General features: G+C 40.6%; 1 protein-coding gene and 1 long non-coding RNA gene across 2 annotated transcripts; one reads left to right on the top strand and one right to left on the bottom strand.

Moving 5' to 3' along the window:
* Positions 1–485: 485 nt before the first annotated feature.
* IL12B (interleukin 12B) lies at positions 486–7793 on the bottom strand. Its single transcript, XM_010124343.2, has 6 exons — positions 7712–7793; positions 5493–5774; positions 4206–4323; positions 2983–3176; positions 1961–2106; positions 486–611 (listed from the first exon to the last, which is right to left on the bottom strand). Exons 1-6 carry the CDS (start codon positions 7791–7793, stop codon positions 486–488), a joined length of 948 nt encoding a protein of 315 aa, XP_010122645.2.
* Positions 6765–12313, top strand: LOC147598966 (uncharacterized). The gene is made up of 3 exons (XR_015260133.1): positions 6765–6934; positions 7133–7235; positions 12202–12313. It is a non-coding gene; the product is annotated as an uncharacterized LOC147598966 (long non-coding RNA).
* Positions 12314–60948: the final 48635 nt, after the last annotated feature.

The raw sequence follows: 60948 nt of genomic DNA, 5'->3' as shown, positions 1-60948 counted from the left end.
TTTCTTTCTGATAGCAAATATCTCCTCTCTCTGTCATTCCCTTTCTAATTTTACTGGTAAAACTTGTCTGTATATGGATTGTCTGCTGTATTTGGACACTTAACATTGATTAAGTGTCCAAAGCTACCAGTGAACAGAAAGGATAAAAATCAGCATGGGCTACACTAGTAATGGCCAAATGCTCATATATTTCTTAAAGAATATTTTACAATTGCCTTGTTAAGTAGAACCCTACCCATGTCCATGAACCTACATCCATTTTTCTCCTCTCTGATTTAAATGGATTTTAATTGTTTCAATTTTTTTTTTAAGACAATAACTGTTTAGTCAGCCCAAAACATTCACATGTTTATTCTCTTATAGATGCTTCATGAAAAAAATGTTCAGGAGACACAAATGCTTATGAGGAAATGTGAAATAAATGAGTATTTACTCTCCTAGGTAATAAATCATCCCTGCTTCTCCAGTAGAAGGTTCTTTAAGTCTTACCTGCAAAGTGAAGACCACTCACTCCAGTATGAGTTGTAATAGCGATCCCTGGCCTGCACAGAGATCTTGTCTTTTGGCCCAATCGTTGGAATCTGAATGTACTGCTCATCAGCATCATAGACCTATGATCAGGCCACAGCTCAATTAGATGGTTGTAAAGGTCAAGCAGAACATACAATAAAGTGCCAGACATTGCAACAAGCACATGTATCTCAAAAAATCCACTGGTATTCTGTTGTTTCAAAGGCACCAGTCTTCCCTGACAGATACCAAAGTCATGAGGACTTGTGAGGACTTGAGCCTCAGCAGAAACAAACTAAAAAGCTCACTTTCCACATAGCGTTATAAAGTGATCTAAACCCCAAACTGAAACAGTCACTAAAACAAAGAGTTTATTTGTTTATCTAGGTTTTTATCTTTTTCCTTCTTCTCCCTGAGTGGGAACCCTAAAAGACAGAAGTTGCTGACTTTCAGTATCATTGAAATTTCTGCTGAGGACTCGTGGTTGATACAAGAAGCACTCCGTAGACTCACCAGTTTCTCTACCTAAGGGATTGTCCCAGACAACCCTGCTAAAATCAAGGAGTCAGCACTAGGGGAATGGCCCCATCTGCTGGTACAGGCCTGCTTAATTTTTTTTCATGTAGAAAAAATCATCCTCTAGTGTCTTTGGTTTAGTCTGTTGACAAACTGGAATGATCATTAAATTTGTACACTTTCCTCATTGCTAGACCAAGAAAGAGCAAACTGCAGTTAAGAACCTGCACTGTGGTCAACTGGTTTGTGTATTTCTTTCAGTTCTGCTGTTGATTTCTTTGCCAACCTAGGCAAATTGCCATACTGCTGTTGTGTACCCTTTAGTGATCAATGAGCAAAAGAAATAAAATAGCAAAAGAAACAAAACCATTCTGTAATTTAAAGCTAATACAGAGTAACAATGTTGAGTTAACAATTAACTAGTAACTGGAAAGTGAGTTGCAAAGGCTAGTCTTTGCCAGTCTCCACAGAAATGCTACCCAATGAGTCATTGATTACCTTATTTGCCAGTCACCTGTAAAGAAAGTCTGAGGTACCCAGGTACAAACAACACACAAGGAAATCAGTGTAACAGATCCTAGACTTCTTGATTTGGGAATTGGGATTTTCCCACATTAGGACCCACACAGCCTACTAATGAATTGATAAATACTTTTGTCACTCTAGCAGAGCTACGCAATGCTTGGCATGATTTTATCTCCCCAGTTACATCAGGGCTGCATGCACCCCAGAGTGTGTTGTTTGGATCTTACTGGTCATAGAACTGGGAAGGAGATCTTTTTCTGCCAAGAACGAACTTTGTCACATTTGGGTCTCAGACTCTTTTTTTTTTTTTCTTCCCCAATTCTAGTCCATGATTCTTGCATGCTAAGCTTATATTATTTATATTGTCTGTTCAAGCAAGAAAATCATGTTTCAAATATTATACCTCTACCTGGCTTTTGTGTTTCTTTGTATTTTCAACTTTGACCCTGAAAGTCAAAGGGAAGTAGGACTTTGGTGTGCTCCATGTTCTGGGATATGTCCAGGTCACTGTTCCATTTGTGGCCACATACTGACATTGGGGTGGGTCGGGTTTTACTGCAAGAGAAAATATAGAAGGAATTAATTCACATTAGCAGCATAATATCAGATATTGATGTACTATTGTTGATAGTTTCATAGGAATCAGATTTGGGAGCCTCCATGAGATTAAGACAGGAGTAGGCGTGATGTGTAAGTACTGCCTCGTATGCTTCTTAAGCACACTCTCAGGGTCTCTCTGTGTCAGATCCTTCTTTTTTTTTGCTTGAAGGATTGCAGAGGTCTCTGTTGGACACAGATGAATATGGGGGTTGGACTAGATGATCTTTAAAGGTCCCTTCCAACCCAAACCATTCTATGATTCTATACATATCTTCAACTCCTGATGACTGTTAGGGCATTTAGCAAATCATCTGTTTCTTTTGGATGCTGCTTCATTTTCCTGTGCCCTGTGGCATCATGGTCACAACTGGTCCTCTTATTTCCTGTCAGTTTCTATTAACCTGCCCTGGATGTCCATCTGTAAGAACGGATCAGGAGTGAAGCACACATAGTGTTAACCATTATCTCAGTAAATCTACAGTTCTCAGAAAAGAGCCTGCTGCATTATTGGTTATTCTTTGACTTCTCCTACATACCCCTATCAAAAGATGTCCATCTAATAGAGAAGGCTACAGAAATTTCTGGATGATGTGGGGGTGAGAGGGTTGGAGGTCACAAGCTACCGAGATGTTGCTTCTTCACTTCCTCATCCTCTTCTGGACTGCTGCTAAAATTTGTTTTCCACTGTTCCTGTAACTGAGGGCTTGGTACACATTTACAGTAGACTACAGGAGGGAATCCCAAGCTTGGTTTGACCAGCTACCACTGTTAGTTCCACTATCGGCAGCAAGAATAAAGCTAAGAATTCATCATGGTTCCTGGTCTACTCACTGATATCTCTGATGAAGAAGCTGCTAGTGTAGTTCTCATATTCCACCTCGTCAATGACCTCCAGGAACATCTCAACTGGCTGATGCTCTTCAGCAAATGGACAGTAGTTTTCTTTCTGGCACTGGGATGTGTATTCAGTCACTGAATTATCAGTTTGAGCTACAGGGCTGCTGCAGGTTACATCTCCTTGAGAGCTGAATACAGAACAGAGAAAAGTACTGGAAATATTGGTTTGTTCTGAGAATTTGTTGCCACAACAATAACAGTTAGTAAGGTAATGTTTTGCTGTTGCCTGTATCATTTTATGGCTGTGCTTCAACAGCTGCAGAAGAAGCTCAGTGGGAATTCTTACATTTTCAGTGCTATAGTACATATTAATGTAAAATCACAAAAGCCCTCATGCCTTAGCAGAATGAATTTATGTTTAAACCTAAACCAAGAGACCTCATTTCTTATGACCACTGTCCCTTGACAAGCTCTAGTATCTTACTTTGTTCCTTAGCCCTTTCCAAAACCTTGCTGGAAGAAATAAAGGCAGGTTAAAATGTATCCATTGGGAAATTAACAACAAAAGCCATCCATAAAGTACTACCTGAATCTGCTTCTATTTTTGCATTCAGCAAAATAAAACAGTTTGCAGTTGTTTGTTCTTTAACAAATTGAAGTAACGTTTGCTCAAGCACTCCATGTTTTGGAGAAACCCCCAAGAGCAGTGGAAGGTAGGAAATCCCCACGAGGTTCCCCTCACTTATTTCCCTCGCAGGTTTCTGCAGTGTTCCTCAACAGAGACTTGTCAGTGAACATGTGGCTTTTGCAGTGGGTAAAGCCTCCCACTCTCTTAATTCCACTGGATCTGCTGTAAAGGGACTCAGTGCTATGATTGTTTCTGCTTTTGGCTCAACTTCCTCTCTCTTCCCTGCATGAACTCTTTTTGCTATTGCTTAAGTTAGTCTGTGGCTGTACTGTAGCAGCGGTAACAGTGCAGTGGGTGTTGTTCCATTTTCAAGTCTTTATTAATTTCTGAGCAACTTCCATGACCTTATTGGTTAAGTTAGTCCCAGTGATGACTCAAAACATTTTGCAGATGTTCAGACTCTGGAAGTGGAATTCCTCGCCCCCTACATGTCCTCAATACCCTAAAATCCAGGATCTCCAACACAGAGTAACACGAAGAGCTGTTCCAACCTTGCTATGAGTTTGTTAAGGAAAGTACAAGCTTTTACCCTTTTAGACTTCTGATTGTGAACTTCACATTTGGAGTCTCATTTTCTGTCATCCATGAACATATAAAAATTCCAGAGTAGTTCTTTGCCTCACATTTTAAAAATGTCCTGTTTGGCTCTAGATGGAAAAAGAAAGAAAACATGATTTATTTACTCTTTTTCCCAAAATTGTCAAAACAGAGAGAAAACAGTAATTCAGTAGACTCCCATCTGCTTTGGCAAGTGGGGGGTACATAGACACAGTCTCATACTGACCGCTGGGCAGCCACCCGTCATTAAAAAGCTGTGTAAGTACAGTTATCACTACCAGCTGAAAGCCGGTTTACATGGCACCATATTAACCACATCTACGTGGCCATTGACAGGAGCTAGAGCATACGCAAGCTGTTGCAGATAGCTGTCAGCAAGAGATTTCTATAGACAAATCCATTGTTCCTTTCTCAAAGAAACATTGCAGCTGTTCAGTTGGCAAACCTCTGTATTCGTTACGCTGCGCCTGAGAGCGCACGCAGTGGATAATCTCACGTGTTCACATACTGGGGCACTTGGTGGGGAATGTTTCCAGTGTGAGAAGTGCATGAGGCCTCAGTACAAGCGTGTGTTTCGTTTCTGCTGCCCAGCACTGCAGACTGGCGACAACTCTCTATTGTACCCTGGATGTAGCTGACCAGCAGACCAGCCTACTGCATCTGATACATGGGTCCGGGAGCCAGGGAAAAAGCCTTGGCAATTCATAAGTTTGCAGCACTACAATGAGGGACTGCAATATAAGACATAGATGAGTGAGGTTCATGCAGAAAATGCAAAATATCACAGGCTTGTCCCAGTGGGTTAATTGTGAATGGAGAAGCCCAAATGACAGCACTTAAAATCTAGGTCAGTCCCTGGTTCTGTCAAATCATGTGGCCTTGGTTTTGCAAACCCTCTCCTGAGTGCTGGGTCTGTGAGACGGAGGCAAAGCAAGTCAATTGCTCCTCCTCCAGAAAAGCAGTGGTGTAGTATTGATGTTATCCTGTATCTAATCGTTCCTACCATCACTCCATCCTATAGGTCTAGAGAGTCCTAAATTAATCCCATGACAACAAATTCCTATCCTGCTCATCAGCTGCACCATATACAGACCCACAAAAGTAATCGTTTGCCTTTCGCTGTCAGTAAAGCATTTGAAGAGGACCCATTTTAATGTGGGTATTTCTCATGCATTTCTGCAGAGAGCTCCCTCTGGTCCTCACAAAGCTCCAATGCACAAAGCTGGGCAATATACATCACATCGCCTTCTGGCCGTACCTTTAAAACTTTTCAGAATTGACCTTATCATTTGTCCATTGGAGTCTATTTTAGTTATGAGGAAGAAATTATAGCTGACGATTTCATGGGTATTAGCTGTCAGACAGGTGTAGTTGCCAGCATCTGGGAACTCTTTCACTTCAGCAATCAGAGTCTTTCCAGTTCCCTTCAGTTCGGTACCCTTTTTCCAGTAAACTGGCAGTGCTTCATCAGATGTGTCACACGTGAGCTCCACTCTTTTCGCTGGTGTCTCATCATTCCACTCTGATTCTATGACGTACACTGGACATTGCAAAGAATGACATGTTAGCAGCTACTCATACTTAAGTGTGAAGATTGAACTGAGCCCTTTTTTTCAGCTCTACTCTCCAGTAGAACTGCTAACAAATCTCTGGTCTCTTGCCCAAGGCCTCACCATCACCCGGAAATCTTTACTACAAGAAGAGGTTTGACTTAGAAAGTTACAGCGTATCTAGAACATTCTCATCAATAGGGATGACATTTTAATGGAAAAAGTGATCTTTTCTCCACATTCGCAGAGAATCTTACAGTGGTTCATAGCCATGGGAAGTAAGCAGATACCTTTGTTTTACAGGTGAGGATGCCAGGACACACTGAGCCCAGGTATTCCTCCTGCATGTGGCCTTTGCTCACAGAATGACATGCAAAACCCCTCCATACTATGGTGCTTTGCTGTGGTGCAAAGCTATGATGCTTTGCCCACTTCAGCACCAAAAGATTGTGAGTGAGAAATAGGAAGGAGGGGTAAGTGCTTTGTATTTGCCTGTAGCTGCAAAAAAACAAAACAGTATTTCTATTTTCCATGGGGAACAATCTGTACTTGTATCACCTTGGTCCCAATGGAGCAATTACTAAGAGACAGGGCATTGCTGAACTACAGCGGAGCTAACTGGACTGCAACAGGGAGATGTGGTCTTCCTAATGCCATCTTGTGACTCTCAAGTGCCCTGCTGGTCTTTCCAAATTAGAAGACACATCACATAACAAAATAACTTGGAACAATTCCATGAAAGAAACATTATCTTCTCTTGTCTCTGCTATGTTTGGCTGAAGAACTTCCCCCACGTTTCTGCGTGGCAACAGTTTTCAGACGTAACTATCTTTGCTCAGATATACTACTGCTGTCACATGCTCCCCAACCACGTCCAGTGCCCTCAGAGACTCTTCTACATGCAAGAAGTGGCAAAAATTTGTTTCTTAGTGCAACCACTCAGCTCAGGAAATCAAGAGTTCCAGTGAGTTCTAAGATCTTTTCACTACCAGAATGAGAACTTTAAGACTTTACCACAAAACAACAACAAAAAAAAAGAAACACTAAGAAATACATGTCAAACGCTGGCTCTAAAATGGCAGAAAGCATGCAACTCTAGGAAGCTCGGAAGCTTACCAAGCTGCTTATGGATATTTGAAGCACAAGCAAGGTAAATCTTACAGACTTCACACACAAAGATTATTCTCAACACTGACAAACACATTTGCAGTTTTCAGCACCATGGTATTGCCCAGAAATCCCACAGGATAAATCATTTTTTAATGTAAAGATCTGAGGAAAAGTAATTGGATTATGTTTTCCAAATAAAACACAATGAGATTGAGATTGCTTTTCTCATGTTGATTAGGGTCCTTTTTGGATAATCACATTGAAGAGAGCCTGGATTATGGAGCTACACTGGGTCAACAAGAACAGCAAATTTGATTATCTGAATTTAGTCCAATTTTCTGGTAAGTTATTCAAAAGATTTGTTTGTTTATTACTGACCCTGTACTTTTACAAATGTATTTGCATTTGAGTTATTTACCAGAAAAGTTGGATAAACTATTTTTAGGTTTTAGATTTTACTGTGAAATATTCTTTTTCACAATTAATTCTTCACTTGTTTGTTTGTGGGCTGTTACCTAAGTCACAAGATACTGTTTCTGCTTACAGACTGCATGACTGAAAGTTTTGAAACAAGAGAACAAGGAATAGAAAATAAGACATTTTCTAATGCAAATATTCAGAATGGCTGTTGTGTGACATTTTAGGACTTCTAAATATTTTTTCCATTAATACCAATTAGTTGGCTAGTTATTCACAAACAAATAGGAAGAAACTTGGCCTAAGATACTATAGTTAATAAATTCTGTGCTTGTGGACACAAGTATAATTTTGAAATACCCTGGTGTCCTACAGTCAGCTGTAAGTGAAGACTGCTTACCATTTTCCCTCAGTTTCCACTGTGCTTCCAGAAGGGCAGCAAAGGAAAACAATGAAAGTAAGGCAAATAATAGGTGAGACATCTGTAGGGAAAAAAAAAAATTACTAAACCTCATTGAGGATTGTTGAGTGTGTACTGAAATCAAGCTCAATGCTGGACAGGGTAATAAGAAGGCAGAGTCACTTTCAGTGAATTAAGAAACATTCTCCCATTCTAATAACTTTTATACTACGCAAAAATTGAATATCAGGTTTGTACTGGAGAAGCTAAGATTTTGAACCTCTCGTTATTCATACAGCAAACCAATTTAGAGAAGAAATCACAGAACTTAGAGGAAATTGTTGTTTGCATAGGTCTTATATGGTCAGGAGCTCACAAGCATTCCCAGGTCCCTCAGTTAAATATTCCTCATGCAAGAAAAGTTCTGCTGATGCCAGTGAGGCTAGTTGTATGAATAAGGCATTGGACTAAAGGATCAATGGACATTAAATTCCAGTCATACAAAGCTTTATTTCCTGGGTTCCTTAAACCAATTCCTTGGTTTAAACATGTCAGTAGTCCTATTAAAACAAAAGTTTGCAAATAAAATGAAGGACTTGCATAAGTTTTTGGCTGGATTGTAGTCTTCACCATCTCTGTGAGAACAACTGACAGCAGTGTCAATAAAGTAGTGTAGAGCTGGCGTCAGTACTAACACTAGCTTAACTGGTACTAGTTCTAGTATCCACCTGAGGTTGTGTGGTCTAATTAATTTTGCAAGCAATTTCAGGCAAAATTCCTACTGGATTCAGTGCCACATATACAAATGTATATTTGTCCTGAATTCAAAATACAGCTAGAGCTCTTCATGAGACACAAAACATATTTGCCAAATATTGTAGTAACCACCAGGTGCATTAAAAACTTTAACGACAGCTATTTAGATACACTTTCAGAACTTTTTCAACTGGACATTAAGCCAAATGAATAGGAGTATGACTTAGAAATTTAATCTGAATTTATCTTTCAAAGTCTCTTCTGACTACAATGGGAATCTGAATGCACAGGAAAAACATAAAATTAAGTGGTTTGGTTTTTTTTTCCTCCCGAACTAGTCTTTTTCAGTGAAAGGGGAGTAGTCCTCCCGATTTCTTCTCAGGTGCTATGAAACATTTTCATTTGGGTTTAAGAAGGAAGAGTAGGGCTGTATTTCTACGTGCACCACATCTGTTCCTCCCTGGCAGCTCAGGCTATTATTAGCAGTCCTTAATCTTGACCAGAAGTCAGCTGTCTCTGGAAAAAAGCCAAGAAAGTGTGCCATCTGATTTTGTACACCACGCAGCACAGCTGTCAACAGGACCAGTGTAGTATCCAGAGAGAGCACCTGAGAGAGGAACCAGCTCACACTGCATCTGTACTCAGAGAGAGGCAGGAGCCTCAGTGAAAAGCCAGGTACTATCAGGCAGCCTATTAGCAGTATATTACTTCATTAAAAGGCAAACATTCTTAGCTCCTGACACTTTTCTACTGTGAGCAGGATTATCTGTAATTTGGGAAAGAAAAATACATTTTGCAAAATTTCTGAAAAATGCTGATTTCTTTCAATGTAATATAGTGTTCATCACTATGCTTCACAAAACCAATATCTGAAATACCAACTAAAACTTGGAGGAGGAGAAGGGTGTAAAACGTGCCTTTTTTCCATATTAACCTTTCATCAAAATTGAAACCTTGAAAGCAGAAAAGGTTGTCCTGTTTTTAGGGAAAAGTTTCAAGATTCAGGTTTTTGATGAAAAAAGTTTAAAATTTCCATGGAAAATTATTCCTTTTTTGAGATGGAGGAGAACGCCACCAACAAGCCCCCATCTCAAAATTTTATAGAAAAATTATTCAGAAATAAACTCAGTTTCTGAACATCACTAATTAGTGTAGTTGCCCAAGCACTTCATAGAAGAGTGTACCAAGATCATATGTTCCCTGTGATCTGGAGCACGAGCTGCTGTAAAACAGCACAAATTCCTTCACTGAGATCACAGAATAATTTATGTCAGAAAGGACAATACCTCTGGATGTCATGTGGACCAGCCTCAGCTCAAGGCAGGGCCAAGTCAATGGTATTGCATTTTTTTTTTAAATAGAGAACAGTCTGACCATAAATACATATTTGTCAGTGCACACACCCCAGCAACATGAATACTTGTAAGAGACAAAAGATTACTACCTTATAACATTAGCTGTTCTGTTAGTTAGATAACAATTCTGTGAGCTACATACATATCTAGACTATGCGCTTAACTTCAGGCACATAAGCATATAAATACTGTCCTGAGAAAAATGTCACAAGTACTTAAAAATGCTTTTAAATAAAAAAAATTAAGTTTTCATTGTTTCATCTGAAACATCTGGTATGAGACTTGTGTTGCCCCCGTGTTAGAGAAGAAAGGAATTCTCACCTTTTCCTGCGATGCCTGTTAGCTGAAGTTGCCAGGCAGGTTGGTTTTGTGATCTGAAGGAAGCAAAGTGCCGGCTCCCTTATAAATACTTGTAAACTCTGAAAGGAAAGGGATGCTCCGTTTCACCGCAATACCACAGAATTGCAACACGTGGCTTGAGTTCCTTTTTTACATAGTGGCAGTGCTAAAGGAAAAAAAAAAAAGTTTGGGACTCCCAGGTAAACTTTAAAGAGGAAATGAGATTATGAGATGGTTACAATGACCTTTATGGTGTGCCAGAGGCATTTCCTTTCCTGCTTGATTTTCTGTCTCTCTCATACTGCCTGTTCATCATCTGAGAAAGAGTAAATACAGAATAAATGAACTTCCAAAACTGATGGGAAATACATTATAAAGACAGAAAGAGAAAGTTAAATAAACTAAATCTATTTCTACCTGGTAAGCAAAGAGATAATTACATTAGATAAAATCCAAGCTACCACATCAACCACAAGTAGAGCTAAGGGAAAATACATTTTTAATTCTTGTTTTAGAATTGTATTTATTCTTAAAATTGAGACTTAGGTCAACAAAAAAAAAAAACCAATTAGTTCTGGCTCAGAGATAAAATTTTTGGCTCAGAGATTGTAACATTATTTTATGTAGCAGTTTTTAAATATAACCTACTTTTTTTTCTTTATAATCTGATGTTCCTTTTAGACTTGTGCTCAAGCATAAGAAAAGCCCCATATATAACATATACTTTGAAAATGAGGGAAAAGTTTCTATTTTTTTTAAATTATTTGTGAAATAGAAAACAATTCACTTTATTTGTCAGGCAAACGAAACTAAGTTGTTCTTCTAGACCTGTTCCAAACCTGAATAAGATGACTGAAAGGTTATAAACAAGAAGAAAGACATTGCTTATAAAAGCAAAAAAAAAAAAATGGTTTGAAATTCAACCTGACATGCTTTAGGAATTCATGAAGAGACACAACTCTATCCTGTGTGCTTTCTGTGACAGGAGTATTCCCACAGCCCGGAGATCAAAGCTATAATGTAGTAATCCGGCAATTAAAAGATGGTGCTTGTCTCTTCTGCTGCAGTCAATGGTTTTTCAGAAGTCCTTCTTACAGGCAAAACAACACAAGCGTCTGCAGTATGTTGCATATTTGATGCTCTCAAATATGGCACGAACATAAAACAAAAGGAGGAACAACCTAAATTAGCAGTGAGAAAAACTTGTTATGAACCTCAGCAATTCCCAGTGCATGGGGTTCCTGTTTATTCTCACACATCTGGGAGGCACAAAAGCAGAGAGGATGGCACGCTCTGCTTTGAAGGAAGGTAGTTTCAGGGCTCTGGATTAACTGTGCTGAAAGCTTCAGACAAATGTACAGCATTACCAGTGGAATCTTTTTCTCTTCTAGCTGTCCTCTTCAAAGAAACATTGCTTGAGTAGGATCATATACACCTCTGGGAGCTGAGCTTTAACTCCCTCCCATCTGAGAAAACACAAAACTAGAGCATTGCAATCTCAGATGGGCCTAACAACTTCCCTGCTGAGTCCGGCATACCCAACTTGTTACTCAAATGTCAGCCCCAGACTTCCCAGAGCTGGGCAAGAGCAGAGTGAGAGGGCTGCAGGCTGCAAGCGTGGCTTTCTAAAGCTGGTTCAAAATGGTGGCTCTGTCACAGAAAAAACCTGCTCCCTTCACATACTGTATACTGAATCTGGATCAAAGATTTATTGATTTATTCACGACACAGAATTGACCCGCAAAAAATGAACTACTCTTTTGAGATCTATATCAATAATAAAACAGATAAGCCAGAGTACTAGACACTTCCAAAATGTTGATCAATACCTATACATCTCCACCCTCCACTTATCCCAAGAAGCTCTAACCTCCCCCTCCCACACATAAACACAGTCTTGCACACACACATGTGCTGTCTTTGCATCTGGCTGATGCTTGTCTTCCTCTCTTACACGATCATTGGGACAAATGTCTTCTCAGCAAGTTTTGGGTCAACCATTCACATGCGCTGTTTATATTCCCACTCCTGTCTTAACAGCTGTTGTCATCCAGGCCGTTTTGCCAAGGGTGGGCCATGCAGACACTACACTTCTGCCGTTGCTGTTTCACTGTTCAGAAGAGAACAGCAGTCTGAGAAAGCATGTTGAGAAACACGTGGAAGAAACAGCTGGGGCACAGGAAAGTTAAAGGTATTCAAATTGTTCCAGGGGACAAAATTGTCTCCTCCTGATCCTGGTCCCTGACTACCTTTGAAACGTATGTCAGAGGGAGGCTGGGCTGTGCACCGTATTCCCATTCATCCGCTTCTCCTCCCTGAGGGAAACCGTGGAACAAAGCAGGGAAGAAGCCTCAGTGAACAGTGACAGCCTTTCCCCCCGCCGTAGTCTCAGCCTGTTCTAGTTGCAGCCTCCAGAAACACGTAGGAGAAAGAGCCCAGGTGGAATCAAGGTTAGGAAACAATTTGTTCCCATGTAAGACAATTTCCAGTTTCCAAAATTAATTTCTGTGGTATCACACAAGTTTAACAGCAAGCCAGCAATGACCAGTAAAACTTGAGAGAGGCATTCAGTCACTGAGCGGTTAAATAAGGGCACAAGTACCTTTATGTACAGGTTGCCTACTTCTTTCTCAGCCCATCTTAGTTTGCCTGTTTGCTTATGTCAGCCATGTATTATGGCTTTTCTTTCTTGACTGTAATGTCCCTAATGCATAGCTTAAACATCTGCCCAATCTGATACTAGTCTTTAAATGCCTGCTCAGTTCTGAAACACAAATAGTTAATGATTAATATAAATAAATACACATTTTCAGAGTGTATGCTTGCACACACATGCATAAAGCCTACATAATGACCTTACCTCAGTTATTGTTACAGGACACACAGAATAATACAGTACCCAAGCTTTATGTCAAGAATCCTAGATGCCAGTTATGGAGCCCAGACACATCTGTGTGGAACTTCCATGATGGGATAGTCTGCTATGATCCATCAGAGGAATTTTTAAATATTAAAACATAGAGATTGTGAAAATATCTTTTGATGACAGCCTGGTTTTCCATTATGAGCTCATATATTCTTAAGGGGAAATTTGGAGGAGAGCAGCTTCTTTCCCATCATTTTATCCTACTTCCCCTATGACACTGAAAGAGAATGGTGGAAACTCTATGTCCGTGTTTTGCTTTCCTCTGATGCAATGAAAATACTCCTTTTTGGCAGAAATGTCCTGTTTGAAAATGGTTTTCTTTTCTTTTGAAGGACAAATCATTTTTCCTTTTTGGAATGGCACAGTTATTTCACCACAATCCAGGAAAAAAAAACCTGTGCAACATTAGTAAAAGGAAGATAAATACCTGTTTGATCAGCATGATTCCTCTTTATGGAATTTCCTTCAGCATCTGGATGCATGGATGTTGGTTTGGAGATTGATGCCAAAGATCAAGTTTTATTACTGTTATTATTAATGTAGTAGCAGTGAGAAGGAACTCTGTTCTTTATATATAATTCACTAAACAGTGGTTTGTGTGAGTTCATCAGGAAATGCTGTATAATATTAGCATATCAATGAACTTTCCTAAAAAATTCCAGTTGCAAGCTCCTACGTGGAATCACTGAACCAAGATCAAACCTTGAGAGAAATGCAAAATAACAGAGGAAAAAATACATCCCACTTCTATTAAAAAAAAAAAAATCTGAGCTTTATACAACAGTGATTAATTTGCATTATGATACAACTAGAGCAGCATTGCAAGATGTCCCCTTTAGGTATCTCACCTTAAATGGAGAGGACAATAATATGTTCGCCTCATTTATGCTCCAAGCATAGAAGTTGCACAATAGTATTCCTGTGGCCTGACCTAATTAATTGGCCAGTATCATGCTAATGTAGCTAATCAGCTTTCAGATTAGAGCTAACTATTGTTCAGTGCAGGGCTGAATGTGGATATAAAACACATGTAAACACAGAGCACTAGCTGGTGCTAAATAAGAGAAGTGGAACGAAGGGGTTTTCATCTCTTAGTCCTACTCCGTTCTTCTCCAGTAAATCCAGATCTGCTCAGTCAACTTGGAACTAACAACATACTGGGTGTCTCTGTGCAGACTCCACTGTACATACAGACTGTATTTAGAGACAATATCAGAAGTTAAAAAAGAATGTGAGGAAGGAGACAGTACTATCCTGCATAAGGATAACAAAGGCAAAATGAGGTATGATGTTTCAAAAGGATTTTAAGAACCAAATAATATTTTCTACAGCAAATTACTCCTGAGAGTCAATGGGATGTGGGTACCTAAGTCTATGATCTGCTTTTGCAAATCTTCATAGTCACTCAGAAAATACTGGCTAGGGATACAAAAGAAACTGCCATCTCAGTAAGATTCATTGCAGAACTGTAGGGATACCAGTCCTCTAACACAGGAAGCACAAAAGTTCCTCCCTCACAGCACGCATATGAAGATGGTTCATTGCTGGTTTTAAGCGCAGTGCAATGCTTCCTGTGACATCCGTCTGCTGTTTCCATCATAAATCTGTTGTTTACATTTGATAAATCTGATATGGTACACTCAGCTCTAGGATCCAGATGCAAGTTTCTCACTTTACGTCAAGTTCACTCATTTCTTGAGAGTGATGTTGCAACTATTTGAAATCCACTGTCACCATCACTTAGGCCAGGATATAGTGCTGGGGGTGGGGGAAATAACATATCAAACTGAAAGTAAAGGGAAAAACCCAATAGTAACTTATTGACTTAAATTCATGCAGCATTTTATCGTTTGTCGGGGAACTTTTACATAAAGGAGGCCAGACATCTGATTTCTTTGCAATTCTAAAATTGCATATAGCATTTTTTCAGGTATTCACAATAAGTTAGTAATAGGCAAGGATAAAATCCTTGGGCAACAAATTCAGTAGCTGAGTATCTGTGCAGGGAACCTGACGACATCCTTGTGATTTGTATTACACTAGCAGGAATTTCAGCTGATTTAAGATATGACAGGGAAATGTAGGTACGTACATAGGTAGGTAAATAGACTGGTCATAGTTTTTAGAGCTAGTGATTATTAGCAATGGATGTGTGATGGGGTCAGATAGTCTTTTAAAACCCAGAATCACACTCCTGGACTGGGATCAAGTTAACAGGAAACAACGGTAGCCTTTCTACGTAAACTTGAAGGTGACAAAGCAAGCAACAACCAATGTAGTCCATCACAGTACTTTAAGCCTTAAGAACATCCCTGGAAAAGTCTGTATTTTCTTTACCAAAATCCAGTTAATATGTAAGACTTCTCTGCTGGTGTTAGGACCAGGCAACGTAGGAAAATCATTTCAATGTGGACAATTACTAGAGAGCATCTATTGCATGGTCTGGTAAATGCTTTGATGCTCTCACACTGCTCTTCAGTTATCCCTTGGCCACAGTTGAAGAAAGACCAATGCAGCAAAAAATAAAGTGGAGAACTATAGCATGACATTGAAGAGAAGAAAAAGACATCTACATTAACATTCAGCTATTGAGAAATTACACTCAGGTTTTGGAATTCTATTAATCATCTAAAATTAATCAAAAACGTTTCTCAGACATTAAGTGATTTTCTCCTATGAAATACATCTATTTGATTAGATATCAGTACAAAAGGTATTTGTTGGTAAGTGGGAATTAGCTTTATGAGAAATGTCAGGTTTCTTCAGCAAGTGACAAGCTTTTAACACACTTAAGACAAAGTGTTCATTTAAGCAAAATAGAAGCAGAGTAGAAAAGAATTGCAAATGTTAAGCGTGCCTCAGAGAGAGAGAGAAATTGGTTATAACAACACCTTTTGCAGATCTTTTATATTTCAGGAGTCATTATGTTGTAATTTTTGTGGAATGATGTGGAACATTCTATTTTTGACCACTCACCTGTCATTTAATAGCATACTGTTTGGAGGACAGTTTACTTTTTTTTAATTACTTTGTTTCAGCAACCGTAAGAATTCATTTTGGCACTTAGATTTGCAGTCTCAGAAGTGCCTTTGATGTCTCAGAGGTGAAACAAATAATAAGCTGCTGGCAGCATGAGACATTGTTCCCCTTTAATGCGCTATGAGCTTGTTACATCCCTATGGCCACACACAACACCAAAGGGCCTTTACGGAGCAGGCAGCTCCTGAACCACAGGTGAAGGAGTGCTGCTTTTGCACGGGCTAGCGTAGCCCATGCCAAGGGGTCTGCAGCTTTGGTGAAGGGAAGAGCTGGGGAAAAAAAAGTGCTGTTCGTTTCCTCCCATTTTTTGGGGAAAGGGAAAATCGTCAAAGGCGCTGAAAAACATTTTGAACCACTCCAGCCTTTTGACAGTATGTTGCAAAAACTCACCTACGTTGCCAGCTTTTATCTAAGACACTCATGGCCATTGTTTTCCAGTTGCACCACAGCTGGGGTCAGGAAATCAAAAACAACACCTGGAGTATTAAAAGGATGACAGTGGTTAAAATTCTAACCTTTTTTAATAGTAAGAAATCTGGACATAAAGGTAATATTTATTTAGGGGAGAAGAAGGGAGGAAAATAGGTCTTCCTCTAAAACAGCCCAAAACTTCTGAATGAAATGATCTGGGAAGTCAGAATACATCACTGCCTTCCACTCTAAGGCACCTTTCTTTTTACCCTGCCTGCAATGTGTCTATCAAGAACAAACAATCCCTCCTTCTTGCCCTTCTAATCTGCACACACTTCCTCCTCTGGAGAAGACAAACAATCTGTGGTTTATACATGCACATTGCTCAGTACCAGGCTGTTATCGTGGCATTAATGAGAGGAGAGCAAAGTAGAGCAGAGCAGAGCAGAGGAGTTATTCTTGTTAGTAGTTCCATTGACTAAGTCTATGTTTACAGGGTATTTCACAAGCGGATTGGAACCTTTCCTAAGAGGGCACATAGTTCAGGCTTGGCACTGTGCTGACTACTGCCGTGCAACTTCTGATCAGGATCCCAGCAGAGCCAGCTGATATCTGCGTATGCAATACTGAATTGACAGAATTTCAATTGTACTCTTAGTGCATGTATGTCAGTACAAAGTGTGAGCATTATGAAAAATACTTCTCTTATCTGCTTTTATGGCTACTTTGAAGGGGAAGATGGACATAAATTAAAGTACTCAGGGATATGCTTGGAAGAAAAGTAAAGTAATGACAACTTGCTATTTTCTATGTAATTATTAATATGTATAAATTCATTTTATGCTAAAGCCTAGAGACTCAAACTGAGAATGGGACCCCATCTTATACCAGGAGTTCATAGTAAGGTTCAGTGCCCAGTCATGATCTAGACATCTTGTTGCATCATTTTTTATCTGCCAAAAATTCCAGGTTCCTGGAGATGGTGAAAAGATATTTTAAATTATGTAATAAAAGCATTAACATCTCCTATGACTGTTAATGAATGAGGTCATACAAGATCTATTTGGAAAGCAAAGATGTTTCTCAAATGAGCCACTGAAGTGTCTCGCAGTTTCTGAAAGTCAAAGGAAATTTCTGAAATGACTTGAGTGGTTGCTGTATGATACGATATTGGCTTCTGCAACTTCTGTGAACGCTAGCTGTGCTGAAGTTATGTTGTAATAAGTGGGACTACAGTATTACCAGCCCCAAGTGCTAGAAATTCAGGAGCTTTGACATGTGGTGGTTTCTAGCAACCACAGTAGGATGGGGAAAAGAAGGGGACTGTGGACTGGCAAATCCTCCCTGCTGTTGTGTGCCAGATAACTTTTGGAATAACTACGCCCAGGAGGGGCTACAGCCCTGCTAGCCTTCTGCAGTCCCCAAATGTTATCTACTCCAAGGAGTTATTTTTTAAAGAGTATTTTCTGTCTTCTGCTGGTATTGTATTTAGGATTCAGGGTGGAGCCAGATTACACTTGACAGCTGTTCTTTGCAACTACAGTAGTTAGAAGCTGATTTTAGTGAAAAAATGTAAGCTGAGAATTCAATCTCACTTGTTGTAATGTAAATCTAAGATTAACTGTCTTGTTAAGAAAATAAAAGTCCCTGTAAAATTGTGAGTTATTAATACTATAATTACTATTAATACTATAATTAGAGAAATAATAAGGTTGCTTGGTACTAGTCAAGGACCAATTAAAACTAATTCAAAACTTTATATAACTTTTATGTTAATAAGCTGCAAAAGGGAAGGTAATCTGTGAGTGATTTCTGGAACTTTGCAGCACGCTTTTAAAAGAAAGCTGAAAGAAAAGCCTTTTTTGTCTTTTATTTTCGTCTCCTGATAGAAGACAAATTTGGATTAATGTGAATTTATACAGAGTTTGTACAGTGGAAGAAGGAATGTTCCATGTTTAATCCTTCTCCCTCTAATATAATGGGTGTTTCAATGTGGATATCAGTGAAAACAGCTTTTGCGCCTATGTTCACAAAAAAACCTCTTAAGTACTAAAGCTGCAATGCTTAGACAGGAAAACTTATTTCAGACTTCTCTGAATCTCACCAAGGGGCCTGCAGAAAGGTTACCCCATGAGTGCAGGCTTTGGTTAAAACAACCAGGAACCACCGGACTCGAGGACAGGAAAAACTTCCACTGTTTTAAATGGGTCGTGATCAGACCTGAAGCGTGCTGACTGCCTTCTCAAAGAGCAGATCAGGAGACCTGGGTGTATCCTCTGGCTTATTTAGGGAATGAATGCACATGTGAGGCTTTTTAAATATATTCTGAGCAACAGAGATTGGCAAATTTGCCCACAGCCTGTTCTAAGGTGCTTATAAACAAGATTTTAAAAGAGTAAAGTCACCACAGTAGCCTAAAATTCTCAACAGACATTTGAAATTCCACTGGAAAATTTGAAGAAATATGAAACTCAGGTTTTCAATATCCACTTGAGTCATGTATCATGGAATTTCAAGGACAGAAAGTGAATATATTCGGTTCTCTGTGTGTAGTTGGTTTCATATAATCACGCAGCAAACCACTAGAGACCAGCAACACATGAGTCTGAGTTGGAAGTGTGCAACAGAATTCACGTTCCTTAACTTTGTCCATTAAAAAAGGTGTTCAGAGTAGATCTGAACTTTAATAGGGAGCATACAAATATTTCAGTAGGTTCTCAATGTGTTTCTTTGTAGAAGAAGCTCAAAAAGTTATTTTTACAGTGTCACTTCTTTCAGTGCAGAAACACACTTTCTGTAGTGCTGCACTGTGCTGTAATTTTATCTTACGTTTGTCTACTTTTTCAAGTTATCATCCCTGAAAAATTGTCCTTTATTACAGAGTTATTACCTGTAGCCATGAAAAAACGGGAGATCCGTATATATTTTTTTCTCTTCTCAACAGTATCAGCTTTCTTCCTCAGTTTCTAAAACTGCTGAATAGTCCTTGTTCCGATGTTTATGATATGAATCAGTGAACTGACTTTATCTTGTTTTTATTTGAAAGGGGGAAGTCTTTTAAAAATGTTTTTTACTACTAATATGATGCCTCTGCAGGCAAAAGTAATTAAAGAGGCAGAGGAAAAAGACATAAGAGAGAGTCTTTGTTTTTTAACTATATTTTTTCTGTCTCATTCCCAGCTGCGTTAATATACACACTGTTACCAGATTAATGGGAGTTAGATTGTTTCATACTTAAACACAGCGACTCCATTTCTCACCACCACACATTTCTGAATGAAATCTTTGCAGAAGGCTTCTTGTTCAAGACACTGGGGTAGGTGTGGGTGCCAATATGCCAGCTGTAAGAATTGAATAACAACGGCAATCTGAAGTTGCATCTCTGTATGGTCCCTGTCCTGAGATTTTCCAGTGTTTGCCACTGCCATTCTGCACCAGGAATGTTTCTGTTCATGCCAAGTGAATGGCAGTTTTGTACTGGGTGCAAGCGACGTGGTTGCTGGTTCCAGCCTACTGCTTCTTCTCCTTGTTGTGTGCTGCGTGGCCTGTGGATATCGTTTCATTTTGCGCCCAAAACATTCACTACCTCATTTGCAGATAGGTTACACAAATGGCAGAGGACAGCCATATGGACAGTCTTTGTGACCACAAGAACTCAGGGATGGCAGGTGTTTGAGCCCATGTGGACACACACAGAGTCTTGATGTTGGGCTCAGTTTTGGATCCTGTAGAAGTGACTCTTTTGCTGGTAGATATTGTTGTGTCATGCAACATTTTTCTAACTAGCTCATGGTTTAATAGTTCTGATCTCTCCTTTGGTTTCCAATCAAGGGGGGGAAAAAAGGCAAAATAGGAAGCAAAGAATAAGAAAATATGGCCCAGATCAGTCCAAAGGCCAGTTGAGCTCAGTATCCCATCTCAAACAGTAGCAGAGAACACAGGGAAGACTTTTAGGTTAGTTAAGATCAAGCGTACACTGGTACCTAAAGATAGTTTATTTTCATATTCAGCTGCTGACTGATCCATGTGCTGGCCAGAATCGTACTCAACAGTGTTACATATCCAGATGCTAGGATGGTAGAAATGTGACTGGAAATAAATAAAGAAAAAAATGTAATTTTTTTTAAAAGTATTGTTTCTAAAAATTCTGAGAAATCCTGGGTTTTATTTCTGATTTTAACCTTGAAAGATCTGAACATCTACCTGACCCCAAACACTATATCAGGGGAAAAAAAAACCCAAGAGGATAGTTCCACGGCAGTGTCCTGTGTCTTTGTGACTACATATGGCACGAGAAACATCCAAGCACATTGAAATGCCTTGTCTTAAAACTTAACAGCAATGGGACTAACAGATATTGTCACATACTCAATGTTGTTGTTGTTCCTATTGTCGTACAATTTCTTAAAAAGCTGCTTTCAGGGGCTACAACATCAAACAGCTAAGAAGGTGAACACTAAGCCAGCTGGTATGGCCTCTGAGTTCAGAAGCAAGGAAGAGAGCAGGAGGGTGAAGACATTAAGATCAAGCTACTTCATCCGAGGCGCAAGTCTCTACTGCCTGAACTGCACAGGTGCAGAAAGGTGAGGAGCAGAGAGAGTGATCACTGTCCTTCAGTTCTGACGGCCTGCGAGCATCGTAATTGGACTGGGGCACAGAGGGAGCAAAACAGGACAGGAGGTGACTGCTTACATTTCTTTTTGAGAAAAGCAAAAGCAAACACATGGCTTTTCATGTCATTATGGGGTATCTTTTTTTTTTGGGTGTGAACCTACCTACTGTTCCTTATTCAGGGGAGATTACTGGTTGGTCAATAAATGTCATTCAGAAAACAGTTTAGATGTCAAAGCGAGGAGAAAGCCTTGCATGAGGGAACTTCCACTAAGTACTTTCCCAAAAGGGTGATGAAACTGCTTGCATGGAGTGAACACATTTGCTTCTGCTTACCATCATGCCATGGAGTATGAGGGTGTGCTTGGAGTTGCTCATATTGGGAATTGTGCTCTCTTGCTCCTCCCTTGGCTCTGACATCATCCTGAATAAATGCACCACAACAGGTCTGTAGAAAAAGCATCTGTCACACAGATGAAATCATTGACCAATGTCAGTAAATTTCTGGACTTGAGCAGGAACATCTCTTTTAAATTTGTCTGAGGAGACAAAGAAAAAAAAGGAAACGTTTCACATTTAAAATGTTCATGGACTTGTACTTCGGCTTGCTTTTTGCCAAAAATGTAACCAGTGCCTTTTTTTTTTGTCTGGTGATCCTATACACAAGGCTCTTTGGAGTTTTGAGCGCATTGTCGATACTCAATTCAAGTTAGAAATGACTGCTTTTTCACTTACGGGAACTCATTTGATCCTGTGCCAGAAGAGTCTACTGGGTTCTGCCCTCATTATAGGCAGAAAGTATGAAGGTAATGAAACAAGACCTTCTAGATTACAGGGAGAAGAGGATGCTATCCTGCTAAGTAAATAAACAAACCCTGCAGCTATCACACAGTGGTTGTTGACTCTCCTGTGTCACTTCCTAACTCTGCTTTTCCCTGAAGCGTAACTGTGTTCTTTGGGAGGCGGTCCTCACTTCATCTAGCTGGAGAGTGGATGAACAGGGTGGAAATTAAACTCGGTCTCCAACCCCACAGTGCAGAGCATAAAGATTAATTGGCTTCAAATTCCACTTGGCTTTATAAGCTATTTGAGCCAAAAATGCATCACTCCATTTTTAACTTTACATCTTTAACTGGCTTGTTTTGTTGCCTCTTTTTACAGGCAAAATTCCCTAGGACACTCCTCAGCGTACTCAAAACAAAAAATCAAGCTAAATGAAGTTACACAAAGGTATCGATGTAATGAGCGCACCGTGGAGTTTCTTCGTACCTCTGTCAAACCTTTCCCCAGCACTAGAAAGTCAGTCAAATGTGGGTTCCAGCCACAAATGACATTACTTCCCTTCCGCGGTAGTAGCTACCACGTGAAAACAGCACACCTAGTATTCACTGTTTATTTCTCTGACTTCTGTTGACTGAGCAAAGTGTTTGCCTGTATTTATGACTTTCCACAATGTAAATTCCTCTAATATTGTGAGGCAAAGCTGTGCTATCTTCCCATTGGTTATGGAATTTCTAAGGCAAGTGAGAAACAGCAGGAGAAAGCCCTGCATTGCGGAATCTCTTCCATAAGCACACGCCTGACTACCTCAGAATTTAAACATTAATATTCCTATGCAACGCTTGTTTGAATATGTAGCAATAATATCAGTTTTAGATGTTACGTTTCAATTCCCTCCACCTATAATTAACATCTGAGAGTAAGAATCACTTCAGAGAGCTTTAGTCTGCCAATCATAACAATCCCTTTGTTAAAGAAACTGTTGTTTGCCCAAAGCAAACAAGATGTCAATCATATTTAGAGAGTTCAGCAGAAAACCATTTTTATCAGAGAATGAAGTCCAGTATAGGTAGCTTAATGTTCTAGATAGATTAGATGGACTAGAAATTTTGCAGTAGAACAATATATATCAAATAGTATCCTTCACATGTGAACTGCTACCTTCTGCCTTTTTTTTTTTTCCTCAACCAGCTGAATTTAATGAACATACTACTTAACTACTGTGAACATCCTCATGGAAGGACACTTCCATCCAGATCTGCAGGGAAGTTCATGCTGGCTGAAAGGGCCAGTCACGTTGCAAGTTGTGGTCAGCATCATGAGCCTGGCACCGCTCCATGAACCAGCTGGCAGAAGCACCACAGTCAGGGTGTGATATGAAGACAGACATATTCCTGGAGTCACCACACTGCTTTCCACAGAAGTCAACTCTGCAACAAAGTGTGTCATTTTAAGAAAACAGGAACTTTCCAATCTCAGTAGTTATAAATAACTGAGGGCAAAGTTTATTCACAACTGCTAGATGGGAGGTGACTGGGCACAGCCCTGGGTTTGAGAACAGAGTCATCAGAGCTAAAATCCCTAGCAGTCATGAATTTCCACTGTGACAATACTATAATTACCATTCCATTATAGGGGACTGCATTTGCATTGCCCTTTCCTTGCAGTTAATTGTTCACGAAAAGGAAGTAGAAATGAGGAGAAAAGAACCCTGGAAACATACTATCTTACGCACAAATGTCTCTTGAACACCTGTGACTGAGCAGGTGAGAGAGAAATTCATTCAATTGTGCTGCAGCTTTTTTTACATATAACAAATTATGGAACAGGAAAGATGGGGACAGAAACACTGATTCTGCTAAACAGCCTTGATTTTTGTCAAGACAGTGAAGGTTGCCTTATGTCACACTGCACTGCTCTTGTACATTGTGTCTGCATTCATACATTAGCTGGACACATCTTTGCTGAGAAAGGTCCCATTTGACGTGTTCAGTAGAGCTCAGCTTTCTGCTATGATTTTAATCAGAATTCCTAGCAAGCAAGGCAGAAATGTGCAGAAAAGACATGGGTACATTTCCATTAACAGCACATATAAAACCATATGATGTGGACAAGGCACCAGTAGCTACATTGTATGTAGCTGTATACAGGTTATGTCTGTTATCACTATTCATTGTTCAAATAAGTAGCCATAAGGGTTTGTCCTAGAGATGCTTTACCTCCATTTCTCGCTTTATTAAAAAAAAAATGCACTACTAGTGTTGAAATCCAGCAGAATGCAAATAAGTTTAGTATTCCTCACAAAAAAAAACCTTCAGCATGTCTGCATTTGGGAAGGAAAATTTAAAGCCACTCCTCTTAAAAGAACCAATTTTTTTCAGTGGAAGGGGAATTCTGGTCAAAGTTAAAGCAAAAAACAATCCCCTTTGCTTAAACTTAGGAAATTGTGATCAAAGATTATCTCTGCAGGAGAAGGCACTGTGTCCATCACTCAGTGTGAAGTTAGAACATCTGACAGCTCCCCTTCCCTGTCCTTCATCTGGAGGCTTAGCCCTGCCCCACAACCATGTAGGAGGGTTCCTGCATCTGAGATATAACAGGAACCCCAGGATGGCGCAAGGCGCTGCCAGTACCAAAAGCCTTTGACCTTTACTGCTAGCTTCAGACCAGAAGCTACATCCTACCCAGTCTTGGCATAAAAGTTCAAATTCCTGTTGACCTCGATCGTGACAAAAGCCACCCCAGTTGGTGCTACTGCCTCTCTTTGATGTAGCTACTTGTTTGTTATGAATTAAAGACTCTTCCTCTCATGTCAGCTCAGCTGGCAGAACCTGTCACTTCCAGAAAAGGAAACAAAAGATCAGAATCTTCCATGAGATGAACAGGCAAACTGTTTCACTGGTATTTTTTACCGGTTTGAGCACATGGAGAGGGCAGAAGAACAGGTGACATCCCATTAAATAGTTTAAACTTCCTAGTGATGCTCAGGCTGTTGTGTTTTGCATGTTTCTAGCCACCATCGATATCAGCAGGGTGGAAAAGCTGTTCTCTATAAATGTTTGTGCTACGCAAAAAGGAAAAAGGTGCTAAAGTTTGTTCAAATCAGTTTAGGTTTGGGCTATAGAAAAATAGAAAATTCCATTTTTCCATCACAATTTCACTGAAAATAAACCACTTTGAGTTTCAGCAACATTTTCTCTGTCTGAGATTGAAACCTTTTGTTTACTAAAAGATTGTTTGGAATGCTCCTTTTTCTTTTTTCTTTTTTTTTTTTTTTTAATACAAACTTGTTAAAGATGTAAGTATTGTGGTGAAACCATAGAGGGAAAGAGGAAGGCTAGGAACAGGACATTTCCCAGGTGATTTCAACATTCTGTTAGTAAGAAACAGCTGAAAGATGTCTATGGCTTGGAAGTGTAAAAGGTGGCAGTAACAAACACATGTTGCTGAACAAAAGGTGGCGGGTGAGGCTGGAGCATGGGCGAGTGATGGCCCCATCCCTTTGGCCACCACGAGGGACTTGCATGGGGTCTGCATGGTGCACAGCAGCGTGGGTTTGCTTGCATGAGACGCCCTCATCGGCACTGCTCTCCCAGGTACCGCCTCGCATTGCCCCCGCGTCCTCCCTGTTTCTGCACTGTCAGTGCAGAACGTAGGAGACTCCTCAGCACAGCTGCAATCACATAAAGGCAAAGGCTTGTCTTCCCGTCTGTATCGCTAGAGATCTAATACGGGCTTTGGGACTTCTTGGCAGGAAACATCAAGAAAATAGGTCTGGGAGCAGCCACTGCTGCTGTCTCACCAGGCCTATTGGTTTAGTCAGAGCAAGCACATATTCTACCTTTTTTCCTGATCTTTTTGCATGGGCTATCGACGACTTTGGCTGGCATGTTTTTAATGAATACCCAGAAGAATCCCTCAAACTTCCTTTTTTTTTTTTCCCCATGTTTTTTTCTCATTTACTGGCCATTTTCATGGTGCAAAGTATTCCGTGCTCTTCAGTGAAAAAGGGTCTGTATGAAAACAGCCACATAATGCCAGAGTGAAATGCCAGCTCCTCAGGTTCATTTTACCTCTCTTGGAAACTGTTGTCCTGCAAGAAGTTGGCTGTTTTCACTGAGAGCAATTTCTCTGCCTCAGAAAGTAAAGGAAGTATTTTCCTAACAGAGAGTTGTATCAAGCCCAACAAAGCTGAAGCATGTCAAAGAAAAAAAAAAACAGCCCCAAAAAACAACATCAAGAACTCATGAGGCGCTCATTGCAGAAGCAGACAGCAGCGCTGGCTGGATGCGGGTGTCCCTGGTGCATTCATCACAGGGTGCAGGACAATCCCCATGGCCTCCTGCTTCACAGCATGAGAAAAAAAAGCCACTGTTTTGAAATAACATTCAGTACATTGCAGCTCTGTCCACTGAGACTACTGTGAGTATTCACTGCAAATTCCTCCAGCAGCACAGTATAGGTTTGTGCTGCTCACGTCCACCTTCTCACTCGCCACAAGACAAAAGAGCTTCAGATTAAAACCGGCTGTTCGGGATGACCTGTGCGTGATTTGAAGTCATTGCAATTTTCTGAATGTTATTTCAAAATAGTGACTTTTTTTTCCTCATGCAGTCACAATTTCTCCCCCTTAACAGTTCTAATTTTCAGTTTTGAAATACCAAGACAGTTTTGTTATGTTAAAAACTTTGCTGTTTCCTTCTGAGAGTAGCCAGAGGTGGAGTACGCAGTTGCTAATTTGCATAGCCTCCTCGGCTTTAGCAAAGCTTCCAGTTGCTGACTGGTTATCTAGGGATGTAATAACTAGCTCCAGTCAAAACAACTCTGTGGTTTCATTTACATATCAGGGGAAATAAAACAATACGATGAGTCACAAGTGGAGCTCTCCTTATTACGTAATAAAATAGTAAGCCTTTCAAAGAAGACGTAAGTCTGTATTCGCTGTAGTACTTCCCCCAGCACTGTCTGTAAGACCTGATTTGACCGCAAAACCCAGAAACCTGAAACTGGCTCCTTATTGTCACAGGGAAGTGAGCTGTCGTAGCAGCCGTATGAATATCAAGAGCGGTGCAGCAAGAGCAGCGAAGTGGTGGGTTCGCACACAGACACACACGCATGCGTGTGCATACCAGTTTTCCCCTCTCCCTCCAATATCTCTGATAAAGTTCACGCAATGCAAACTCCCAAACTAAAGGAAGAGCTCAAAGAAACTTGGAAATTCTCCCCTTAAACTGTTCCTCCTCTGATATATCTGCCACATCTCTCTCACACACAGACAGAAATTCAGTTGCACAGGGAAAAGTATAAGAAATTTGCCAGGTTTTCTTACTTGACTCAACGGTGTTTATACTTCAAAATCATCTTCAGAGCCAGAAGTGACAGGTCTGTAGAAGATCATATCCAGAGAGCATGAAAACTGAGCCATGGGTTACTGCTGTCACAGCTGGGCCAGCTGATGGAGTGAAGAGTATCTCTGTGTAGCAACCCGCTGAAGGATGGAGAGAAAGAGACATTTCAAGCCCTTCAGATCCAGTGAATAAAGGGAAGAAAACACATTTGTTGGGGACAGGAGGGTAATTTGACCCAGTGAAATATAAAGACCAGAAAACCTGTGATTTCAGTGATTAGTATCTTCAGAAGTCATCTGGCAGGGGAAGTGTGTCTGCCTGCAAGATGGTGGAGAAAGAGTTTTACCTGTCTCTGTAGGCACAGCTCTGTGAACTTCATTTCTCTGTACGTCAGGGAAAGAACCTGTAAGCTCTGATGCAAAATCATGTGCTGAAAGCCAACAGGGCTACCATGTTGTCATTATCTCCTGCCAGTGGAATAGGGTTGTGTGGCGTCTGATTTGTATCTTTTTAGCAAGGCTGAAGGCCGAACTCAAAATTCTGTGGAAAAACTAAACATCGTGTAAGAAAAAAACGTTATGTATTACTTAAAAATAACACCAAAACCCAAGCATGTCCTGATAATGTAAATAGATTTAAAGAGGTGGCATCCTTAAAGCACAGAACATGAGCTAATTCTCTTTAACTATACCAATATTTTGTACCAATCTTGTCCTGCTGACCAGTTGGTCAATTGCTCTTTAGAGTTTTAATTACCATATTCTACATAGAAAAATCTCTCACATTGTGAAAAAAGTGTCGTCTATTAAAAATAACGATAAAGAAGTTGATTTTTTTTTTCATTTTCTGAGGAGAACTTTTCAAATATCAACTTCTAATGCTTTTCTTTGACATAAAATGTTACGATGTTATATTGGACATCAACCAACCAATTCTTGTGTCATCTATTTTTCATGTCAATACACAGCCCTGTAACTATGAGTGTGACTGTACACTGACTATTTTGGAGTCAGGATTTGGCTGATGGTTTCTAGGCACTTAATAACTGAAGTTTTATCTCTGCTCCATTTAAGTAACAGAATATTTAACTCAGAATGAAAAAAAAACTTGCCTTAATTTCACTAGGTCAGGATTTCACTCATATTTACAGATATGACTTGTGAAATGGCGGTAGGAATTAAAGAATTTCTGATTGATCAGTGGAGATTAAATACAAGCAAGGAGGATTTTAATTTAATACTCCAGGTGCTGCTAAATAAGAAGAAAAGCTAAATGGACATATCTCAAAAATACTAACTGGTGCTTAGCTGTTGGCAAAATAAAACATCAGCATAAACTAAGAAGATTATTTCTTCTGTAGAATTTCTGATGTGACAGAAGAGCTCAGATGCTCTGATACAAGTTTCTTATGTAGTACTCACATCAGCTGTAGAAGTGTTTGATTTTCATCCCTCTCATATCCACACCACCACCCTTCTAACAAAAGTTACTCTTTTGAGCTTTTACACATATCTTAGTAATTGACTTGTGATTTCAGTAAATTTTTTGTGGCTATTCTGTCAGTACGTTTCAGTACTTATAAAAAAAGAAAACCAAACTGGAAACGGAGGAGCCCACCATGTCATTTCACGTTGCCACTGTACAGGTCATCAAGAGCCTTTGGACACCCACAAACAAAGTAAAGACAGACGTGGTGAGAGCCAGGGAGGGCCATCGCCTGTGCAAGCAGGATGTGACATGTAATCTGAGTAATAGGTTTTGTCCCTGCTTGCTGGCAGTGGAGTTATGTTGACTGACAGAAGCCTCAAGTCCCTCACTTATTCCTGCCAAGAGCCTGCTCTAACAGTTGTGGACTGTAGTTGGCCATTATTCCTTCTCAGCCTTCTGCCCTGCACTCTCCACAGTGTTCCCGTCCCCCCTTCTCCACAGTGTCACAGCTGCCTCCCTTACTTGCTGGTTCCTACTACTCATTGTCCTCCACATCCTGCTCATCACACAAGCTATGTTTCATTCTCCGAACTTACTGATGAATTGTTGAAATTCCGAATGACTTTGAGTCTCTTATCCCCTTTCATTCCCTTCATGCTCACTTCCCTCAAGTGCATTCCAGCAGAACCTCTTCTGCTTTGAAGGTAATAAAAATAAAGTTGCGTGAAATGCTTGACTTGAATCATATATGTTGACTAGAGTTTATACATTCCAGTTTGCATTTTATACTCAACTTTAACCTTTCCTTGTGTTTAATTCTAGGCTTTGGTTCATGCCATTTTTATCAAGGAGTCATCTGCAGCGTTTAAACCAAATCCTGAATTCTCAAAGCTCAGTGATTTTCAAAAAAGCCCAACAGAAACTGCAGTTTATTTGAACTTTGTGAACATTTTCAATAAACCCACATCTCATTAACATTTTTGAGGCCACTGCTATTCATCAGACTGCTGGAATCAGAAACTTCAAATGTATTTGTGACATTCAAATTGGGCAACTAACGTATTTTCCAGTGTGACTACAAGTCTCATTTCTGCTGTGCCAATAAAGTCCACATGACCAATGCACGAATGCAATGACATAAGATGATATCAAAACCAAATCTTGCCAATGCTTTTTACAAAAAGATCTGATTATGGGAAATGAAGAATTGTTCAACTGAAAGCTTGGCTAGCTTCAGAACAAGAGAACGAATGCAAATTAAACTGGTATATCAAAAATAGGAACCTGTCCTGAACAAGTGAATTTGCTTTGGGCAATCCCTGCAAAGGGCACACAGCAGTTTCTACTGAGTAATACTGGTTTCTGCATCACACTGATTTTTCTCCTACTACTCAGTGACACAATGCTACCTGTTAGTATATTAGGTTTGCGTGGCAAGGTTTTGGTAGCGGGGGGACTACAGAGGTGGCTCTTGCAAGAAGTTACCAGAAGCTTCCCTCATGTCCAATAGACCCAATGCCAGGTGGCTCAAAGACTGACCCGCTACTGGTCAAGGCTGAGCCCGTCAGCAACGGTGGCAATGCCTCTGTGATAACATATTTAAGAAGGGGGAAAAAAACCTGCTGCAGAACAGCAGCCAGGTAGGGAGAGTGAGAATATGTGAGGGGAACAGCTCTACAGACACCAAGGTCGGTGCAGAAGGAGGAGGAGGTGCTCCAGGCACTGGAGCAGAGGTTCCTCTGCAGCCCATGGTGAAGCCAGCTGTGCCACTGCAGCCCATGGAGGCGCAGAGATACACCTGCAGCCTGTGGAGGACCCCATGCCAAAGCAGGGGGATGCCCCAAGGAGGCTGTGACCCCGTGGGAAACCCATCTTGGAGCAGGCTCCTGGCAGGAGCTGTTGCCCTGTGGAGAGAGGAGCCCAGGCTGGAGCAGGTTTGCTGGCAGGACTCATGACCTCATGGGGGACCCACACTGCAGCAGTCTCCTCCTGAAGGACTGCACCCCATGGAAGGGACCCACGCTGGAGCAGTTAATGAATAGCTACAGCCCATGGGAAGGACTCAACTTGGAGAAGTTCATGGAGGACTGTCTCCCATGGGAGAGACCCAATGGGAGTGTGAGGAGTCCTCCCCCTGAGGAGGAAGGAGCAGCAGAGACAATGTGTGATCAACTGACCACAACCATCATTCCCCGTCCCTCTGTGCCACTGGTGGAAGGACGTAGAGAATTCAGGGGTAAAGTTGAAGCCAGGACAAAGTGACACGTAGGGGAAGATGTTTTAAGGTTTAGTTTTTATTTCTTATTGCTCTACTCTGGTTTGATTCTTAAGAAATTAAATTAATTTCCCCAAGTTGAGTCTGTTTTACCTGTGATGGTAACTGGTGAGTGATCTCCCTGTCCTTATCTTGCCCATGAGCCTTTCGTTGTATTTTCTCTCACCTGTCCAGCTGAGAAAAGCAGCAGAGCAGCTTTGGTGGGCACCTGGCATCCAGCCAGGGTCAACCCACCAGTTAGGCAAATTAAATGTGATGAACAGAGTGTATTATTAGTGAACATTGTTTTCCTGGAATCAACCACCCCACTAAAAATACAAGTAGATTTTATCTCACTGTTGCATAAGTGTTTTTGGAAGAAAAGGCAGAAGTGATGAGAGGAATGGAGAGGGGAGGAGAAGGGAAAGGAGAGAAGGAAAAAAAAGAAAAAGGTAAAGAAAAGGGAGATCTTACACAACAACCACGTGGCAGGTATTTTAAGTAGAAAAAAAAATACAAGGTAATGTGATTTTGAGCTGTATTAGGTTATGTGAAAGCAAGTGACAGTATGAAAGTGGGTTTTTTTTTAAGTGAAATGCAGTGCTGTAATCCACATTCTTTAAAAATGGAGTGTAACACCCAAGTATCCCCAAAGCAACTGAACTGTCAATGTTCAATCCACCAAGGAGTAGAGTTCATAGCAGAAAATGTTACCTGATGCAACTTCCCCTTTCCACTTAGTATTTTGCAACTCCCTTCATTATTTTAATATTATTATTTTTTAAGCACTTGTACCTTCCCTCCTATAATTTCACATTGATAGTCTTGACTGTTCCTATGGACCTCACAAGGTCTCAGTGTGGATTACCATGGCATACAATTTGCTTCTGCCATGTGCTTTAATTCTGTCAGATCTCTTCTCCGTTTAGGCAAATGACTTAAAATTGGAAAGAAATTGTATAAAGAATTCCCAACACAGAGTATGACAATGAGTCTTTTACCTATGAATCAGAAATTCACTTCCAACCTTAATCTGCAGTGACTGAAAGCCACTGATCTTTAATGGGCAGCTTCATAGAAAGTTTGAGTAGTTTCAGTCCACTTTCTGAACATATAAATCCCCGTTAAAGACTCATATCAAGGGTGATCTCACTTGCAAGACTACTGCTCACAATTCATCTCAGAATTAACAAACTTCAAAAAGATTCCTAAAAAAAAAAAAAGTACAGTCAATTCTTTTCTTCAGTCTACTTCCCTTTTATTATTTCTCCCCATACCCAGTTCATGTTTTTGGCTGAATCAGACACCTCTGGTCAGCTCTGCCCATTCCCAAGGCACATGTCCCCATGGCAGTGCTGCGCTACCACCCTGGAGCTCCTCCATGGCCCAGGCAATTGCCCAGAGTCAAAGGACTTCCAGGACCCAGAGCTAAAAAAATGAGAGAGACTTTGCTTTTCTCCAGATCTACTTACAAGTCCTGGCTGCTGGAAATATTGCTCCTCCTGGCTGGAGCTGGCCAGCTCCTTTACTTTCAGGAGAGGCCAACGAGCTCCATGGCCCAGCACCAAGAGCATGTGGTTGGGAACCACTGGCAAACATGGAAATAAGCAGGACTGCTCCATTTTGCAGCAGTGTGCTGCCAGGTGAGCTGAGGCAATCTCGCAAATTGACCCTAAGGTTGCAGGAGGAGTCTATGTGGCTTTCAGCAAAGACTGGATTGGAAATGGCTTGCAGCCATCCAAATTCCTCAGCCATTCTGCTGCAGAGGTGGCTCCTGCTCCACGGTGGAGGAGACCATCCACCCCAGATTTTAGGGCCCCTGTGGTCCTCTTCAGCCTATCACTGTGTCTCAAACAGAATTTGCAGGGATGAAGCCAATGCCAGAATAACTATGGACATGAGTTCCCCTCCATGTAGGCACGGGGAAAGCACAGCGTCTGGGGGCACACAGTGATGTGAAATGCCATAGCTTCTTCAGTGTCTGACCATTTATTCTGTGATGGTTTTCTGTCTTCATAAGCTTTCAAACCTCTTGCTTCAATAAAATAAAGTAATTAAAGAATTGAGTATTTAGGAAAGCAATGTAATCCTTATGTACTGGGCTTCCTGTCTCATGGGTGAGTGGAAAATGTCCCCAGTAGCTGCATTCCCATGACATCAAGAGACCTCTTACAAGACTGATGGGGTATGAAATGGGGAAACTCACTGGGGCAATTTTCTTCCTCTTTCATTTTCCACGTGTGTGAATATAATGCCCTTAACTGATAGATTCAAGTTTTTTAAAAGTAGCTGACATTGAAAAGAAAGACCATGTGTTTCAGTAGTGGTCAAAGGGTTCATATGTCCGTATTTTTTGCCCTAAGGAAGAATGAAAAAAAAAAAAAAAACCACAAAGAAATTTAGTGCCTTTGAGACATCTGTCTCTGAGACATCTTTTCTTTAAAAAGAAAAGCTTATTTAAAAAAGAGATATTGGAAGAGACACCTGGATGACCAAGATCAATGCCTCATCATCACGACTACACAAGAGATGTTTACTCCAAAGCATCCCCTGAACAGCCCCTTCCCAAGCCATGAAATGCTCCTCTGAATACCTTTGCAATTGAAGGTTACAAACCCAGTGTCTCACAGTAACACAGCAAGAAAGACCAAGGACATTATACTCAGTATAATGAGTGTAATTAGTCCCTCCAGTTCCAGGGAATTTCTGAGACAAAAACCTGAAAAAAGGACCACATCTCTTGCTGCCAGAAAAAGGCAAAAGAAACTCCCTAAGTCACTGATCCTCATACCATTAATTAGCTTAACACCAAATATGTGAGCCAAATATATTCTTAACTTAGTTTCTCTAAGCTGTGCTTTATAGGGAACAAATTAAAGGGCTAGGCAAGACTAGCATCTCATTCTTCCAGAGGCTTTCCTCATTAACTGGGATGGCAGATGGACAGAACAAGTACTATATTCTCTCCCCAGACAGAGGCCTTGGAGGGTGGGGTGGTTGAAAGCAGGACAGACATTTTGAGGTCAGAAGTGAAGCGGCTGGGGCACTCTGCGTGCTGTGTATGGCCCCCACCGAGGCTGGGAGCAGCCGGGTGGGTTGGCTGAAGACTGCTCCTACGGCAGGGGAGATGTGTCCTTGTGCAGCTCAGGTCCTGGATAAAAAAATCTGCAGCCTCAAACCTTTGAGTTACATCTCAGTGGTGGTAGTCCTGACATTAAACTGTGTCCCATAAATACAAAGTCTTCCCATAATATTTAATTTTGATATTTTTCAGCTGCTGGGCTTGTTCTGAAAATGCTCAAGTACTACATAGCAGGGGGGTCTCCCTACATCTCTGCTACCAGTTCACAGAGAATTTATCCCTTTAGTTAAAAAAAAGAAAAATCCAAAAAGAAAAATCCACCCTTATTTGCTTTACAAACCACTATGTTGCACTGTGTTAGAAATTGTTTGATTTTTTAAATCACACAGCCACAACAGCAGTGTATCACAAACACACCAGAAGCATATTACAAACTCTACAATCTTCTTACCATAAATCTCAACCTTGATCTCTCGCCTTGGCAGACAGATACCCACAAGTTTCCCTAGAGGTTTCACTGCTGCTAGCAAAGAGCTGTTTTGTGGATCCCCTTGTTAAAACACTGTCAGAACACCACTGACATAGTATTCCCAAATCAGATTCTCAGTTCTGCAATATTTTCTCTGTAGTCTTTGAGAGTTAGGCAGCTTTGACAACATCACTGTGGTTTGAGAAAAAGATGAAACACAAACACACACATGCAAACCCATATTTAGAATTGAGTAATGGTATGATTCTTGAGGTGAAGAAAATTTCCATATTTTCTTTTAAGTAACTTTTTTTTTTTCTTTTATGAGAAAGGTATCCTTTTCATTGAAAAAGGCTTCTTCATTTTTGTGGAGACTTGTTTCAAATACAGATAGTGAAATAAGCTCTCAGCTTCTTAGCCCTCAGATTTTGTGCCATAAAATTTCCCACCTTCGAGGTGATTCTCCAATGCACAGGGTGTCCTGAACCACAGTCTTCAGTGTCAATATTGCTTTCTTAGTGGGTCCCACAGGGTTCAGGTATTGGCATTGCATCCTTTGATCAGTAGGTGTAATGAGCCAAACCAGCTTTAAAATATCAGAATTGTTTATTTAATGGCGCATTTTGTTAAAGTCTGATATATTTCACATTATTGGCATGACTTTCTTGCCATGAAGTGGGTAAGAGAGGCAAAAGAGCATTGCCATTGTGTAAATCAGCTCCCTTAAATCTTCTCTTGCTTCTTACCATGTTTAAATCCAGGCAGACTTACCCACTTGCACACACCAAGTTTAGAAGTACAGCCTAAAAATCAAACTGGTACACTTTCTAAGGGCTGAACAAAAGCATGAAAGAAACAAACTGTTCTGCTGCCTCTGTCTCTTAAGAATTTCTCAAAGGGTTGAGGGCTATTCCCATCTCTAGGCAACACCTTGCTTTCCTGTATTTTTCACTGTAGCTTTAACAATCTAGTCCAAGATTGTTTGAAGCAGAAATCAGAGTATCATGTTCAACATTATTATAGGTAATTCCAAATCTGCCTAACCACCAACTGACCTAGAAGCTTTGAAATTTTTTCTAACTTACTAAAATGTTGTTAAGAACTCAACTCTAGCAGGATTTATACTGTGGTTATATTTCACTGGGGTACAGCAGCTGGCACAGGCGAATCTCTCTGCAGCTTGTACAAGCACTGAATTTTGATCAAGGTGTCAGGCAGGCATGGATGCTAAAATCTGAATTTCTGATTCTCTTCAGACACTGTTGTTGTTTCTGAAGCTACTAAGCAGCAAGAAAATCATCCACATTCTGTCATGTAAATGCCTTTGTGCCCAAAAAGAAAAAAATAATTACTCATACAGCGCCTACCTTTCTGAAACTAGTGCTCCATCTCTCCTCTGTGAGAAACATCTTGCTCCACCATTCAATGGATACATTTTAATGACTTTTAGACTTCATATAAATACATGAGAATCAGAAATGCCAAGCTTTCCATGCCTGACCCACGTTCCATTTTCTCTTTCTTGGCTGGCTTAACATCCACCAACAATTTCTATGTTGTATTCAGTAAAGCAGAAGACCTGCAAAAACAGCATCATGTTCCGTGCTTAGAGCATGCTGTGGGCAGCGGCCCACAGAAACGGGGTCTAAGCAAGACGGTGTCAGAATGAGGCACTTGTGAGCAGAAGCAGCTGTAGGGCTGGCACAATCACAACCTCTCCAGTACAGATACAGTTATACCAACATGAGTACGCTGCGCCTATATAAACTCCTTTCTGCCTGGAAACAGCTGAGCTATTCGCTAGCCCAGGGGTTCCCTAGATTATTTTCTTAATACATTTTGTGGCCAAGAAATTTGTTAAGAAACATTAATTTCAGCAATGTAGCCCATTTTTTTTTTTTGATAAATCCAAAATTGCCTCTTTTTTTTTTTTTTACCATATAGGCACATTCTAAGAAATGTGGAGTGGTGGTCAAGCAGGGAGCTTTCTTCAGGAAAATAACCAGGATTAGGTCCAACAGGAAGACTTAGTTATATGCACAGTTGTAGACAAACCTACTCTTTCATGGTGCTGTCTTACTGGACATGAACAACCAGTCCACACAGCCTTGTAAAAAGGACACAAAGTCTAGAAACAGTGTTTCCAAAACAGCTCCCACACTTGCTCCTTACCAGCTCAGAGCTAAGGGAAAATGCCTAGAAATAAAGTGGATTCTATTTGATGAGAGACATGAAGGGTAGAGTATTGCCATTTTGATGGTGAAAGAAAAACTGCAGTTTTACCTTGATTTCTGATACTCTTCCCTATGAGTCCAAAAAGCAAATCCTTCTTAGTTTCTGCTTTTCCTTCCAACAATCTGATTTTCATTTTGAAGGACAGATGCCACTCCGATGTTTTTAAACTTGCTGCATTCATACTAAAAAGGGAAAAGAGCAGAGCTGATGTGATGGGTCCCCTCACTCAGCAGGATGGTGCTTCAGCTGCCTATCACCTCACCACTACCTGACACACGGGATGCTGGAGTGTGATGCTATTCCAGGCTGGAAGAACATGCCACCTGACGGAATATTCACCCACAGATCTTCCCTTTGAAGTGACTCCATGGGACGAACCCTCAGCCTGTCACAGTCAAGGTTTCCAGCAACATGAAATTAGGCCATTGCATCCATTTAAACAAGTCTAAATCAACCTCATACAAACACACAGACACAAGATGTGTACCTGCTGACAAATTCTGCTTCCAACTCCACTGCTGTATAATTTGAGAAAACTCCAAGGCAGTTTACATCAGCACAGTCCTGCTCTTGGCCTCTAAAAAGGTAGTTCAACATAGAAAAGAGCAACCCCTTCTACTTTTCTCTGGGTTAGTGGTGGTCAGAAGTGACCAAAAGTCATCATCAAGAGTCCATCACAAGCTCCCACGCAAAAAGTGCCTTATAACAGCAGGGCTCCTGGTCACCCCACATGCATAGGCAAATTGCCAAGGAGATATCTTCAGATCTGTAGTTCAGCCCCCAGCCTGGCAGGCTGAAATAACCAGTTGTAGTCTTACTCTGAGATATTAAATACATACACCAGAACAGTCACGGTCACAGCTGGCACAAGAAATGCTTTGACTGGCATTCTTTTTACAAAGCATCTTGAATCACTCATTTTTACCACTCCCCATTCTTTAGCTTTTTAGAGGCTGGGTGAGGACAGCAACTACTCTACACATTCACAGTGGCAGACCACACTACCCTGTCTGGGATACCCGACATAGTGCCTTTCATAAATGAAGCACTCAAATTTAGACAGAAAAACATTGCTTCTGTTAATATGCCCAAATCTGGCTGCAGCTGACAGGCCATTAAAGCAGAAACCTAACTGCATTTTAAGAGTTTTGATTAAAGATATCTGGGAGACATCATTACCTTTGCTCCATGTTTGGCTAATCAAACTGGTCAAAAGGCCACAGGTCTACAAAGCGCGATTCAAGTGTTCCTGAAATCTCATCTGAAAGACACTTTGCAGCACTCAGTTGAGTGCTGGAACCAAAAAGCATGAATTTGGGTCTCAACGACACCTAACACCTCAGGAAATAGACTGGAACATCCACATGATTCTCTAGGATCCCGAAGGATTCCTGTCCCCTTATCTCTGACTGAATTCTGCAGTTTCTAATTATTTGAATTTTGCCTTTGAAATCCATGGGAGTTTGTAATTAAAGATTACAGAACTTGGGACCTTGTAGGAGCATTTTCAAGGAAACAGAAACTGTTTATTCAGAAACTTCCTAACTCTAATTATTTCTAGCCTCAAGTAGCAATTTTTTACTTATGAATTTTTAATTTGGTAGAGTGACAAACTTAGTTATATATGAATATACACACTAGAGGCTGCAAAAGAAGGTAGGTTGCCAAGAAACAAACTTTTGTTTCTTTAATTAGCTTAGAAGATTAAAGGGAAGTATAATAATTTCACACTATAAAAACACGCTGCATTAAGGAATAATATTCTGTGAAAACAAGGAACTTGTCTATTAAGATGTAGCAACTACTACCACTACCTCAGCCAGAACCAAATTCAGGTGAACATTACTGATGCTTATACAATATTTGTTAAATTCACTTCAAATAATTAGTCCCCTACTTCCCTCATCTCCTAGTCCATGAGCCACCTGCAAAAGCAAGACAGCAACATACTGAAAGAAAGGTAATTCTCTCTGTACGTCAAATGTGACTTTAGCTTGAGCATTGAAAGAACCATGAGAAAGCACTTCTTCCAAGGATTTCTATCCCAGGAAACTTCCAATTTTTAGAGCTGATACTTCAGCTTATTTAAGTGCTATATTTTTGGAGGTTCCTACTGCATAAGCATTGGCAGAGTACAGAGAGAACCAAGCAGAAAGCTCTGGCTGGAAAGAGGTAGCTCTGACTATGAATCTAAGGAATTCCTTATATGCTTGTCTTACCAGAGAGCATCAGCGCAACAACATACGTGGGTCTGTGCATATCTGAGAGTCCTGGCAGAGCCCTACAACCCAAGCAACCTCTTCTCACTCCCATCAAGTTTTTCTTCACCCTACAAGGCTGGGCATCACAGTAATCTATACATTCCAACAAAAAGGGTATGTTTAGGAAGGTGTTTCCTTGAGGAAGTAGCCGTGAGCACCTGCATCCTGTTATCTCTGAACTTTGGAAGGAGGCTGGCAAAGCAAAGTCTTCATACAAGACAAAGCAAGGCAAGACAGGATACAATGAGAACCTAAAATCAGCGGTCATTAGGACACAGACTATATAGCTCTAGAGGATTGGTGGTAATTCCCTCACTGCCTCTGAGGCCAAAATCAAAAGGAATAGTGAAAACAGAGTTCAGGCCTCTTCTGTACCAGCACTGTCCAGCCTTATTGTGGGTGGAAAAATTCAGATCTTATGGTGATATTCTCAGCAGTTTCATATTCTCAACAGCCCTGGAAGTTTTCTGCCTTTAACATATAAAAAGGTTTGGGTTTTCCTGTATTCCAAATGTGATGTGATCATTCTTTGCAATGAGAAATTGAGACATTTTGTTTCCATACAAGCTATCAGCTTAAGCTGAACACCACAGAAAACCTCGTCTTGAGATCCTAGGCAGGATGTGACTTTATTCTTAACTCAGTAGAATTAATTCACCTCTCATGATATATCAGGATAAGATATGAGATATATATGTAAGATATGAGATAAAGAGACGTGTGAGAAGCCCTATCATTTATTAGAATTCTGTACTTAATTTGGTCAGGAGCCTGATTAGGCAGGAGGAAGGAGAGGAGGATACAGACAGGGAGAGTTTCATGACAATGGAAATGGCATTTGCCTGGGAAGGCTCATATAAAAGCCAGAGACCTCTTTGTTCTCTTGCTTTGGTTCTTCCACACAAGCAACAAAATAAAACTATGTAATAGTTTTATTTAATGTAAAAAAAATGTAAGAAAGCATCTTAAGAACTTGCAATTCATAGAGATAAGTACAAGCTACGGTACATAGACACCTTGGAAGATTTTAATCTGTGACATGCAGTGTGTCCTAGGAACTTTGAACTGAGAATCTTGTCTTCAATGGCTAGACTTCGAGTGTGCATTTCAGTTTTGGAAGATTAATGCCTGCATGTGTGCACAGCACAGCGTGTGCCATCCCATGGGTGTTATAAGAGATCGTTTCTCTTTCACCCCAAACCGAGCACGGCACAGCTGCACTCACCCTAATTTCCCAGCACTGTAACTTGAACTTGGGAGGTTTTTTTTCTGGTCCCAGTTGACCTTGGGCCTCTCTCTGTAAGAAGCATAAACTGAGGCTGGCTTGATGCCTTGCTTGCTTTCCTCATATTCAGGTCTTTTCAACTTGATAGTAAAAACAGCCTTGTTTTGCCTACACTAACACTTCTACTATTAGCATCATGTCCTGCTGACAAAGGACTTTAAAAGTACTAACGATAGCAGGACACTTGAAAATGGAAGTAGGAGAACTGCTGTTGTATAACAGAGGTTACTGTAAATTCCCCTTCTGCTTCCAGACCACAGCACTCTTTGCAATAAACTGTCATCCAGGGCAGGTTGCACTGGTTCCCTGTAGCAGCTCCAGAAACACCTTAGCAAAAGCGCTGTCCTTGGAGGAGGGGGCAATGACACCACAGCCTCCCACAGACCAGTCTCTGTCAAGGAGGGGATGAACAAGAAAAGTTCCTCCTTACTAGTTACATGACCCTGTATATCATGATGGTTTGCACAAGTGATGCCAGCAGCGTTACTGGGAGATTCAACTCATCTGCAAGTGCTGTATTGCTGCCTAAGACTGCTCAGGCGGAAAAAATGGGTACATAATGTGGCACTTACTTGTTCTTTGAATGTGGATAAATAGCCAGAATTCTGATGTTTGACTAGAAAAATATGCAGGTAAGTAAAGTTAATATCAAAGAGTGCATTACCACTACATGAGTGTGCTGTGCTGATATTTGGGTGTGATTTGTTTTCTCTGAGGTTTTGCACTACCCAGCTGCTTGGGACTGCAAGACATAAAACATCCCCAACAATACTTGAGTTCTACTACAGTGAAGTTCCATGGATAGAGAGCATGGTCTTTTCGGCAGCTGCCCTCGTTTTGAGAGCCGCAACAAAAAGAATCCAACAACTCGGTCTGTAGGACAGTTGCATATACTAGGCCTGGCTGGTGGGGGGAAACATTCTGTACATTTTGTTCCTGTTACAAACAAATGTTGAGTTGATCATATTCTGGAGACCATTCTGTGATTCATAAATATTCATATGCTTGGAGTTCCAAGCTCCAATACATCCTCAATGAATTTCTAATAACATTATATATTTATTTGAAAACTCTTCATCAAGAACGCCTGCTGAGTTTGCTTTGCTATATAATTCTTGTGGAAAGATTTGCTAGAGGAAAATAGTGTCATTAAATAGAACACGTGAAATGTCTCTTGGGTGGTTATGCAAATTCTATTGAATTGTTTCTTTTAGTTACAATAAACAATAGGATCACACAGAAACAATGTAATTTCAAATTGAATGTTCAGTTCTTGTACTCATAACTAGAATCCCGTTGGTTGTTTACATAAGTCATTCTGCCAGAGCAGAGCTAATATCACATAATTCATTACCATGACGGAGCAAACAGCACATGTAACTGAAGTCAGAGAGACATGAAATGTAAAGTAATTGTTCTGAAGGAAACACACATCTGAATCTCTCTATTCCTTTGTAAATAATAGAAGTGTGACAAATTACCTGATTGCTCTGAGATTTATTTATTTTTAACTGGAATTAAACTAAACAGACTCTGTTAATTTGTTAATAATAATAGACACGCTGTTCTGACTCTTCAATGAATTTAGAATGATCATTGGGAAAGAACAAACTGAACATTGCAAGGCATTTTAATGATTACATTGGCTAATCCCTTGAGATAAACTTATTGATCCATTTATGTTAAATAAATCCCTCCAGACTCTTAAAATAGTTTTAAATTAGAAATAGAAGCTGAAATTCATAACAGTTTTAGTCCCTAGGAACCCTGAATGATTGCTCTTCCATGACAAACACAAGTAAAAATGGAAGTTTTTAATATACTCCTCCTTTCTTAAGTGTTTAAATATTAAACTCGTTGCTTTTTTGCCTTTCCCTTTCCTTACCTAGCCTGGAAAGACGTCAGGGAAGATAAAAGTAGACCTTTATCCACTTTTAGGGTCTGTTTTGCTATTTCTACTGTGGTTCTCTGTTGTTCAGTGTTGAAGACCATTTTTTCCTGCTTTGGCAAGAAGATATTGTTTTTCACATTCATTTCCGTGAAAACCTTCAATTAACTTGTCTTTACTTCAGATGCTGATGCTCAAGGACTCAGCCACTAGAGGGTAATATCAGACAAGGAAAAAGGGAACCTAATGCCTTCCAACTTAAGCTACGGCTTGTTTCCACAACTTAGGAAAAGTTCATATTTTAGTGACTGCCTGGTCACAGTAAAGAGCTGTTGCTGCCTACGCTAAGGTGACATGGAAGAGGCACAGCTAAGGACAAAGACACAGTTGGGCAAAGGGAGGTGTACCTGGGAGCAGGGGTATGATCTGGCACTTTCTCTACTTGAAAAGCTACATTGACAAAGGAAATGCTTTGTAAACTCTAATGCATGTGGAAACCTGAAGACAACTGCTGAAAGTTAATGTCAATGTTGCCCTGTGGCAGGGGAGCCCAAATCCCCCCAAAGCTGCTATTTTTCAATGTGAAAGTGAAAATTGGCCTAATGGAAATTTCGCCTTATGAATGAGAAATGAGGTTTTCTAATGGACTATCAGAAAGTAGAGTTAGAAAAGATCATCCTATTTAGGCCTAAACAAATGCAACCAAAAGCCCTGGGAACTTTTTAGTGACCTTTACAGGCTGGATGGCAGGGCCACTGAATGCTTCCCAGCCACCAAAGACTGCTGCAGGGCTACAGACCACAACACGGATCTTACAGAGTTTATAATCTGAAGTGCATCATTGTCTCTACTTTAAAATTACTGAAGCACCAAGGTTTCTGCAAGTACCTTGTGGACAAATACCTCTGCATTGACTCATAGAGGAAATTGATGAATGACATGCAATAGCTGTTACCTTCTTAAATCTTTATGCACAAGACCAATACAGAATGTTCTGGGCACTATACTACGCAAGCTGTCTGATTTTGCTGGGATTTAATGTCCCCAACTTTTCCTTCTTTTCATTTTTTTCAGTGCAAATGAATTTAAGGATATGGCCTAGGTCAATATGGTCAGTACCAAAAGCAGTGAGCTGATCAAAAATGTCTGTGAATACCACACCTGACTGGCCTGTATTGGACTCAGATCAAAGGCACTGGCAAGAGAAGAGATCCATGTATTGTAGCGATTCTTTAAGACATCATGAAAAGAAGTGCTGTGATGACAATTACACATAAGTTACCTTTGTTTTTTTTCAGAAAGTAAACGAGATAGCACATACAGTGAACTTTGCCTGAGTGTATAGGTGGGCTTGGGTCTGGAGTAAGCAGACCTGTAGCCCTATTAACAAATCCAAGCTTGTCATCAGCAGATTTGCTTTTCATCCTTGGGAGTTCATTAACTACTTCTCATGCTCAAGAAAGGTCTGTGGACATTGAGTGATGGTTTTGTGGTAAGGAAGGGAAGAGGTGTGGACACAGAGAGAGGAAGAACGCAGTTCACACTGCTTGTCTTTAGATCCTAACAGCTTAATCTCTGTCTGGGGTCTATACAGGCAGTGTAGTGGGATTGAGAGAGAGCCTGCTCCAGGTGCAGGCAAATCTGGTACCTGCTTTGAACATTCCTTTATATTCTATCTCCATTTGTATTCTGAAGTTTGACACATAGTTATTTGTTGCAGACTGGAAGGCACCCACCAGATCCCGCTAATGGCCTCCAAGCCTCAAGCTGTGCACATGCTACCTTACCTTGTCAGCCCCTGAGATCCAAGGAAAATTCCACAGTTTGGGCCTCTGGAGTCTGGTATGTGAAAGGTGTCCAAGATATTGCAGTAAAGCTGCTACACACAGCCAGCATTATTTTGTCTAACAGCTCCTGACACTTTACTCCATTGATCATATGGCTCCTTCCGTGGTAAAATCCTAAGATTTCCTGTGAGGAAACAGACACAAATTAATAATAATCTGTTCCTCTTTTGAGAGAGTAATGGGCTGATAGACTATATGTAAGAGTTGCTCTGAAAAAGTGTGGAATCAGACTTTGTAAGAAATGCATGGTCAAAGAGTGTAGGCTCTGGTCTGCTACAGTTGTTTAAAAAAGTTTGGTCAAGTTAAATCACTTCCAAATGTAGACTTTAGCATGTAAGACCAAGAGATGCTTTCACCATATTAAAACATGCCTAGAAGTATACTCAGGGCTTGTAAGTTTAACAAGTGTGCATTCTCCTGTGGCAGTCACAGCTCACTCACTTCAGCATTGTTCCACCACATACGAACACTTCAGTAAAACTAATTAGAAAGAGAAATGAGAATTTGAAAGACACAAGAAGATCAATATCTATTGGGATTTTCAAAGGCATTTAATTGTAAAACTCCTCCTGTCCACATTATCTGTCTCCATACCACTCTAATTACTACTGAAAATGTCTTTATAACTGGAAAGGAAAACATTTTAAAATTATTCAAGCTATGAAAAACATGGTCAGCACAAGCAGCAGGGTAAGGCCTTTTTAAGCCTTTAATCAACTCTTATTTGGAATTATTTTATTACAGTATAGTCTCTCATTTATATGAATAATTCTGTTTTTCAATTTATCCTTTTATTTAATCCTATTTTGGGGTGTTTCAAGTAAAAAAAAAGAATGTTTTTGGTTTTAACAGAGTTGTTCTGGAGAACAAATTTCTATCACTGGGTTTTTCAGTATTGGCTGTTCATTGTGACAGAGCCACGCAGGATAAACGCTGCTCACTGAACTGCCAGCGAAAGCTTTCAAAGCCAAGAGTGACAAGCAGCACACCATGAACAAGGGCCACCTGGTGCAGGTATTTTTATATTTGTGCTTGCATTTTAATAGCCCTTAGGATTTGTGAATGTGTTCACAAAGGAAGCAGGCGTGTCCTGACTATTCAAACAGTTTTTCTCCATAAATAACAGCAGAGCAGGTTTGTTATGTCCTCTTGTGGGAATTGTGAACCCTTTTAGTATTAGATGGACAAGGAACTTTGCACCCTGCTTTTGGGAATGCAAAAGTCTTAAAATGCTGATAACTAGTTAGGGACAGGGTGAGGGCTGTAAAGATCTGAAAACACTGTAGAACCACAAGGCCTGTAGTCTTTGTAAGGGACGGAGGGGGACAAGAAGCGACAAGCCAACTACTGCATCAAGCTCTTGTAAAGAATTCGTTTTAACTCGTTTCAACCTCCTCATCCAGAAACTTTTCAAAAAGGCAAAACATTTCTAAATTGAAAACCTCAAAACTGAAAACCAGGGAACACAATCCTCCCTCCCCCCCGTTTTCTAAGATTAAGGAAAAAACTTCTTGCGGTTAAGAGGCGTGTGAATTATGAAACTGGTGTTTTCTGTTCCAGAGAGCCATCAAACCCAGAGACAGGCAGAGAAGTAAATCTTTCAATGCCTTATCTAACTCCTATAAAAGTCTCTCTTAGATATCACGCTGTCATAGTTTAGCCCCACTCAAGACCAAGCTACACAGTCTGTTGCTCACTCCCCTGACCCTCCAGTGAGACAGAGGGGAGAAATGGTAAAGAAAAGGCAGAAAAACTCGTGAGTTGAGATGAAACAAATAATTAATTTAAGAGAACAACAGAAAAAAAATAAAACAGAGATAGAAAACAAATATAGTACAACAGCTCACAACAAATCCCAATGCCCAGTTTCATCCCAAGTAGCAGGAAGCTCCCTTCAGCACCCTCCTCACTGACACACTGAGCAGGGGTCCCATGGGATGGAATAGCCCTTGGGCTAATTTCGGTAACCTGTCCCAGCTGTTGGCTAGTAAGTAAACTATCCCAGCTGTGTCACCCAGCCATAGGGGCCACCAGCTCCAGTTCCTCTCCCAGCTCAGGTGAAAGTTAACTGGATCCTATCCAGAGCCAGGGCACATGTTTATTAAGTGGGCAGCACTAGAGCAAGCCCCTGCCATGATTTCTTAGCAGAAGCATAGAACCCAGTGACAGCCTTGCCTCACGAGGAGAACCAGCATGTCCCCTTCATGGTTACACACTGCTGAAAATCATGTTGCTACAGAAAATGGGTTTCTGTAGAATATATCAAAGATACTCTGCACTCAAACCATTACTCCTCAGAAACAATGACCTGGAGCTATATCAAAGAAAATTGCAACTCCTCAGCTAAACATTAATACAATAAAATGAAACAATCTTAAAACTTTGGATTTTTTTTTCTAACCAGAAAATGATGACAACAACAGAGCAAAACAAAAAGGCCATTCCTTGACAGAAAGTTAAGTCCATATCCTCTGAGGTTACTCAGCAAGAAAGTAGATGGTCATTGGGTCAGTAAAGGGGAAGATAAATTTGTTCTACATTATGGGTCTGTTTTGGGATATGCTAATATCCTGTCTCTTGCCACTTGCTACAGGGAAGCTGAGATAACTTTGTAGTTTAGACTCAAGTTAGATTGGATGGATCTTCCCAAAATATCTGTTTAAAAAATAAGCTACATGTTATCACAGCAGCATCAAGGAGTGCAGGTCAAACGGATACTTCAAAGGTAATGGAGCTGAAGTAGGAGTTAACTTGTCCTCAAGCAGCCAGCTAGAAAACTTCTTGCAAAATGTTGTTGCTGTCTGTCTGGGATGATTTAGGGAATGTAATAAACATACTGCTGATCTCATTTTCAGTGCAACCAAGAAGCAAAATAGATGGATTAACTCTTCAGGGCCTAGCTATTTCCCTTTCATAAACACTGAAAATTAAACAATTGTCTGCTGCTGTGGACCCTAGAATACAAATTTAGTTCCATAGTTGGCATGAATGTGTCGTTAAACATCAACAAGTTAATATCACTGAGATTAATCATAGAATAACTTTAAAAGGCTCTGCTGAGGTCATCCACTAAATTACTGAGTCTGTTTACATATCTAAATTTAAGCATACACCTTGTTAAATGGAGAGCCAGGCAACTACACTACTTGTCCCTTTCGATTAATTCCTAAGTTGTGAGCCAGACATGTCGCTGAACAGGACAGACTTTTTGTCTTCTCTGTTGTGATTGTCTGTCTTCACTGATTCTCTTCAGCTGATTATTTCCTAATTCTGCCGAGAAAACTGACTGATTCGATCCTCTAAAGGGTTTTGGCTTTACCAGTATAACCATCTCTGCAAGTATTTTAAGTCTTATCAGGATTTGGCAAGATTAAGGTAATACAAATCCCTTCTCTTTCTCCACTAAAAAAAAAGCAAAATTTAAAGACAAATTGCTCTGACTATACTACCTCTTTCCCTCTAGCTTTTCCTTTCTTCTCTATTACCATTTTTGAACTGGTTTTTCCAAGTCTGTCTTGTTTTGATTTTGCTAGTATCTGCAAATCAAAGGGATTGCCTTTCAATTTATTTCACAAATTTAGTGGTATCCTCTTATAGCTGTACTGTGGGGTTTTTTAAGGGAAATCATAACAAAAATGAAATCAAACACCCAATGTGCACTTGAGAGCCAGTTTTGCAGACCCTTATGAATGCTTAAAATTTAAAAATTAAAAAAAAGTACAAAGATCTTTAGTCACAGGAGAGCTGACATACCAAAACACTTTTACTGCATTTGAAAATCAAATAACTCTTATTTAGACTAGACTAGACTAGACTAGAATATCTTCAGTTGGAAGGGACCTACAGCGATCATCTAATCCAACTGCCTGACCACTTCAGGGCTGACCAAAAGTTAAAGCATGGTATTAAGGGCATTGTCCAAATGCTTCTTAAGCACTGACAGGCTTGGTCCATCGATCACCTCTCTAGGAAGCCTATGATTCAATAAATATAATATGTAGCTTTTAATAACTTTTAAAAAAAGTCACTAATGATACTAATCTGGGAGCTTCACATCATTTGTGTTTATTTGCATAACAGCCTTCCAGCTGAATTTGGCACAATTCGTATTGCTCAGAAAAAAAACCCTAAAAAGTTTGTACCGTTCAGGATGCACATTTTGGGGATGCCTTCAGCACAATTTTCTCCCACACTTGCCACTGTATCAATAATACTTCATTTGTTTGCGGCATAGCACTGATCAGCATTCACTGCAGTTGTACTTTGCCAGTACTGCTACAAAACGTGTCTTGGTGCCGTACATTAGAATATCACCGTTACCACAAAATTAGTGACATAATTAGCAACCACCTCTGGAGAGTTTTGTTCCAGGTGACTTGCTCAGCAGCAATCCCTTGAGGCACATCACTAACTCACCCGTGCCTCCAATAAGAAGGCAAATTCTTGCACACAACAGCGCTTTGCTAGCAGCTGATTTACCCCACAAAGTTCACTGTGGGCAATGGTTGAGATAGGTCTTCCATCAATATGCTCTGCAATCAGGTAGTTAAGGATTGTATTGTAATGCATAAACATAAGATGGCTGATTTAATGTCCATCAGACAATAGTAGCTGTGGTATCACCTTGCTTTTGGCACCTTTATGAATAATCTGGCAACATTGCTTCCAGTAGTTTCATATAAAATGTATGCACCCGTGACAAATATTGTCATCCAAGGTTCCTGCAGACCATCTCCAGAAGCTGTCTGCCATCACAGTTCTCCCTCTGAGGGTGCCCCATGACACTGGTTTCAGCCCTGAAATGGTTTCTGATGGATCACTGATGACTGCTCCTCCATCTGTTGCACTTCCACAAATGACAGCATAACATGATGAGTCACCAATTCTAGGTTAGGAGATTGCAAAAGATGTGTTTTAAAGGCCACAAAAATGTTATTTTTATAGGTATTCAGGATTGTATCTTCTGTACATGTTTATTACAGCTGCCAGGGGGAGGCTATTAGCTATTCCTATAGCTCCTCTTATTGGAGAACTGATTTGGGTTTAATTTGGATTCCAATATTTATCAGCCAGAGAGGAACATCAGTATTATGCTGGCTGCTATGGTCCCTAAATGCCATCATGCCAGGACTTTTGAAGTTCATTGTGTTTTCTCTATTCCTTCCTAGACCTGTCACATTCATATGCTGGAAGGAATAATATAAAGTGAGCAGATGGGGAGCCCCTCCTTCCTGTGTCAGCAACAGCAGTGATTCAGTCTCTTACCACAGCAAGCTGCTTTTGGCAGGGAAGGGTTTGTAAGCAAATGCAGTTTACAGGTTGTCTCATCCACTGATTAGAAGTGAAGTTTTACTGCCTTATTTTCCCTGTAAAGTCACATTTTCCCCAAACAATCTCTCCTCTCCCATGATCTCACTTCTCCCCCACTTCTGCCACTTAACTGTTTGTCTTCTTCCTTGGACAGGAGCAACTCCAGCTCCTCTTTCTTGACTGGACAAGGCAAAACAGCTTAGAGCAAGGAACGAAATTCCCTCATCAGTCTGCAATGCCCTTTTGTTGTACATGGAACAGCTACTCTCAAAGGCCTCTGCCTAGCAGATGGATCATCAGCCTCATTTCCCATAGTGCCTGCCTTCTTAGTATTTTCATGGCCATTAGCAAAGTGGTATCACTACCTACAGAGTAGGAAAGGAAGTAGGTATGTTCATTAAATGGTACCATTTATCGATTTGCAGAATTAGATATTTTCTCCTGCCAGATGCCCATATGGCTAATCTAACTGATTTAATCGTAAGCAGTGACTACATTCAGCCTAGTTTTCTTCCTGATCTCTACTAGCCTTCAGCCTTTCCCTTCTTAACTGAAAAGCATAGTGGTTCCCTTACTGTACCTCAGAAGGTGGCCTGGCAGTGTTCCTCAGATCTGCACAGCCTGGATAAGGATGCATCAAGAATTATTCTTGTAGGTATTTATAAGCAGTAATAACCTTGCCATCAAATGGCAACCTGAAGCATTGCTGTTCCAGTGCTCTGTTTGAGTCCTCTCAGCTGTTACTTGCAGTGGGTCTGCCCTGACAGTGACTGACACGGGAGGTTGCAGAGGTTTCAGTGGGTTCATCAGTGTGAACTTGTGATGGATCGGTATCTCCATGGCTTTACTTTGCAGTGATCTCTTTGAATATTTGGATTTGTAAGAAATTATATCAAATAGAAATTGCTTAACTCATTCTAGAGGCATCTTCAGCTCCTGAAATTGTTTCCCACTTGTACCTCTGTTCAGTGAATTTTAACAGAAAAGAGGAGAGAGAAGCCTGTTGTGAGTGTGAACTAGAAAGTTCAGTGGGAATTATTCAGGCATCTTGCACTTGTTTTGCTTCAATTTCCTGCTGATAAATGCATTTGCCAGTCATTCAGTTAAGGAGGAGATAATGCCACTTTATTTAGTTAACTCCTCTAATTATGATTAACAAAGATGTAGTTGAAACACAGCATGTCCACCCAGTCAACATATGCTTCCTTTGCTCTGCAACTTCCATTTACACTTCAGATAATTTAGAAAATGCAATATACTGTTAAGTTAACAGCAGTACCATCAGTGCAATTGAATGTTTTGACTGGGAGGTGTTCTTTCTTGCAGCAGATCAGCTTGCTTTTGCTTTGACATCTATTTTGCTCTAGAAAACTGCAAACCAGTGATTGTTCAATTGTGCTGAATTAGATATGTGACATTTTTTCACTGTCTTGAAAATAAGCAGCTTTCTCAATTCTCCTTTTTTTTCATGATGCCAATCTATGTGCGGTTTCTGCACGATTAAGCCTTTTTCAGATGTAATCCCTACTCTTTTGCTCTTGGGTTGTGAAAATTTGAGGTTGGTGGCTTATTGTAATTACCAGTAATACTGGTAACTTCTGAAGGGCCTGCTTCCTACATTGCTATCTTTCCAAGCCTTGTTAGAAAAACAGTGCCTGAAATTGTGAATGGTTCTGCACTCTGCGAGGGAGGGCAGAGCTGATGTCCCCAGTCACTGCAGCAGTCATGGGGGCTGAGGAACACTTTGGGATCGGGGGAAGCTCTGAGGTAGCTTTGTCACCCACAGCACCCCCAGGGCTGCTCTCCATCAGCAATGGCTGAGCCAACAGAAATGGTGAGTGTAAGAGACAGAGAGCAAGAGGCCAGCTCAGGCTCTCCAAGTTGTTTATCAGAGGACCTTTCCCTCAGCCTCTGGAGAGATGCTAGTCACAGCTATTTAAAGCATTTAATTCCCGAAGTACCTTCCACATAAAATCAATATAGCAAATCTCTACTGAATAGCATAAAGTTTCCAGCTGTTCTTTTAGGATAAAATTTCTGCTCAGGTTTTAGTTATATTGTTGATCAAATTTAGCTTATCTCTTCGAGGGCTGCAAAAGAGAAAGTAGGGGCAAGCTCTGCCCCAGAGGGTGTTTGCAGGGCTCGCTAAAGACAGTGTGATGTCTGGACTCTCCAGATGATAGTATGTAGCTCACAGGATCTCCCCAGGAAGATTGCTCTCAATGTACCATCCCTAAAACAAGCACAAGAAAAATCTCTACAGTACATCACAGAATTTCTATTTATTTAATTAGTATGTGCACCCAAACCAATGAAAATCCATTGTTAATACTAAGTAAAACCCTAAATAGCCAACTCTTGCTGAGTTGGCTCAGCCCTCAACCTTCCCATGTAAATATTTCAGAGTGGGAAACCCACAACTTCAGCTCTCCCTTAATTTCAGTGAGGATGAAAGTCCTGATGGAAACTCTGATCTTGGTGCTATGAATGATGCTTAGTACCACACTGACACATGCCAGAACTTCAGACCCTGTCAGATCTGATCACAGCCTGCCCCAAGCCAGCTGCTGCAGCTCACACCATCACTAACACAACCAGAAGGGGAAGGAAGCTGGCATTTTTAGACTTTTAAACTGACGTAAGAAATTGCCACTTGCTCAGAATAACTGGGAAGTTTAAAAGACATTGAAAAGATTCAATGTGCCAGGAAATGGCACACAGTGCCCTTTTACAAAACTGAGTCTCTCACAGGTAGTTAATGAATAGTGTGGCACTTTGGAGAGTGCTTCTCTCTGAACAGCATCAATCTCTGTGGATAAGAATTGCTACTAAGGTAGTAAGGGTAGTGATTTATTTAAAGCTCTGAACATCCCTGTGGACAGCTGCTTAAGGTCAGTATTTCCCTAAATGTCTGTTTTCCAGTCAATAAGTTTCAGTGTTTCTTCCAATGTCGTTTCATCCCATGTCACATTCTGTGTAGTTTAGTCTTCAGCAGGTAAAACTAAGTTGTGAGCTCCTTGCACATACTCACATTTAATAACATCCCACTGTCTGCAGATCCTTTGTGCCGTGTTCCTGCTCTTTAAAAATCCCTACTGGTCAGGTTTCCTGGCAGACAGACTCTGTTTATTCAAACAAAATCATAGCCTGTAGCATAGAAGTCTGGACAAATTAAATACTCAGAAATGGCTTCGAACAGTAATCTATTTCTAGGATCACTTAATCATTTTAGAAGAAAAACAAGAGAAATGCTGATGGCACTAAAAGTGTGAATGGGTCATGAAGCTTCACCCCATGGAAATGGCTCCTCTGCTCGCGCAGGGCAGGTATAGCCACTGCTACCCCGTGGCATTGCTGTAGCCCCAGATGGTTGTACCCACCAGAGCCAGCGGCTACAGACATGCGAAAGGGGGCTGATGTGTAACGGTGGGAAGCAGGTATTCCTTCATTAGCTCCAGCCACTTAAATCAGAGCCTGAGCTTTTACACAAAATGCTTCCTTCGCTCCCTGAGGTCTGCTGGGCTGGGGGACGCAGCTCAGGTAGCAGTGGCTGCTGGAGCAGGAAGAGGAGTGCTGGGGATTAGGTGCTTCTCGAGGAATCTCTTTTTGCTACCATGTGCTACGATTGGGAGAAGAGGCTTCAGGATCTATGTGGGAAAAGGATGCCTCTAATTTGTATGAAGTACAGCCTTTCTCTGCTACAGTCTCCTTCCCGCTTGGAATGGCAGTGAGGTGGGAATGAAGGCAGGTGGGCCCTCATACAGTGATACATCAAGAAAATTATCCTCCTATGGACCTGGGCTAAGGCTGATATGTGCTGGGACCAGTATTGCACCTATCTTCTCTAGACACACCACACATGTTTCATAAATAGAACTTTAAGCAGCTGTGAAGAAAATTGTTCAGACACCAGCACTGCCTCCATTAGGTCCTAACTCCATCAGGAGTGTGGCGGGACAGATAAGAACTCATTTCCATATGTGTGCAATCCAGTCATATAGTGCTGCTGGCACAAAATTCAGCTTAATAAGCCCCAAAATATTATTTCGTTCCTCAAACAAGTTCAATCAGAAGATTAAATTGGGGACTGTAACTGATGACTTTGTTTACTTTAAAAGGGCAGTTTTGAGCTTGTTGCCTCTCTCTACAAAACCTGGCCTCAAAGCACTGCCAGGGGTTTGCAATGAGTGAGATCCCCCAGAACCTCTGTCTCAAAAGCTATGTGCTCTGCTAGCACATAGCTGGATGTGCTGTTTAATGTATAATCCTGCTTGCCAGTGTCAATTAGGAATTTCTCCACCTCGGGGACAACCTTCATTAAGAGAATTAAAAATATAAATCTTCAGCAAGAAATTCAAGGTCTGGGGAAATGGTCCATACTGGATTGCTATTAAGACTCACTTCTGCTCAATTGTTTCTCAGTAATCTCAGAGGAGAGCTGCAATAAGACATGCTATCTCAGTTTCATTTCCCAGCAATTAACTTCCTGACTAACAGCAAAGACCATTCCAGCTCAAATGGCTGCAATCAGCAAAGTACAAACAAGCCCCTCAAACTCCACAGACTGCTCTCCATCCCATAGCTTCATGAGCCAAATTGTTAATAATTTGCTCCTGATACAATAAATTTCTAAAATGTAATAACCACTAGAAGGGAATCAGTGAGCTGGGGGGGGAATTTGGATCATTTGTTTTGAAAACCTGATCTCACTGGCCATTTTTTTTTCCCCAAAAATCTTCAAAATGATCTGTTGGAAGGCTGGGAGTTGGGTTAGGATGTGAAATAATTCTTAAAAGAGGAAAGATAAGCTTGGGTGAATGCAGGCATCTTGAATGCAGAAAGGGAGAAATCACAATACCCTGTTCATACGTTTTGTGCCACGTGACCAAGCAGCAAAGGGCATCACATTACTGAAGAGCCAGGTACAGTTCCACATTGAAGTTCGTACCTTCATCCCCTCTCTATAGGAGATATCTTGCTACTGTGTTTTCACTGGACTTTCCCTGGACTACCAGTTGCTTAAGCTGAAGAACACGTTCTTGTGGGCCTGTTCTTCCTCTGAAGAGACAGGTCCTTCCATACAACAGCTATGTACCATTTTTACTATGGGTATGGCACCTTTTACTCAAAAACTCTTTTTGGCTGAAGAAACTTTTAAAGCCTTTGCACCTGCTTCTTCCAAGAAGGCCAGAACAACATGTGAACCTCTGGAAGAATTTGTCTTCTTTGGCTAAAAGGACATAAGGTACAAATCCTGAGCATATTTCCCTGACTGAGGTCAGAAGAAGGAAAAAGTTTCTGCACCAAGCTCAAGATCCTTCAAGCCCATCCTCAGCACTTTATATCACAGGGCTGTAGCTCCATAGGATTGAAATGCTTTGCTAAGTATGTTCTGGCATGAAACCTGGCCTTGTTTCTCAATAAGCAAAAGAGCTACAACTTCAGCAGAGCCGCACCATGCGTCCCTCCTACACTGCTTTCCTTTGTGCTCTGCAGAGCTCATGTTAGAAGGGACTCTTGGGGTGTGATGGGAGTTGCTGTCAGAAGTACACTTTCTAAAAGATAAGCGATGTCCAAGAGCAGAGGAATCAGAAGCACTAGCCAGCAGAGGGAAGACAAAATAATGCTACTTGCTGTGTAATGGTTTCCTCTTTGAAGGAAATCTCTTTTTGGTCAAACTGTGCATGATTCATGACTTAGAAGAGCGAAATGAATGTCTTGTTTCCTCATGCTCCCCAGAGATGCTGTGTTCGAACCAGTTTCTGCCAGAATCTCATAGCCATCTGTTTTGTCTGTACATCTACTGCTGTATTTTTTGAAGTCATAGGAGCGGACTGGAACATTACAATTTGAGTTATCTTCAGTGCTGCCACTGGGAATGCCAAGCAATCCTATGGTGCTTCACCTGACTGAATTTCAGAGGGAATAAGTACAAAATTCCTTTGAATACAATTAAAATCTCAGGCTTCAATAATGCAGAATGGGTTTTCTCTCTTAACAATAGTTTATGCATTGGCATTGCCCCGCAAAGCTTTTCAGAGGTAGCTTGTCTCATTTTCCTTTCCATTCTTCTCCAGAAAGGTAGAAATAAAAGCATAACTATGTTTCTCTTGTTGTTGCTCTGCTTCACCCAAGAAAAAGACAGGAGCAAGGATGGTTCTTCATCTGGTTCCCTGTGTGAGACAGAGCAGCCTTAAAACTGTTCTCATTAGCACAAAGCTGGCCAAGAGCAGGCAAAACATGGCTTCAGCCTCTGCACTGAAACACGTAGGGGTAGCGAAAAATGCCACAGGGAAGATTTTCTGGCATTACTGTGATAAGCAGAAAGTTTTCTTACGCTGGAGCATTCCCTGGGCGTAATTTCCACCAGGTTAGATCTTTTCTTCATGTAAATTAAGTGGTATAATGGAATCAGCATTGTATAATGGTTCCTCATTAGTCTTTTGATAAACGCGTAAAGCTATGAAGATGACATCTGAAAGTGTGTGTGTTTTCTCCCTTGCTAATAATGCTCAGTGATTAATTCCTCTGTTGGAAAGAAGCAATGGTCCATTTCCCTAGGAAGTATTACAAGCCCCAGAGAAAGTCCTTATCTGGTTAAATAGCTCCCCGTGAGTCCGGTACTCTCTTCTTGAAAATAAAGGGAGAACTAGTTCAGAACTGGTAGCTAGTTCTGTAGGAAAGGGAGGGACCTGTAGTAGGAAAAAATAGTTTCCATTATCTGAACTAGAGCAATAATCTCAGATGGATTAGTCAAATTCAGCAGTTGTTATCCCCGCAGAACAGAACTGCTGAAATGTCTCTTGCCTGCTGGTTCCATGCCAAAGAAGAAAAACACTTCTCATGCAGTGCAGTTCAACAAAACTGAAAGCCTGGAGTGAGGGAAGGCCAAAGATGAATGATAATGTTACAAGATCTAAAACCCACTTGGAGCTGTTGAATCCTCCCCAAGGAAACAGTGAAAAGCTGTTTCTGCCTATTCCAGTTGATTTGGTTCTGTTCTTCATCTTTTTTTTTTTTTTTTTTTCCTCAAAAGCTGCATTTTACTTTAAGGCAAAATTGCAGCAATTGGAGGTGATGATAAGCAATTCCTCCGCACTGCTTCTCCTTGGGCTCATTTCACTCACTTCGTTATATCTCCTTTAGCCTGTGCCAGCCTCAAAAGGAGCAAATGTATTGTCATTTTTTTAATTTCCTCACATCTACACACAGGCATAGAGACTCACACTCCTCTTCAAACACAACAAAAAGCAGCTTGGATTGCAGTGACAGAAATGGCAATGAACTTTAAATGGCGGAAACTGGCTTTCTGCTTGGATACAGTAAGGGTGGCTTGGCAGAGCCCTAACACGTAGTGGGGTTCTGCTTTTGTACCATGTCTACAGTAACCTATTTCTGATTAAGAGTGGTTATTACATGCTGTAACATTTTCCCTAATAGTTCCCTTATTCTTCACCAGCTCCTGCAGACTATTTTTCCTCATCCTATTTTATTGGAAAGTCTTTATACTATTCCTAGTTACTTGAGAAAATAGTTGTCTGTGTATTTTGGGCATTGGAATAAAAAGTGATCTACATTTTCCATCTCTTTATTAACTCATACCCTCATCTTAGGGTCATACAAGGATTGCTGGCTCTGTCCTTTCCTCCTCTGCTTTTTATGGGGTTGTCTGAAATTGCTGTTTCAGTGAAAGCTAGTGATACCACTTGGAAAGCATAACTAACGCGTGATGCTTCCCTAGCAGCAGACCTTGAGCTGGTCAGCCACAGCCCTCTACTTGTGCAGATCTGGCCCCTTAAAGCCTTTGGATAGTCATGGCTTAGTAAGTGCAGACTCCGCACTCAAAAAGTTTTACACGTTTGCACGAAGAGGATCATGAAACTGAAACCCATTAGGCTTTTGTGTGTCATAAAGGAGAGGAGCACGTGTCTTGTCATGGCCAACAAATTGTCCAGATAAAGGCTTGAAGTGATAAGTGAGATTTTATCCATCTTTGTGACTTCAACCTAGAAATACTACTTCCATATTAGATCCCAGTTAAACAGTTCTAGCAGAGATCTTGTCAACACATGCAAATTGTTATGCCTTTCCATGCAGCCTCATTGCGTCCTTGTTTCATTTCCTCAAAATAAACTCCTTACTAACTACAAATGTCCAGAAGCGTCACCATGAAAGGGAAACAAATTTTGTCAAAGAAGCAGATATAAAGTTTTAAAAAATGCAAAATCCTGGGATCCAGGGCTGTGCTTGGCATAGCTGGACAGAAGCACCAAGGGAAAGTAGAGATGGAAATTGAAACTCTAAGCAGTGCCTGAAGGCGGGGAAGGAACTGGCAGTGATTGGCTACGCCCGTGTGAAACGATGGGAAGGGTATGCAAGGAGGATAGTGATAGGAGATAGTGTCCATTGAGAGTATTTGCCAGCAGCAATCGTTACTGGAAGCATTCACATACCTAGCACCAGGTACCATCCTTTGCAGCAGGGGCAGGGCATACAGCTAGGCATCTTCTGAACAAACATATTGCCATGGTTTTGAATGATGGCTTTCTTCATAGCTTCAACAAGATTTTGCAGTCACATTGCTTAAGTCCATTAATAACTCTTCCCAGAACCTCTCCTCTCCTGCTGTTAGCTAACATTTTGCTGTGAAGTTTCGTGAAGCTTTATGTCAGACTAAATGCCACTTTGGTCTGACAATATGATTTATTTCCCCCCTTCATTCACAGCCTTTCTACAAAAGATGCTTTTTCCAGGTATCTGTTGACTCTCTCAGTAATCAACCACAGGTTACTAAATACTTCGTATTCAAGGAACTTTCTGCTTGGTGGAATCCCAGTTCCACATAGCTTTCTTGTGTTATCACCTCCACACACTAAGGACCACAGTTTGGCAAAACCCAAGAAGTGATTTTCTGTCAATAAACAATTTTCTGTCAGAAATGAGACAGAACTGTAGTTTTTCCAGGCTTACTCAGAACTAAAACTTTTTTTTTTCTACTAAATAAAACTGTGTACAAATGATGTTAGAATAATAATGTTCATCATTATTGTGCTATAAATAAAAGGAGCTGTACCCAGGGGTCTGGACCAAGTGACATGACTCTGCTAGTGTTGTTACAGCTCCTCTGCCATCAGACTGGAATGGCTGGGATTGCACCAACTGGGACAGAGACCATGGTTCAGTATAAATATAGACCATATGTCTACATCAGAGGGTGGTGATTAGGCCTGCTTAGCACTTTCTTTATTGAACGATTCCTGTGAGCTATGAGTCATATTCAGAGTCACTCAGAAAACGAGGGGTAATTATCACACTCAAAGTTTTTACAAAAAAGTGAAGAAAGAAAAAGATTTTGCCTAACATTTCTCTCATAAAAAGGTTAATTTCTCTATAGAAACTCAAAAATAACGGAATATTTTGATAAAACCCACAGTGTTCATTCTTGTTGCCTTAAATGTTGCTGGGTACCACCTCAATGTAGTACTCCTACACAGCTACAGAAACCAGCTTGCAGAGAAGTGGATCACGCACCCTGGCTCAGCACAGCCACCCTCAAGAAGAGGAGGGACAGACATATCTCGGAGTGCCTGATCACACACTAGCCTTACTTTCCACACCAGAAGTAATTCCTCTTCACTTCAACACGTGGAATGTCATCCTTCACCCCTAAAACCTACTTTTGTTTTCCTCCAACCAGATCTAAAAGCAACAATCAAATACACATTTAAGTAAATATATATACATTTAAAACACCAGGATTAAAATTCTGCTCATGCTGCCTGAATGCTATTACTGTGACCACCATGAAAGGACTGCTCAGATCTGGTAAAACACCCTGAGGTCAGAAGTCAGTGTCAATATTGGATGTTGTTTTACTCATGTGTAAAATCTGTCCGTGCTGAAGCACAAGTTGGAGCTCTGCTGTCACTGCCCTCTGCTCATCTGAAGGCTCGAGGCAGTGAATAAAGTCCTGCCACTGTCAGCTGGCATTACCTTGTGTGGGGAGTAATCTCACACTTCATTACTCCGTCCAACACGGGTGCAGTATTGGCAGTGCCTGAAGGACGCGATTAACAGCGCTGGCTGCAAAATCTGGTGCAGTTTGGCAAGTCCTGTACTCCTCGTTCAGCAGCTAACTAAAGTAGCATCTTCACTGGGATCTGGCAAGACTGCCCTTTACTGTTCTGATAAAGTGAGCTATAACTACTGAAGGAAAGAAAGGAAAGGATTTTAAAAACTGTGTGTTTTCTTTGCATCCTTAGACGCAAGCCATATAGTGTAGAACAGAATGCTCTGCTAATGTATGTGTTTCTGTAGCTACAAATACTGCAGTACTTCTTTCTCAATGACAGCTAGCGAGGTAAGAAAATTGAATTTTTTAATTCAGAGAATTGAACTTTCCTGCTATGAATTCACCCACAAATTCTTTTCAGCAGATGCTTTACTCTTTCTGTCTTCCTAATTGTGGGTATTAAATTTCCACTCTGACTGAAATTTATGCAAATGTTCCACTATGGAATCCGAGTTTCAAAGTTAAAAGTAGGGAAAGTATCTGCATTTTTTCCACTTGTTAAATCCAATGTTATTTTTATGGGATGGAACTTCCTAGAGTGAAAGTAGCACTTCCCTCTTTCGTTAAATTTTCTTGTTCTGTTTCCCCATGTCTCATGAAATATTCACTTATTCACAAAGTGTAGAGAAGATGAAAAATGCTTTAAAAACTGGAAGATGCTAAGTATTTTTCACCCTTTCTTAAAATCTGCTGAATGCTGAGGTCTCATAGTCCCAACTGAATCAACAGAAAATGAAGATGCTCTGAAAATTAAGTCCACTTGTTTCCATTTGTTTCTGCTAGCCTGTCTTTCAATTCAGAAACAAACAAAACAAACAAAAAAAAAAAAGGTTTAAAACCTATAATCAACAGTGGAATGGAAATTTCCCATTTTGACCAATTTTAATGATGCTTAACCATGTAAGTGATAGTACCAAAACTCAGTGTGTTCATGTATCAAGCTCAATGATGTTTGGTTTAAGTCTGTGCTTAAATGCTTTGCTGGATCAAGGTGGATCTCAGGAGAGTATTTAGCCTTAAGTTGTGGTTAAACTAGTTGACTCAGTTGCACTCACTGGAACTCTTGTTCATAACCACTCCAAAAGCTCACACTACCCACTGAACTGTCCGCGTTCAGCTGCTGTTGCTTCTCATTTTACCAAGATTTCAATTTTGTGACTTAGCCTTTAAGTACAGTTGTATAATTTCTGCTTTCCAAACATTGTTTTGCATGGAAAAACAGAATATCAAAATCAGAGAGTCTGACAAACAAACTTTCAAGGAATATGTGACTCAGTGTTTGATTAAATTAGGAGGATATTCCCCATCTGTACCCACCGGACTGTCCCTAAGGGCTGTTTACTAATTACTAGTGGGACTTTGAGATGAAGAGCACTTGAAGACTGCACAGGACACAGGAGCTCACACAGCACATGTAACCCTGGGACACTAAATTAATGCCTGCTGGTGGGAAAGCCTGTTTTCCCTCCATCTTTTCTGACTGTCAACTTGAAAAAACACGTTCTTAGTCCTGTATATGCTCTGAGTCATGCCTCCATAAT

Source organism: Chlamydotis macqueenii, chromosome 14, assembly GCF_036417535.1.
Source record: "Chlamydotis macqueenii isolate bChlMac1 chromosome 14, bChlMac1.mat, whole genome shotgun sequence".
Lineage (NCBI taxonomy): Eukaryota > Metazoa > Chordata > Aves > Otidiformes > Otididae > Chlamydotis > Chlamydotis macqueenii.
This window is presented reverse-complemented; position numbering and strand designations above follow the sequence as displayed.

What these genes read in the sequence shown, in the direction of transcription:
- IL12B (XM_010124343.2), bottom strand. Translation starts at nt 7,793, where the DNA reads ATGTCTCACCTATTATTTGCCTTACTTTCATTGTTTTCCTTTGCTGCC. An exon ending in CTTCTTCATCAGAGATATCA is followed by an intron (nt 2,107 to 2,982) that starts GTGAGTAGACCA and finishes TTTCTCTTGCAG; the next exon opens with TAAAACCCGACCCACCCCAA. An exon ending in CAAAGAAACACAAAAGCCAG is followed by an intron (nt 612 to 1,960) that starts GTAGAGGTATAA and finishes GCCTGATCATAG; the next exon opens with GTCTATGATGCTGATGAGCA.